The 72,089-nt window shown below is 31.9% G+C and overlaps 1 protein-coding gene across 1 annotated transcript; it reads right to left on the minus strand.

Moving 5' to 3' along the window:
- Positions 1-1,210: 1,210 nt before the first annotated feature.
- Positions 1,211-35,127, minus strand: dpn (deadpan). The gene is made up of 3 exons (XM_075381692.1): positions 35,038-35,127; positions 21,904-22,936; positions 1,211-1,275 (listed from the first exon to the last, which is right to left on the minus strand). The coding sequence occupies exons 1-3, from the start codon at positions 35,116-35,118 to the stop codon at positions 1,211-1,213; spliced, it is 1,179 nt and encodes a 392-aa protein (XP_075237807.1). The 5' UTR covers positions 35,119-35,127.
- Positions 35,128-72,089: the final 36,962 nt, after the last annotated feature.

Genomic DNA, 72,089 nt, shown 5'->3' on the forward strand with positions numbered 1-72,089 from the left:
CTTAGGTGAGTTTGCTACACGAGTACTGATCCTCACTACTTCAAAGAATGATGTAGTCTGTTGAGATCTACTTAACTGTACTGAACAAGAAATTGTGGAGGAGAAATTGTGGCGTCACCCACCGCGGGGAGTGATAAGAGTGCTGAGGGCTGAATATGAGAAGGGACAGCAAAATCCTAGCTTCTGCCTCTTACATTCTCACCTTTAACAGAACAACCCTGCTGGAGAAAGTACGTGCAGGAATATACCATCTGGATTTGCTGCAGGCTTTTGTGCCACAACACATGAGATGTTTCAGTTGTCAATGATTTGGCCATACCTGGTTCGATGCGAGAAACTGCAATATGTGTAATGTGACTCTGTTGTACGGAAATTTAATGTGTTGTTTCAGATAATTTATTTGGTCTTCAGAGTGTTTTTTCCCGGAGTGGATTACCCTCTTATACCTACAATCATACTTCCCTTTTAAAACTTTCAGAATTGGTCTGTTAGAAATAGACAGTTCTTTTAAAAAAAAAATTTGACACACCCTAACTCTAGTATCCATTTTAGTAAAAAAATAAGATTTTGAGACTGAATGAACCTTAGTATTTTCATTTTGTGTCTATTAACTGTGTTACAGGAAATATTCTTGAGTATGAACTCTTTTCGCCTGTTGTAGTTTCCCAAATTCCAGTATTGCTTGCATATTTCAAGTCTGTCACTTTCTGAAAACTTAGATTGGTATGAGAACTTGCATTTTGAACAATCTACAGCTTTAGATAGTTTTGCTGGCCTGTCTTTGTTTATGGTTTTATAAGGTTTACAGGAATACCTCATCTTTTTCACAAAGTTCTTCTTCCATTTTGCTGGAATTTGTTGGTAACTCACTGAGGATTTGGCTGGGTGAGGATTTTTTGGGGTTTTTGGGTTGGGGGTCAAAAGATAGTGGAGGCCCGGATTGGTGAAGATCCAGGGGGATTTTGGTTTGGGACGATCAGAAAGTTGGAAAAAATAGAAAAAGTGATACCCTTATAATTGTCTCTGTGAGGACAGAATATTTTTCGCCTCGAAGACGAAAAATGTTCAAAGTTTTTGTTTACTTTAATTGCATGATGTAATACTCTTGCACAGTTTTGTAGTTTAACTTAGAATAATTGTAACTAAATTATTTGGTTAAACAGGTCCAACTCCTTTGTTGTAGCATAGGAAAAACAGAAAAATCTAAATATCAGTCCATTGTCCAAATCTCACTAAATTTTGTGTCCATGTCCATCAATCTTCCACCAACAAAATCTAAAAAAATCAACAAAAAACCAATCAAAAGTACCAAAAAACAGCAGAGCAAAAACTACATGTGTCTTACCACTAATGCAGTCCCAACTCAACTATGTCAAGTTATACTTAAATTTTATTAAAATATTATGTACTAATATGCTATTCTATTTTAATGTAGTCATCAAAATTGCAAAATATATAATGAAGGTTTTAGCTGATTGTTATGTACAAATATTACTTTCATAAATTTGCTGTTGCAACAGCAATGGTGTTATAAGTGGGAAATCAAAAATAATGGTCTTAAAAGTGCTTGATAAAGAAAAATTATTAAAGTAAATTAAATAACCAAAATTTCACAACAGATAAACAGAAAAATGAATAGTAATTTAATAAAATTCACATTTCTATCTTTAATTACAAAATGTTTTTAGTTTTATGTTTTTTTTAATAAGTATACTCCTATATCCTCTCTCTCTCTCTCACACACACACATGCACATGCACACACACACACACACAATCCTAATAGCTGAATAAGATGATAAGTTTGAAAATTTTAGCTTAAATGTTAACTTTTTCTATATATCTTGTCAAAGTATACTTTTATAATGTCCAACTTTGTCAACAAAAATATAGTTCATACATGATTTTTTTTAATCTAAGTATTAAAAATTATGAATTAAATCATTAAAGGGATGGCTGAAATACGACGCACAGTTGCTCCTTATTGCAAATGAAAATGACAATCAATTCAAACATGTAAGGCAGATTAACATATTAAATATGGTAACCAGTTAAGAATGTCCTATGTGTCCAATTATGGTAAGGTATCCTATTCTAACTTACCCCTCAATTTCCCTTTCTGTATGGTTACAGATCCTAACCAGTCGGTAAAAAAAAAAAAAGGTAAAATTTTCTATTTTGGCATGATACTGACCTATAGGTTTGGTGTTGGAATCGAAACAACATAGACATTTGTACAGCTCATAACACTGCTAAGAAACTCATATATTTCGATAAATGACTGGCAGATAGCATTAGAAGAAGCAAAGACTAGATGGTGGGAACTTGTAGTGCACGAAGATTACATGAATTAGAAAATACCACTGCAATATATTAATAGATGCCAAAAGTACACATAATTTTTAATACGGGAGACAGTAAAGAAGAATTAAAATACTGGATTTAAAAATTCAAGATTTCAACTCATTAACTACAAATGCACTTAAGCAAAATACAACCATAACAAAATGAAAACATGTATTTAAAGGAATTGTGGAAATAATTATGATAGGTTGAGAGTAATGGAAATGGATGTTTTGAGAAATATTTGTAACATAATTAGTAAATACATATTTAAATGTGATGTGATTACAGAGAAGATGAAATTCAAAAATTTTCATACTATAAGATGTGCCAGTATAATAAATTTATATAGAATATAAGGTGTATGTAGGAGAAAAGGTGCTGAACTGGAGACCTACCCGAAGGAAGTTAGATTGTTACCGAAGTCTTACAAAATGATTACATTTGGAGCAATGTATAAATGAAAGAGAAACTGATTTAGTAGGAATGAGAAGACAAATGTTTGGGGGCCACAAAATATACTGCATTTGTAAAATATAACTTAAAAAAAGTTTCTGTAAATAATAAACAAATAATTAAGTGAGCCCATTATTGATATGCAACAATAATAATATACAACTGTTGCCAAACAACAAAATTTTGGATTTTACACTCATAATTCATAATTCTGTATTTGCTAAATTATAAATCTGTAATTCATGTCACATTAATAATTCTACTCACATAAAATTTTAGTGCAAAATTATAAAAAATCTTGTTTTTTTGTGAAATTATTCGTTTAGTTTAATCTCACACGCACGTACTATTCTCAAAATCTGTAAGTAAAACACCTTATAAAAGTAACTAATTAAAAAAAAAAAATTACCATTATATATATTAAGTTTGTCTATTTCCAGAGGTATATACGTTTTACTCATGTAGAAGATCGCATTAGCTAATTACTGTATATACTGAATTTGTATAATATTATATTTTTGAGGAGATGGCCTATCTCCTCAAAAATAGAGTATTTAACCCTAAATTGATAATTCCGAAATTGATCTTGAATCATACATCTATGATTTATTAGAATTATATATATATATTTTTTTTTTGTCTTCAGTCATTTGACTGGTTTGATGCAGCTCTCCAAGATTCCCTATCTAGTGCTAGTCGTTTCATTTCAGTATACCCTCTACATCCTACATCCTTAACAATTTGTTTTACATACTCCAAACGTGGCCTGCCTACACAATTTTTCCCTTCTACCTGTCCTTCCAATATTAAAGCGACTATTCCAGGATGCCTTAGTATGTGGCCTATAAGTCTGTCTCTTCTTTTAACTATATTTTTCCAAATGCTTCTTTCTTCATCTATTTGCCGCAATACCTCTTCATTTGTCACTTTATCCACCCATCTGATTTTTAACATTCTCCTATAGCACCGCATTTCAAAAGCTTCTAATCTTTTCTTCTCAGATACACCGATTATCCAAGTTTCACTTCCATATAAAGCGACACTCCAAACATACACTTTCAAAAATCTTTTCCTGACATTTAAATTAATTTTTGATGTAAACAAATTTTACTTCTTACTGAAGGCTCGTTTAGCTTGTGCTATTCGGCATTTTATATCGCTCCTGCTTCGTCCATCTTTAGTAATTTTACTTCCCAAATAACAAAATTCTTCTACCTCCATAATCTTCTCTCCTCCTATTTTCACATTCAGCGGTCCATCTTTGTTATTTCTACTACATTTCATTACTTTTGTTTTGTTCTTGTTTATTTTCATGCGATAGTTCTTGCGTAGGACTTCATCTATGCCGTTCATTGTTTCTTCTAAATCCTTTTTACTCTCGGCTAGAATTACTATATCATCAGCAAATCGTAGCATCTTTATCTTTTCACCTTGTACTGTTACTCCGAATCTAAATTGTTCTTTAACATCATTAACTGCTAGTTCCATGTAAAGATTAAAAAGTAACGGAGATAGGGAACATCCTTGTCGGACTCCCTTTCTTATTAGGGCTTCTTTCTTATGTTTTTCAATTGTTATTGTTGCTGTTTGGTTCCTGTACATGTTAGCAATTGTTCTTCTATCTCTGTATTTGAACCCTAATTTTTTTAAAATGCTGAACATTTTATTCCAGTCTACGTTATCGAAAACCTTTTCTAGGTCTATAAACGCCAAGTATGTTGGTTTGTTTTTCTTTAATCTTCCTTCTACTATTAATCTGAGGCCTAAATTTGCTTCCCTTGTCCCTATACTTTTCCTGAAACCAAATTGGTCTTCTCCTAACACTTCTTCCACTCTCCTCTCAATTCTTCTGTATAAAATTCTAGTTAAGATTTTTTATGCATGACTAGTTAAACTAATTGTTCTGTATTCGTCACATTTATCTGCCCCTGCTTTCTTTGGTATCATAACTATAACACTTTTTTTGAAGTCTGATGGAAATTCCCCATTTTCATAAATATTACACACCAGTTTGTATAATCCATCAATCGCTTCCTCACCTGCACTGTGCAGTAATTCTACAGGTATTCCGTCTATTCCAGGAGCCTTTCTGCCATTTAAATCTTTTAATGCTCTCTTAAATTCAGATCTCAGTATTGTTTCTCCCATTTCATCCTCCTCAACTTCCTCTTCTTCCTCTATAACACCATTTTCTAATTCATTTCCTCCGTATAACTCTTCAATATATTCCACCCATCTATAGACTTTACCTTTCGTATTATATATTGGTGTACCATCTTTGTTTAACACATTATTAGATTTTAATTTATGTACCCCAAAATTTTCCTTAACTTTCCTGTATGCTCCGTCTATTTTACCAATGTTCATTTCTCTTTCCATTTCTGAACACTTTTCTTTAATCCACTCTTCTTTCGCCAGTTTGCACTTCCTGTTTATAGCATTTCTTAATTTCCGATAGTTCCTTTTACTTTCTTCATCACTAGCATTCTTATATTTTCTACATTCATCCATCAGCTGCAATATATCGTCTGAAACCCAAGGTTTTCTACCGGTTCTCTTTATTCCGCCTAAGTTTGCTTCAGCTGATTTAAGAATTTCCTTTTTAACATTCTCCCATTCTTCTTCTACATTTTCTACCTTATCTTTTTTACTCAGACCTATTGTGATGTCCTCCTCAAAAATCTTCTTTACCTCCTCTTCCTCAAGCTTCTCTAAATTCCACCGATTCATCTGACACCTTTTCTTCAGGTTTTTAAACCCCAATCTACATTTCATTATCACCAAATTATGGTCGCTATCAATGTCTGCTCCAGGGTAAGTTTTGCAGTCAACGAGTTGATTTCTAAATCTTTGCTTAACCATGATATAATCTATCTGATACCTTCCAGTATCGCCTGGCTTTTTCCAAGTGTATATTCTTCTATTATGATTTTTAAATTGGGTGTTGGCAATTACTAAATTATACTTTGTGCAAAATTCTATAAGTCGGTCCCCTCTTTCATTCCTTTTGCCCAGCCCGTATTCACCCACTATATTTCCTTCCTTGCCTTTTCCAATGCTTGCATTCCAATCTCCAACTATTATTAAATTTTCATCTCCTTTTACGTGTTTAATTGCTTCATCAATCTCTTCGTATACACACTCTACCTCATCATCATCATGGGCGCTTGTAGGCATATAGACGTTAACAATCGTTGTCGGTTTAGGTTTTGATTTTATCCTTATTACAATGATTCTATCGCTATGCGTTTTGAAATACTCCACTCTCCTCCCTATCTTCTTGTTCATCACGAAACCTACTCCTGCCTGCCCATTATTTGACGCTGAGTTAATTACTCTAAAATCACCTGACCAAAAGTCGCCTTCCTCTTCCCACCGAACCTCACTAATTCCTACTATATCCACATTTGTCCTACCCATTTCCCTTTTTAAATTTTCTAGCCTACCAACCTTTTTCAAGCTTCTAACATTCCACGCTCCGACTCGTAGAATGTTATTTTTTAATTTTCTGGTGACCCCTTCCTTAGTAGTCCCCACCCGGAGATCTGAACGGGGGACTATTTTACCTCCGGAATATTTTACCAAGGAAGGCGCCTCCATTATTGCTATGTGAAAATGCAGAGAGCCACATTTTCTTGGAAAAAAAGCAGCTGTAGTTTTCCATTGCTTTCAGCTGCGCAGTACTCAAGAGGACTGAGTGATGTTGATATGGCCGTTTAAGTCGTCCTGACTCACGCCCCTAACAACTACTGAAAGAGCTGCTGCCCTCTTTCAGGAATCATTCCTTAGTCTGGCTCTCAACAGATACCTCTCCGATATGGTTGCACCTTCGGTCCAGCTACTCTGTATCCCTGAGCACTCAAGCCCCCTCACCAACGGCAAGGTCTCATGATTCATAGAGGAGGATATATATATATATATATATATATAAAATCTTAATTACTTAATACTGTATAAGGAATGTAACACACAATCGCTCATGAATAGGAAATGAAAATAGTCAAATGAATCGAAAATGTCATGAAAGTAAATTTTATACAAAAAATTAAATTTATTTTTTTCATGTTGAAAAAATAATTCAAATGAACCGATTCCATTAAAGAAGAAAAATGACATATTTTCATATTTTTTATGAATTATTTCAGTGTTTTGATTAGTTTATCTTTTATAAAAACACATTTCACCTAACGGTTAACCAGTTTTCTCATTCTATCGATGAAAAATTCTGACAGTATTTCCTAGAACCACAACCTCGATGCATCCTTTGGTTCATCACCCGTGGTGAAATGAGTATCCTTAATAACTAGCATTATCACGTTGCAGAATTAATGGTTCTGTGGATTGTTGGGCAAGATGCATATCTTCGAAGGAGTTTTAATGTTTTAATGTGTGGCACAGAATTTACAGTTGACTCGTCCTCCTGGTAATCAGTCATATACATTTGTTTGGAATCCCAGAACACTATTAAGAGAATTTTCTTTTGCAGAGGATTGCTTTGAATTCTTTTTATTGTGGCAAACTATAATGTTGGTATTCTGTATTTGCGTTCTTCTCTCAGCCCATAATGATGCATCCAAGTTTCAATTTCTGTCACATTATTAAAAAAAAATTATCTCCCTTCTTAAAATAACATTTCCTAACAGGAATATTTTAGCTGTTCACAAGATTCCTTTTGTTGCTGTTAACAAGATTTTTTTGTATACCACCACCATGAAAACATTTACAGCAGCCCAGTTGTTCAATAATAAGTTCTGTTCGTTATTTTTTCTATCTGGTGGCGATGCCTCATAATGTGATGCAATGATCATCTTGAATTAATTAATCCATATTCTTTTGGGAATGAATCACAGAAACCGGTTGAGGACTACAAAGTTTATCCTTAATATTTGCTTCACCAGTTTCTGATGCATATAATTTTATTTTCTGCCTACTCACAGTACTTCAATTTAACGATTTCATCACCGTTAATGACTTTTAGTTGAAGTTGAATTTCAATATCGTTCACTTTTTCTGCAGATAAAAATTTTATCTTTCCATGTTGTTTTAGATGTGTTGAATTGCAGGAGTACTTGACCTTAACAATAATGACTAACAGAAAATAAGAGGGTGTGGATTGACAAGTTTTGGAAAGTTAGTAATAGAGGAATGTACTACAAGATAACAAAACCTGTCCCTTTGTGCGACATCTTGTTCTCCTGTTACATTCTAGTGCCCATTACATCTCAGCTGTCCATCATAAATTAAAAAAAAAATTAGTTTCTGTTCTCATGTAGAAATTTTAATGAAATATTTTTTTAATTTCATAATTTTTTAATGTTAATTAGATAATAAAAATTCATATATATATATATATATATATATATATATATATATATATAGATATATTTGCTGCAGCAGTATATACTATGAAATTGTATTCTTACAAGATAATATAAAATTATTATAGCGTTATTAGGCTTATTTAAAAATTTTCCAATCAAATGTGCTCATTAGTAACTAGAATGGTAGTACTCATATAATTTCAGAAATTAAAAATATCAGTATTAACAAATATCCAGTACTGATCAGAATGGACTGCCTATGAGGTGCCTTTAAATCCATAGATCATTCTTATTTTTGATCTTATAGTTTATCTTACTGTAATCCTCCGATGGAATCAGTTATTTTGTTATTTTGTTAGATGGATGATGTTATTACTTTAAGATCTGTTTCCAAACAGTTCTTTGATATAAGGAGAAAAAATCAAGTCAGTTGTAAAAAAATTAGTTAAAACAAAATCTTGAATATTTATTTGTACTTGAATATTTCCATCTTCCGAAGGATGAGTACCTGCTTTTCATTATTTTTGGTCTCTCTTTTGGTGTTGACGTAAATCTTGATCCTAGCACTTGGAGCAGTCTGTGTTTGGGCCAGTGTGAGGAATCTTTATTTCTTAGATATGTTCATAATTAGAAACCTACGGCTGAAGAGCTTTTCAGGCATCATGATAACATATATTTTTTTTATTTTGTGAAACAGGATAAAATAAATTATATAATTTAAAAAAAATAAAAAATTAGTCTATTTTACAGAAGAGTAATTTTTTTTTGAAATTAATTGATGTAATTTTTTTTTTTTTCAGCAATCGAACAATAATGGTCTGCTTTGGACACAATGGATGCTATGGGCCTGGTGGCATTTTGGTTTTGGTGATTTTGATTACTATTATAGTTATTCTGACGATACTGATGATATTTATGATACTGATTATATTTAAGTTATAATGAAGCGCCTACCTTCATTCCTACCTGTTTCATGGACGGTAGGAATGTTCCTACCGTCCATGAAACATATGACTAGACGGTTGTCTAGTCATATGTTTCATAAAACATATGACTAGACAACCGTCTAGTCATAGGGAATCTATGTTTATCGGTTTGTCTATCGATAAACATAGATTCACAAACATAGGTGAATTAAGACGATGCCAAACAAGCGAGGTCAAGACAGATAAGATAAAATACACTTGAAATTCTGCAAAAAACAGAATAAGACGATGCCAAACAAGCGAGGTCAAGACAGATAAGATAAAATACACTTGAAATTCTGCAAAAAACAGAATAAGACAAAGCCAAACAAGCGAGGTCAAGACAGATAAGATAAAATACACTTGAAATTTGACAAAAAACAGAATAAGACGATGCCAAACAAGCGAGGTCAAGATAGATAAGATAAAATACACTTGAAATTCTGCAAAAAACAGAATAAGACGATGCCAAACAAGCGAGGTCAAGATAGATAAGATAAAATACACTTGAAATTCTGCAAAAAACAGAATAAGACGATGCCAAACAAGCGAGGTCAAGACAGATAAGATAAAATACACTTGAAATTCTGCAAAAAACAGAATAAGACAAAGCCAAACAAGCGAGGTCAAGACAGATAAGATAAAATACACTTGAAATTCTGCAAAAAACAGAATAAGACGATGCCAAACAAGCGAGGTCAAGACAGATAAGATAAAATACACTTGAAATTTGACAAAAAACAGAATAAGACGATGCCAAACAAGCGAGGTCAAGATAGATAAGATAAAATACACTTGAAATTCTGCAAAAAACAGAATAAGACGATGCCAAACAAGCGAGGTCAAGACAGATAAGATAAAATACACTTGAAATTTGACAAAAAACAGAATAAGACGATGCCAAACAAGCAAGGTCAAGATAGATAAGATAAAATACACTTGAAATTCTGCAAAAAACAGAATAAGACAAAGCCAAACAAGCGAGGTCAAGACAGATAAGATAAAATACACTTGAAATTCTGCAAAAAACAGAATAAGACGATGCCAAACAAGCGAGGTCAAGACAGATAAGATAAAATACACTTGAAATTTGACAAAAAACAGAATAAGACGATGCCAAACAAGCGAGGTCAAGACAGATAAGATAAAATACACTTGAAATTCTGCAAAAAACAGAATAAGACAAAGCCAAACAAGCGAGGTCAAGACAGATAAGATAAAATACACTTGAAATTTGACAAAAAACAGAATAAGACGATGCCAAACAAGCGAGGTCAAGATAGATAAGATAAAATACACTTGAAATTCTGCAAAAAACAGAATAAGACGATGCCAAACAAGCGAGGTCAAGACAGATAAGATAAAATACACTTGAAATTCTGCAAAAAACAGAATAAGACAAAGCCAAATCAAACGAGGTCAGTACAGGCTAACATAAAATAGACCCTTAAAATTTGACAAAAACAGAATAAGACGATGCCAAACAAGCGAGGTCAAGACAGATAAGATAAAATACACTTGAAATTCTGCAAAAAACAGAATAAGACGATGCCAAACAAGCGAGGTCAAGACAGATAAGATAAAATACACTTGAAATTTGACAAAAAACAGAATAAGACGATGCCAAACAAGCGAGGTCAAGACAGATAAGATAAAATACACTTGAAATTTGACAAAAAACAGAATAAGACGATGCCAAACAAGCGAGGTCAAGATAGATAAGATAAAATACACTTGAAATTCTGCAAAAAACAGAATAAGACGATGCCAAACAAGCGAGGTCAAGACAGATAAGATAAAATACACTTGAAATTCTGCAAAAAACAGAATAAGACAAAGCCAAATCAAACGAGGTCAGTACAGGCTAACATAAAATAGACCCTTAAAATTTGACAAAAACAGAATAGACGATGCCAAACAAGCGAGGTCAAGACAGATAAGATAAAATACACTTGAAATTCTGCAAAAAACAGAATAAGACGATGCCAAACAAGCGAGGTCAAGACAGATAAGATAAAATACACTTGAAATTTGACAAAAAACAGAATAAGACGATGCCAAACAAGCGAGGTCAAGATAGATAAGATAAAATACACTTGAAATTCTGCAAAAAACAGAATAAGACGATGCCAAAGAAGCGAGGTCAAGACAGATAAGATAAAATACACTTGAAATTCTGCAAAAAACAGAATAAGACAAAGCCAAATCAAACGAGGTCAGTACAGGCTAACATAAAATAGACCCTTAAAATTTGACAAAAACAGAATAGTCGATGCCAAACAAGCGAGGTCAAGACAGATAAGATAAAATACACTTGAAATTCTGCAAAAAACAGAATAAGACGAAGCCAAATCAAACGAGGTCAGTACTGGCTAACATAAAATAGACCCTTAAAATTTGACAAAAAACAGAATAAGACGATGCCAAGCAAGCGAGATCGACAGATAAGATAAAATACACTTGAAATTCTGCAAAAAACAGAATAAGACGATGCCAAACAAGCGAGGTCAAGACAGATAAGATAAAATACACTTGAAATTCTGCAAAAAACAGAATAAGACAAAGCCAAATCAAACGAGGTCAAGACAGATAAGATAAAATACACTTGAAATTTGACAAAAAACAGAATAAGACGATGCCAAACAAGCGAGGTCAAGATAGATAAGATAAAATACACTTGAAATTCTGCAAAAAACAGAATAAGACGATGCCAAACAAGCGAGGTCAAGACAGATAAGATAAAATACACTTGAAATTCTGCAAAAAACAGAATAAGACAAAGCCAAATCAAACGAGGTCAGTACAGGCTAACATAAAATAGACCCTTAAAATTTGACAAAAACAGAATAGACGATGCCAAACAAGCGAGGTCAAGACAGATAAGATAAAATACACTTGAAATTCTGCAAAAAACAGAATAAGACGAAGCCAAATCAAACGAGGTCAGTACTGGCTAACATAAAATAGACCCTTAAAATTTGACAAAAAACAGAATAAGACGATGCCAAACAAGCGAGGTCGACAGATAAGATAAAATACACTTGAAATTCTGCAAAAAACAGAATAAGACGAAGCCAAATCAAACGAGGTCAGTACAGGCTTACATAAAATAGACCCTTAAAATTTGACAAAAACAGAATAGACGATGCCAAACAAGCGAGGTCAAGACAGATAAGATAAAATACACTTGAAATTCTGCAAAAAACAGAATAAGACGAAGCCAAATCGGACGAGATCAGTACAGGCCCATATACAGGATCATATATGGATCAAATTCGGCAACATATAAATTTACTAAAATATTAATATAATTAGCAATTGTAAATTATATATTTATTATGCTAATAATTAGCAAATCAAATTAACTTTGGTTCTGAAAAAAAATAATAAATTTTTAAGATTGTGTTATTTTCGAATGATTTTTATTTTAATAAAACATATAAACATAGCCTATATCATAATAATAACTATTATTATTAATAAATAAATTTTAAAAAAGAAAAAAGATAAGCAATAAAATAAGAATTCTACGTAATATAAAATACTTTTAAATCTGTTGTATATATATACAACAGATTTAAAAGTATATGAAGAAAAGACATAACAGATAAATAAATCAAAATATAAATATTTGGCGCAAAATAAAATTAAAAAACAAAACAAAAAGCAACTTTATAATATTAATAATAATTTGTTTATAATAGCAGAATTGTTTTATTTGTTGTTTTTTACTATTTATATTATAAAAAAATAAATTCTGGTTTTTGATGTCAGTGTAAAATCTTTATTATAATCAAAATTTTACCAATAAAAAATTTTTTAAATATATTTTCAAAAGTGACATGCAATTTTTCATTCATTTTCATTGATGATTAATAAATTTGAACATATGAATAATCATTAAACAAAAAATACATACATAGGACAATAACAATAATACAAATGTTTAAGTATTAAATTATTTGTGTCTTATTTGTTATGTGAAGTTTTTGTGGTAATTTAAATTTTCTTCATTTGAACTCAATACATCATGAATATACAGAAGTAGCAAACATTTAAAAAAAAAAATTAAATAATATTTAGAAAAATTTTATATAAAAAAATTATTTGAAAACGATTAAAAAAAAGATTAATTACTTATAAGAAAGATAAGTTGGTTGGTTGAAAAAAGGACATGTGTATATATATATATATATATATATATATATATATATATTTTTAAATACAGTAACAAAATTTCAGCATTATAAAATAAAATTACTTTATATAATCAGAGATAATTAAAAAATTCACATAATTAATAATTAAAATAGAAATGGCTGAATATTATTAAAAACATACAAAAAATTGTCACTAGAAAATTTTATTACATTGTGGTGTCAGTTTCATGTAAAGAAGTTTAATGTTTAATCATTTTAACAGTTTACTAAATTTAATAATTTACATAAATTGTATATACACATAACAAATTATTTTAAAGGAGTTCAATTTAAACAAATAAAAAATAACCTTTTTTTTGAAAGTTTTTATAACATTCTAATTAAAAATTAAATCTAACATTTTAATACGATTTCTAAATATACATCATAATGCTTTCAAATCCTTTTGTAGAAATTTTCAGCACAAACACATCTGGTGTTTTTAGTATGTTGTTGACGTGTGAGAATATGAAAATGGAAATTTTGCAGCATATGAAAATTGATATGCTGATCAGAATTCAAACCCAGTACCTCCAGATGAAAGGCTCAGATGCTACACCATACCGCTAGAAATCAGCTTATAAATAATTTTTATTAATATGTATAATAAAAAACGGAAACTCTGCATATTTGACACTTCAGATTAATAATATTGATTGAATTTTGGTGTTCTCCATGGTAGAGTGGTAGCCTCTCGGCCTTTCATCCAGAGGTCCCAGGTTCGAATCCCAGTCAGACATGCCATATTACATACACTACAAATTTCCATTTTCATATTCCCTCACACAAGTTTGTGTGTGTGTATATATATATATATATATATATATAAACTTTTTTTTATTGATAGTAATTAACCAAATAAGATTTCAAAGCCTGTGTATGGGAATGTGTGACAGAAACTGTACAACAAATTATAAATGTCACCTTATCGGGGTTCAGACCTGCGACTTTCTGGATAAAAGACCAAAACTCTACCAATTTGCCATGGAGATATACATTTTCGTTTGAAGCCTTCTCCTACTTGTTCAATAACAAATGCTTTGATTTTTTTTATTTTATTTTAAATTTTGAGAAATCCATTTTATTATAGGAATTATGATTAGTGTGTGATATCTTGTTCTTAAGACTACATTGTATAAAGCTTTTTTTTTAATTTCCAATTCTTTGTTTTATATATATATATATATATTAATGTAACATAGTTTTGTAAAAGAATCAAGTATCTGTTATATTTATTAATATATGGTAGGCATTTTAAAATCTAATAATAATCACATGACAAGCGTACATTAATTAGTCTGTAAACAATTTTTTGACCAAATTTTAAATATATATGTTTGAACAGAAAAATAAAAAAAAAAACATCAATCTATACTAATTGGAAAAGAAACACCAGAATTAGTCACTGACATCAACAACTAAATTTTTACTTAAAATATCACAAAATTGGAACATAAAATTACACTCAAAAACCTTTTACTTAAAATGTAAACCTATACGGCCATTTAAATCATAAGAAATTCAGAAAAAGAATATATTCAACAAAAAAAATAGAGAAAACAAAAATTGAAAAGATGAAATAAATTGACATATAAAAAGTACTTATAAAATATATTATAAAACAAGTAATTTTAACAAGCGTAAAAAAAAAACAAAATCATTAACCTATACCATAGGTTAATGATTTTACAAACATTGTTACATTTATTTTTAAGCTAAACTTGGCTTTCTATTCAGGGATTGATTTAAATTATCCAATACTGGAACATTTGATTTTATATTATCGCATTTAGGATTTTTATATTACAGCTGTAGACCGCAAGAATATGTTTCATACCTACAGATGGCAAGATATATTAAATGTTATAGAAAATGAACATTCATTTCGATGTTTACATTGGTAAAAACCAAAACTTATTTTTATCATGTCAATTGTTTAACTTATTATTGTGAATTAGATTTTTAGCGGCTTATTTTGATTTATTATCTGAATTATTTCTCCAAAAAACAATCCTGGAATACCATTCTGGCTAGTTCGAGCACCAGTAAACCCCTGTTTCAGATTCATTTTTGGTAAGCGGGTAACTGCTTTTTTCTTCCAAATCAGAGGGTATTTAAAGGTAATTTGCAGAGAAATTATAAATATAATTAACCCAAACTTAACCTATGCTTGCTAGTCAAGTTTAGAGAGCGAAGTGAGCTATAAAAAAATATAGAAGAATAATCCAAGATTGATTGTTAACATCGAAAATTGGTCCATTTTTGGTAAAAATGTTATTTGTTTATTGGTTTATTTGGTTATTGTTACATAAATGTAAAAATTCACGTTTTTATTGTTATTTTTGAGAGAAAAAAAGTGCTTACCAAAAAAGGTCTCCTGTTTCTATTGGATTACCAAGAACAACAGTTATTTTTATTTTTTACTTTTAAATTTTATTTTATTCTAAAAACCATCAAAAATACTTATTTTATCATATTTCGTAAGTAGTGTTTATTTGTCAGTTCATATTTAATATTACTTCTTCATTGTTTTTACCTATATTTATTTTTTCCTCAACATCTACTAATAATGAATAATTAAGAAATGAAATTATCATCTAGTTTTACTTAAAGTAAAATATCTATAAACTATTTTTGAGTGCAATCTTCCTTTCTAATTTACTTCAATAACCATTAATACATCTCTTTATTTGTATTAAATATATTATGACAATATAAATCATTATATTAAAATAGATTAATAATTTTCATAAATTTATGTTAATATAATATTTTATCTACTGTAACAAACTAAATTATATAAAAAAAAAAAACACATAATACTTAAAGGTTTATCATCTCTATCAAATGATATTTTTTAATAAATAACATATTTTTAAATTTTAACAGATTTAAAGTAAGAAAATTTACATCAAATACATTTTATAAATATATATATATAATTAAAAACTAAGTTATTCAATCAAGCCAAAACAAATATAGGATTATCATAAAAATCAGTTTAAGATTTACTAAAATTTGTAAAAAATTCTTTAATTACATTATTATGTAAAACAAATCTAAGGATCTTTTTAATTATGTGTTAATATAAATTTGAACATTTACTAACCTATGTATGGGGATGGTTCAAACAACCTAACCTCAAGAAAATGGGGATGGTTCAAACAAAAACAGGATGCAACAAAATATTTCCAAGAAAACCAAATTTTGATAAAATAACCAATAAAATATATGCATGAGCTCATGAAATGACATCGAACCTTGAAATAGCAAGAGATGATTTGTATGTAAAATGAATACAAGGTACATAAATATCCTACCCTACTAAAGAGCACTTGTATGTGTCTGTATGTATGTCCCCCTTAGCTATGTCTCGTGTTGGTCAGATGTATACTTGCTATATATATATATGTGAAATATATATATTAACAATGTATTATTTTATTTTCGAGATAGTTTTTCTTAATAAAATCAATTATTTATGTTAAGACTTAGGTTTCATTTCCTTCTTTTTTATTTGTAAAAATAAGTTTTTCACTTTTTTCTTACTTTTTATAAATTTTCACTCTTTGTTTTACTCTTTATAAATTCTCTTACTCTTTTAAATTTTTGTTACTATTATTAAATAAATTTGTCTAATGCTCTGTTGTTAGTCAGTCTTGTAATAATTCATTCATTCATTCAATATCGTAAAACATAACTATTTTCAATACAAATAAATTGACACTGAAAATACTATCAATTATCCATTATTATATGATTTTTTTTGGCCTTGTAGTTACAGTTAAACATACATATAGGCAAAACACGTGGGTCAAATCAAATGGCAAATCATAAAGGACAAAATTAGAAGAATTTTAAATCCTACATATCCTCCTTAGCGATTTATTGATATTGAAGCCAACTTCTCTTTTGTTATTGCCTCAAGGAAGGTTAATTTCGTATTACGATAATTTGTTTCTTAAATTGAATATAATATATAAATAATAAATTAATTTTTTATATTTAAGTATCCAGTTCTCTTATAGAGTGAATTTGCACATGGATATTACGAATTTTGATGAAAATGTTAGGAGTATGCTGCTTTAAAAGATGTGTAAACCATTCTAAACAAAATTTAATTGGAAAGATTTGCTGATATTTTTTCGCTTTTCCTTGATCAATTTTCATCATTAAAAAAAAACATTTTTACACAAGAGGTAATTAATTTTGGACACCTAATAATAGCATTCTAAGATGCTACCCAGAGGGCCTACCTGCGGAAGCGTGCCTGGCATGCTCTGCAGCTAGTATAATAAATAATTCAAAGTTTCTGTTTTTTAAAATTTTGTTTTTCATTTATTATTGAAATTAATGGCCAAACAGCATATAACATTTTGCAAATAAGAGATGGCAATAAACCATTACAGAGTTAAAAACCAAAAAGACAGAAGATATTTTTTTTTAGAGGTGGGGGAATAAATTTTAAGAAAGATTTTTCTAAAAATATTCTTATATAGGCTAAGTTTAAAAAATCCACTTCAGTAAAGTTTTTTTCTAAATCTAACATACACTTAACCTTCAATTAAGGTTAAATTACAAAAAAAAGAAAATTTTTTAAAAACTTTTCTGCATTTTAGATCTGGAGTCAATAATTAAAAAAAAAAAATTGTAACCATTTTTTAATAGCTTTATATAAGTATTTAAACAGAAGGGAGATAAAACAAAAGGACAAAAAAGCATATATTTCAATTTTAAGGGGTGGATGTTAATTTTTTGAAAAATTTTTTTAAAATTATATATGCATTGTAAGTAACAAATCTGGATTTTTTCACAATATCCTCACACCACATTAAAAATTTTTTTAAATTAATATCATCAGTGCCCCCCATATACAAAAATATTTTAGTCAGATTTGAAGAAAATAAATTTTGTCAATTATTAGATATAAGACTAAACGCAGTGGACACACACATATTAACGTACATACATACATACATACACACATAAATATGATTTTTTGGTCTAGATTAACTAGTTGGACTCTAAAATTTAAAGATTTGCAAATAAACCCGAATAAACTTGTTTTTTATTTTGACATGATCACCATACTTTCTCCTTTAATATAGCTATTCTAACTATATTTACCAGGAAAATAAAACTATAAATAATGGTGAGCCAAGAAAAAACCATAGAATTAAGATTTCATTTTCATAAAGGAAGAACTACATAGATCATTTAATGCTGTCATAAAGGGCAGTTTGTAGTGAAAGTGAGACTATTTCCTGACTATGGAAAACAAAAGATAAGTAGTTTTTCAGTAATCCATCCTGGCACAAGTGGTATTAGAAAATTGGTATGCGAGTTAAATAAAAAAAAATATCGCATACAACAAGCAGTTAATCACCCATTTTACTCATCCTGATTAAGGTCTCTGATGTAAAAGTAAAAGTTGTATAATTATTTTTGTTATAAATAACAGTTTATAATTTACTTTAGCTTTTTAAGAAAGTTCAAATATGTATTAACACATAACCAAACAGATACAAATCTAGGAAAGACAAGACAAGAAATTAATAAACACAAGATAGATTGATTTAAATATAGACAATTCATCAACTAAAAAAAAAAAAATTAGGAACATATATGAATTGTCTGATATTTAAAAAACATTAGATAACTACAATTAATTTTAAAAAGCATTTTTATAAAATGAATCCAAAAAATCTTATACATATATATATATATATATATATATATATATATATATATATATATGTTATAAATATCTGTTTTAATCAAGCAAAAAAAAAAAAAAACTATGATAATAACTATAACAAATATTTTTAAGTATAATTCAAACATTTTTTCTAAGTGTATTTTATCAATAAAGAACAGTAATGTCACTATTTTAGAGTTGCTTAGAAAATAGATTAAAAAGAGTACTGTGCCATTATAGGTATAGTTAGCATACCTAATCTATAATTTTGAATAATTTTTTTATAAGGAAGCACAATCTTCAAACATAAACCTTTGAATAATACAACTGTATATTTCTGGCATAAAATGCCAGAAATTTCTAGCTTAAAATGCATTCCTTCCCTCTAGATGATGAAAATGAAAATAATTTATTACTACCTACACAAGTCAAGAAAAACTTTTCTAGAATGAATTTTTAAACCAGTATAAAATTAAATATAGAATTAACTGAAAATATTACGGTTTAAACCTACATTCTCATGTTAATAATGGCTTATTTAGTAAACTTTACAAGTTTGTAGGTTAAAAATGAAAAAATTAAAGAACTGTTATTTTTTTTTGTTTCTCGCATTACCTCTAGGATTCATAAAAGTTTTAACTACAATACTAAATTTAAAGAAAGTTATAAAAGTTTTTGTAAGGTTCTGTTAAATAGGTTTAAATAATATGTTTTTAAATCTGTAAAAAAAATTTTTTTAGCACACTAAGTGAGTTTAAGGTTTGTCGTGTCTTTGTCAACTGAACTGTCGGTTGGCTTAGGTAGGACAGGCAGGCAAGATTTGTTGTTCTATCTAACCAGATGACATCAATCCTAATACTAATAACATGAAATATTTGTGTATAAAATGCAAACACAATACACTAGTACACTAGACATAGCAGTTGATGAGGATATCTAAATCTTTTGGCCCAAAACATCACTTACATCTTATATATTCAATTATCCATTTTGTACATGAAAACAAAAACTATAAGTGAAAAGAGAATAATGCAAACACAATTTTGTATTAAGATATTAAAAAAAATATTACAAAACAGTTTAAATTATGATATCTCAGCCTATTTCCAAAAAAAGAACAAATTTAGAGAACAAAAATTTTATACTACAAATTATATTTGACCTGTAATAATACCAAATTTAGAAAAGAAAAAAATAATAAAAAATTGTTTAATAAACTGAAATAGTCAAACCTATTTTTGAAGGGCAGGGAATTAATTACCCCAAATTCAGTTTACAAATTGTTTCCACTATGAAACTGGTTCTCCATAAAAAACAATTTTAAAAGTTATTTAAAATAGTTTTAAATGTTGGGATATTGAAACAGTCAACGTTAGAAAAATTTAAATATTAATAAATGAGTTTATATGATTTTTTTTTAATATTCAGTTTTATTATTAAGTGGTATTTCTCATGATATTAACAAAAAAAATAGTTTTGATAAAAATTCTCATAACATCTTAACTCCTTTGAGATTTATAGATTATAGATAATCCCTCATACCTCCTCAAAATTCTTAAAATGAATTTTATTTTTCAAAAATATATACAACTTTCAACTTTTGGAACAACTTTCAAAATTTTGGAATAATGAAATTTGTTGTGAGATTTTAAAGGCAAAAGACAAAAATTCCTGATAAGTAAAAATAAATATGAAAAAATAGCACATATTTATATATAATACATTAATTGATATTTTATAACCTAGGTTTAACTGTGTATTAATTCAGATCTCAAATATTTTGAGAAATACAAAGATTTAGATAGGGAATTCAATATTTCTTTAAATTCATAGCAATATTTTTTCTTATTATATAACAGCTAGAAAAATAAAAATTTACATTATATTTTCAATTTTTCAATGTAACTAATTTAACATTTTTAATAAACATAGTTTATTTTCTTAATTAATAGGTTAAACTTATGATTTTATTTAAACAAGCTTATTTGTCTCATTAGAAAAATTACAAAATCTAAAATAGTGACATAAACAACTAAACAGTTTACCTAACCTTTCTTTAGACAATCAAGAAATCTTATGATAATTATATTATAATTAATCAATAAAATACACAGATATAATGAAATTTTTTTTAAAAATGAAAAAGCCCAACAAAAATATAATTTTTTTTATAAAATACTATTTGTTAAAAACATATAAAATTTTTATATTGAAAATTAGAATTAACGTTCAAATTATAAACAAGAAATTACCATGGTCTCCACATATCGCCACCATTATTATTATTGTTGTTATTATTATTATTACTATTATTATTAATTTGGGTCATCATTTCCATTGTACCAATTGTTGTCGTTACAATTGTAGATTTAGAAACAGAATCAAAAGAACTTGATGCTACTGCTGTTGCTGTTCCTGTTCCGACTGATAAATCTTCAATTTTATCAATAATTTCATTATTATAATTATTATTATTATGTATACTATCATTAGATAATTTTAATATTTTTGGTGAAAATGATATTGGTGTAATATTACAATTATTAATAAAATTTTCATCTGAAGTATTACTTTCAAATTCATTACGTGTACGTTTTAATGACACTTTATTATTTTTATTATTAATAATACAATTGTTATCTTTTTTTAATGAAAAATCTAATGCAGGATGTTGATATCGTAAATCGTTATTATTCATTGTTAACCTATTATTAATATTATCATTCGTTACAACTGTTAATGGTATATGTACTGGTAATGATTGTGGTAAATTTTTTTGTTTTTGTAATGGTAATATTGTCATTTCATTATTTTCATTATTATTACAGTTTATTTCATTATCATCTTCGTTTTTTATTTCTTTTTCATTTTTAATATTATAATACGTCGGTACAGTTTTTAATAATAAATTTGTATTATTACTATTATTTTCTTTCAATAATGGTAATGGTTTAACAGCTAATACAGGTGGCGTAGTTAATTTAGTCGTTAAAAAATTTGAATTTTTATTTTTTATATTATTTTCTATCTGTAATAATGATGTCGATGATATTTCAGATGATACAGATGTATTCGGACTCATATCAGTTATCGTTTTTGGTGGTGTTGTATCATCGTAATTTATTGATGACGATGATGTTATTGATGACGTTGGACTCACCATCGGTGATTTTGTTAATGAATAATTTCTTTGATTATCTTTAATCATTGTTGGTCGACATACTGCCGTAAATGCACTTATATGTTGCATACGATCGATTGTATTTATTGGTGTTGTTTCAGATGTAGTTGTTGTCGATGGAATCGGATGATTACGGTAATGATTATGAATGTTTTCGCCTGAATCATTTGATGGAACAGGTAGTTGCGATTGTTGTAACATTGTTGAAGTTGTTGAAGTGACAACATTAGGCGGTGGTGGAGGAAAAAACGGTAATACATTACCAGGTAATTGTTGTGAATTTGGTAATAGTAATGCTAATTCACCAGTCGGTAATCTACTTGGAATTAATTGTAAACTCGTCATCATACTTTGTAAACGACTTGATGCATGATTATTATTTACATCTTCTGATAGCGATGAGATTGAAGAATTTTGTTGCGATAAATTATTTGATGTATTATTTAAAAACAATGAATTATTACTATTATTATTGTTATTACTATTTGTCCCTTGATAAGTTGATGTGAGTTGTGGTGATATTTGTTGTAAACCACTTACACACGACGCTAAATGTGAAACTAATCGCTGTTTTACACAATTTTCAATACCTTCCATATGATTAATATATCTGCTTACTTCCGTTGCGCATTCATTGAAACCATTTTTAAATTTATGTAAAACTGTTGGATCTGTACCCACTGCTGTCGATAACTGCTGTCTTTGTATAGTCTGTAAATGCTTTACTGTCATTTCTAATATATCTGCTTTCTCTAATTTTGAATGTCGTGCTGGCTGAAAAATAAAACAAAAAACATATATTACTTTTTAATATAATTTAAAAAAATCATAAAATATATATTTTGATTGACTGATTGATTAGCATGATATCCGAAATAACTAATACTGCTTGTCTTGATTTGGAACCTGTACACAGCTACATCTGTTGTTCATATTAGGAGTGTACCTGCAACAAATTAAACCCGTGGATCACCAGGTCAGGAAGTATTGTTAATTACATTTTAACGAGAGAATGGTGGTTAGGAACAGTATCAAAGAGCCTTGCATTAAAATATAACTGCTTTGAGCTGGTCAAGAACTACAAACCTCCCTCATGGAAAGGGTAACATTTATCCATCTACTCCACTCTAATATATACAGCTAATGTCATTTATGTTATTTTATTATGCATCCTATATTAGCACTATTTTTGCGGAAAGAAAATTTTCACATGCACAACTTCAGATAAAATACTAAATCTCAATGTAATTGATGTAGTAGTTTCGGAGATTTTCAAGCCACAAAATCTTATGCGTTGGCTTTATATGTATTTAATTGAATTGTATTTTTGTGCTCTTCATAGCTCAAAAAGTAAAGAAAATTCATTTCCCTCTACCACTAATACCATGCCATCTAAAATAATGTCGTACTCTTCTTCAAAAAATCGGTAAAATCACAAAAACAAACATAAGATACTTGTATTTATTTAAAAGAAACAGAAAACTAACAATGTATTTATATATACATATAGAAAACTTAAAATGTGGGCAATCCAAGTTGAAATAAAAAGGTTAGCCATCAATGTAGTAGACATCAATTCTCTTTTCCTAGTTTGATTAACAATCTGGAATTTAAATGTTGTAGACTACATACATTGAAAGCAAACATTTTTGTTCAACTTTGACTGCCCATAGTTAAGTTTTATGTACATACATGTATGTTTCATATATATATAAAAAAAAGTTTAGTTTTTTTTTTTGGTAGTAACTTAATGTTATTGGAATAGCGGTGGGAGTATCTATTGAAAATGATAGCATTTTTAGTAGTGGGGATGTGGGGATTTTTGTTTTTTATTAGGTTGGGTGGTGGGGGTTTATTATTTTTTGCTGGTGTTGTTTTTTGTCATTTGTGGGTTGTCTTGATAAAGTCCTACATCTTGGATGAAACGTCAAGGTTTTCTGCTTTTATTTGTTTTATTTTTGATCTAATGAATTGTATTAGGAAATGTTCTATTAATTTGGATAATTTTCTAACTTATTTAGTTAAAAGGTATATTATATAAAAAAAAAAATATTTTAAAGTATGAATAAACTTCAATAATTCTCTTTTTTTTAAAATGGCCAAAAGTTCATTAAATTATTTGTTTTTTTAAGAATTTACTAAAAAAATAAGTTTTACAATTAGGTCAAGAAGTGTAAAATATCTTTATTTTATGTATTTTCAAAATTAGTATACTTATTCATATGGATGCAATTTTGATGATTTTTTTCTTTACAGGAAATTCCTCTAATAGTCTTGTGTCTTTCTTTTTCAAAAAGCTTAAATAGAAGATTTTCATTACGGGGAAAAATTGGTAAATTACCGTCAATCAGAAGCATTCCTTTAAGGGTTGATTTTCTCCTTCTTCTTCAGAAGTATATTAATATAAAGACATACAGTCTGTTATTTATTTATATATTTATTCTGATCAAAGTTTTAACATAATTTCCTTTGATTAATCTAGACGAAGGATTGTTCATTTTTTTATTCATGAAGTAGAATTTCTTTTATTTTTTTGACATGCTTTAATTATAAACAGAACCGCAAAGAAAGATCGGGGGATACTCATCCCTGCCACCATTTTGGTCCAGATAATTGAGACCAACATTCTCGATCCCACATACTCACCTTTTCATTCTACAGCATAGTCCCCATGATGTTTTCAGAGGATAACATACTCAATTCTCTCAGTCATGTTTCCTTGTGCTGCACGAACCTGTTGCACACAAACACAGTGAGCTTAGCAGTGTCCTCCTTCCCACAACAGTCATATTTTATAGAGGATCTCAATGCCTGCAGACACAGGTATGCTTTGAAGTTTTTGTGACCATTGAAGAACTGGGTTAACTTATACATATATGCCCCGTGCTTCCTGTAAAGCCATCTCTAAATATCCAGGATATATTTATGGGTTTATCTACCCTTCACTGGCTGATCTCATTTCTCCTGCCAACTCTGAAGGAGTAATCTCTGTCTTGCTTACCTCCCTGGAACATTGCCTCTCTCTTTCAAGCGAAAAGATCCAGGGGCTACTTTCCCGGAAGCATTGTTCAAGATGGTCCCGTATTTGCAATATACCTGTAAGGGGGCAGCGCTATGGATTTCAATGGAAACAGCGATTCAGAATCGCCCAGGCTCTCACTTTTTCGATTGTGACAGGCCAGGATGGTGCTTCATACAACACTTTTAAGAACATCAACTGTGACATAACCCCCTGCATGTACATGGAGTGCTCCCAATATCGGATATTATTCGGCCGACAACAGTAAAAGGAAATAAATTCCTTTAAAGGAAAAAAATCAATAAAATTAATTAATTTTAATTACCTTAAAGGAATCAAATCAAGGATTTGATTCCTTTAAGCTGGCTTATCTATCCATACTGATATATATATAAATACTTAGCAGAATAAAGGATTTATTTACTTATTCTTAATGGTAGCAACAAGTTGATGCCCAGTAATAATCACTGAGAATGGTTGAAAATTAATTTTTAAGCATATCAAAATAACATGCCTGACCAGAACTCAAACCCAGAACCTCTAGATGGTAAACAAAGATTCTAATACTTTACTACATAAACCAGCAATATATATATATAGATTATACTTATATTCAGACTATTTTCATTCAAAAATTCAAGAAAATTAATAAAAATATATTAATTATTAAGTAAAAAAATAATAATCCATATTCCAACATTTCAGAGAGCCTTAACCTATACTAATTAGCTACATATTTATAAATGATATACTTTTTAATTTTTATCACGGTATAAGTTTGTCTCATCTTAAGACTCCTTGTGAATGGCATTTAGCTAGAAAGGTTTTTTAGATCTATTTAAATTTTTTTTTTAATTTTCTTTTATTATTATAACAACTTAAATTTACATATTTTTAATTAATTTAGATGCTGCCAATTTCAAAAAGTAGAAATTTTAAAAAGAAATGAAATAGTATTATTTAAAAAATTTTTTGTGCAGTTTTTATGAATTTTATTTTATTAAAGAAAAACGTTTTATCACCACTAAAAATTATATTTTTCTTTTTTCATTTCTGCTATTAAAAAAAACGATTAGAAAAACAAAAATTTAATTATAAAATATTTGTTTTTTGTTATTTGTTAAGTCATCCAAATTTTTTATTAATCTAACCATTGTATAAGAACCATTCTACAAGACAATTGTAATAATAAACTTTACCATAAACAATGTCTACTTTATTATTTCACAGACTGTACCACTAATGCCGTGGGAATCATTGTGTTGTGAACTAGTCTACAATGACCTTGCTGACTGGCATGCTTGTTTGGTTTCAGGGTGCTATTGGTAGGTTGTAGAACCGATGGTTGTACTATATAACACGACACCGCGTCAAGTGAGTCCCTTCCCGATCTATAACGCAACCCGGCAATGATGCACTTTATGGGAATGAATGCACTGTGAGAATATTTCTTTCTTTTTTTTTTTTTCTCTTTAATTCATTCCCCCCCCCCTTTCTTTTTCCCTCACTCACTCACACTCTTTTTCTCTGTTAAACATCACTCTTTCTTTCCCTATTTATTTACTTTATTTTTTCTTTACTACAATCAAACAATAACAATAATCTCTATTTTCTCTCATATATATATATATAACATTTCCGACCACTTATCCTTTAAAATCCTTTGACCTTCAAATCAAAACACCCATACAAAAGAAATAATACAACTTCCCAAGAGAAAATTTTCTCTTTTATTTATTAAAAACGATTCATCCAAAAAAAATATGCTACTGTATTATTTTTTTATTTTTTATTATTTTTTTTATCAAACATTTTACGCTTTATTTATGAAGCTTATTTTAATAACTTTTATTGTTTATAAATTATATTAAATCGTAATATTTTTACGCGTTATTGATATTTTTTTTGTTTTAACCAATATTTTTCTTACTGACATCCTTTGCTCTTTCCAATCAGTAGTACATCTCTCTCTCTCTCTCTCTGTTATTTTTCCTGAATTATTCTATTTTATTTTAAGAAAACCCTTTTTCCTGACATTTCTATTTATTTTTTAACTTATTCCCGATTTTAAATTCGGGAATTTTATCAAATTTACAATTTAATTTTATCAAATTAAATTGTCATTAAAATTTGGCTTATGAAAACTCTTATGCATTATTTATTATATAAAATTTTGTGAGGGCAGAATTTATATATACAGAATGCTTCACGAAGTATGTAACAAATTTTCAGAACATGTTCATCTTGTTAATTATAAAGTAGAAATTTCATACAAAAAGGTTTGGTAACGCTTCTTTACCGAGCAAGATTTCGACTTGATTTCTTCGGTAAAATTAAGCCAGACGGTAATTCTTAAGATTCAAATTAAGGGAAAAATTAAAAAATAAAACTGATTTGAAAAAAAAATAGGACCTACTATTTCATTTTTAGCAGTTTTCGAGAAATCCTTTTAGGGACAAAATAATTCATCTAGATAAAAAAAACATACATCGCACTGCTCATGGCCTTACAATATATTTCAGAGCGACCGAACATTTTTCTTTACATTTAGTTCAATTATTTTTGAAGAAATGAACGTATGTATCTTCCGTAAGGTTTTCATTGAAAACAAACGATTCCAGAATTTTGTCATAAATAACGACACACTAAACATTAAACTGTAATCTGTGTTGGAAACTAGTTTCCACAGTACAATTTAGATTGTCTTCCCTTCATAAATGACTTTTTTTTAGAATTGAAGACTCCCGTTTCTCATAAAAAGTGTCTTCTTCAGTAAATAAAATTAGATTTATCTTATCAGCGTTATGTAGAAGCCGATGACAGAAGTTTAATCGCCGGGGGTAATCTGTTGGCCACAAATTTTGAACCTTCTGCAGACGAAAAGGATAAAGATTTTCTTTCCGTAAGATGCACCACAGTTTGTTTTATGATAAACCAGTGCGATACGAAATTCGCCTTGTATTAATGCTGAATCACACGGTGATTTACTTGGCGTACAACGGAAAATAAAAGAATGTTTATTAGATACAGACAGAATAATACAACCCGTCGGGTTAATCGACTGATGAACTCGTCATCTCAAATCAGCTGAATTAGAGGTTTAAATTCGAGAGGTTTAAATTCTAGTAAAGCCAATTTACTTTTTTAAGGATTTGAATACAAGATCGTGGATACCGGTGTTCTTTAGTGGTTGGGTTTCTATTAACCACGCATCTCAGGAATGGTCGAACTGAGAATGTACAAGACTACACTTCATTTTCATTCATACGTATCATCCTCTAAAAGTAATACCTTACGGTGGTTCCGGAGACTAAACAGAAAAATAGAGAAAAAAAGTCTGAATAATAAGATTTTCTGTGTATTTTTCATCTCTTTTGCTTCAATAAAATACCCAATTTTTTAAAAGTTTAATTTTTTTCATTGGCCGTTACATTAATTTTCTTAGAATTTCAAGTTTTGTTACTAAATCTTTCGCATTTATTAGTCATTTAACAAAGCTATTGGACCGACCCCGAAGGAGGAAAAACGGTTAGATAAGGGTTTTAGTCGGTAGGGTGCGGGTACACATAGGCTCTTAATAACATCTAGCCGAAACCGTGCGAGTCCGACACACCCCCATTTATGACGGCGGGGGGTGCGTAAATGGCATTTCTCAGACTCATCTATAACAAAAAAAAAATCAAAGATTGGACGTGGTGGTGACCACTGGTCCACCAGGTCCAATTCATTTTAAGAAATAAACATTCCAGCAATTTCTAGCTAATAAAGAAAATTTAGCGTTAGAGCATCGTGCTGAAAAATCATTTGCAATCTAATTTCTAAAATTAAATCCTCCAAAAGAACCAGCAAATTATTTTTCAAAAAATGAACTCATGCATTTCCCGTAAGGTTTTCATTGAAAACAAACGGTCCCAGAATTTTGTCATAAATAATGCCATACCAAACATTAATGTAAGAGATCTATTTTGGATTGTTTTCGTTCCATAAATGACTATTTTTAGATTTGAAGATTCCGTTTCTCATAAAAGTGGCTTCATCAGTAATAAAATTGAATTCACCTCATCAGTGTTGTTTAGAAGCGAATGACACAAGTTTAATCGCTGGGGGTAATCTATTGGCCGCAAATATGAAGGAAAAGGTTTTTTGAATTTCCTTTTTCTTTTTTTTAGCCTTTATTGTTGGGGGATTGGGGGTATTTGATCTAGAGAAAACTTATTAGAAAAACTTACATTTCGTTTAATTTTAACTTTTAATCTTTTTAATTTTTAATAAGAGTAATATTTTGGAAAAATCTTTCAACATTTATTCACCACCTCTAAAATGTATATATATATATATATTTTACATGGGGATGTAGGATGTAGAGGGTATACTGAAATGAAACGACTAGCACTAGATAGGGAATCTTGGAGAGCTGCATCAAACCAGTCAAATGACTGAAGACAAAAAATATATATATATATATATATATATATATATATATATATATATATATAAGTGTAAGTCAATTATTATCCGCAATTTAGTTATATTTTTGTTTATGTTGGTTGTACTGCCATGTTGCGTAGATGACGCATGCGTGGTTTAATTGTTGTTATGTCTGTTCAGGTTTAATGCTGCCAGGTTAGTTCAATTAACCCACTGGGTTGGTCTAGTGGTTAACGCTCTTCCCAAATCAGCTGATTTGGAAGTCGAGAGTTACAGCGTTCAAGTCCTAGTAAAGCCAGTTATTTTTACACGATTTTGAATAGTAGATCGTGGATATCGGTGTTCTTTGGTGGTTGGGTTTCAATTAACCACACATCTTAGGAATGATCGAACTGAGAATGTACAAGACTACACTTCATTTACACTCATACATATCATCCTCAGTCATCCTCTGAAGAATTATCTAAACGGTAGTTACCGGAGGCTAAACAGGAAAAAGAAAGTAAAAAGGTTAGTTCCATTATCGCTGCCCTGACGTTAACCGTGGCTGCTCCGCTTTCCGTTTGCACCAAAAAAGAGCAACGTTCAGCGATCCGTTTTTTGTGGTTAGAAGGTGTATCAGGAGCCAAAATCCATCGAAGACTTTCGGTACAGTACGGGAAGAGTATGTTGCCGCAACGGAGTGTCTACGAACGGATTGTAAAATTCATCAAAAACGGTCGCACAAGTATTACGCACGACGAAGGAGCCGAACGACCGTTTACCGCCACAAATGAGGAAAAGATTGAGCGTGCACGTGACTCGGTTTTCTTAGACAGACGAGTAACTACTGATGAAGTGGCACATCGTCTGCAAATTAGTCACGGTTCTGCCTACGAAATCAACCACAACAGAGTTAAGTTTCATAAAGTCTGTGCAAGACGGGTCCCAAAACAACTCACACAGATGCATAAACTAACGGGCTTGGACATCTGCCAAAAACATTTGGATCGCTACGATAACGAACGTGATATCTTCTTAGACAGAATCATCACCGGTGACGAAACACGGATCCATCGTTACGAGCCGAAGAGTAAACGGCAGAGTATGGAATGGAAACATCCATATTCGGCCTGCAAAAAAACGTTCAAGACCCAACCGTCCGCAGGAAATCTGACGCTTACGGTTATTTGAGACTCACAAGGCCCGGTACTGGAACATTATGAGGAAAAGGGCACGACAATAAACAGCGCGCGTTACAGTGAAGTGCTTAACGCCAAGTTGAAGCCTGCAATTCGAAGCAAACGCCGAGGACTGCTGTCAAAAGGTGTTGTGTTGTTGCACTGCTGCTCATACTGCTGAAACGCTCCAGAAACTCGACTTTGAATTACTGGCACATCCTCCGTATAGTCCTGATCTTGCCCCTTTTGACTACCACTTGTTTGGTCCACTCAAAGAGGCATTAAGGGGCCGTTGATTTACCTCGGACGAAACAGTGAAAGAAGCGGTGCATTCATGGCTCGCAGCTCAACTGAAAACCTTCTTTTATGAGGGCATCAGGAAGCTTGTGCAACGATGGACCAAGTGCGTTGAAATGCAAGGGGGCTATGTTGAAAAATGATGTACATGTAAGTTTCCTATTTGTATTGCAGTAAAATTTATAACTACATTGTGGATAATAATTGACTTACTGTTGTGTGTATATATATATATATATATATATATATATATATATATATATAGTCCCAAAGTATTTAATTTTTATTATTAAAATTTATTTACTATCTCTCTTCATCATTTAAAGAAGGTTTAAAATTAAAGTAACTTTTGCACCTATTATATACTTGTTTTATTACTATTATATTATACACCTACACTATTATATTCTGGACCCAAATTGAGAAGCAATCTTTTTTTATTAATTTCATAAACGTTTTATTTGCACGACTAAAAACAAAATTTATAATTATTAAAATAAAATATTTTTCTTGTGAAAAGAAATATTCACGAGTATCCAGGAACGACATGGAATATTTTTCTAACTTTTTTTTTTAATTTCAAAAAGGGGATAAAATTCCTTTTTATTGAAATTTTCACTTAGTAATTAATACGATCAGGATAAATATTTATTTTAAAGACTACTAAAAAAAAGATTTGATAGAAAATACCATACTTTCACCGAGAATCGAACCAGAGACTAGCAAATTAATCATTATTCTATCTAAAATTTTTATATTTTCAAACCCAAATTTTTATCGAATGGGGTCCCGTATTTAATGATTCCTTATTTTATTATTTTTTTTAATGTATTATTCATCACAATCTTATATATACATTTTTTGTTTAACTATATATATTGAATTTATTTTAAGCCAATCCGCCAAGTACAGAATTAAAGAAACACTTATTTTTTTATTTCCTTTATATTAGAGCATTTTCGGCCATAAGCCCATCCTCAGTAATGTTTTCTGATTTATTATTATTTTTTTTTGTCTTCAATCATTTGACTGGTTTAATGCAGCTCTCCAAGATTCCCTATCTAGTGCCAGTCGTTTCATTTCGGTATACCTCATACATCATCCTACATCCCTAACAATTTGTTTTACATATTCCAAACGTTGCCTGCCTGCACAATTATTCCCTTCTACCTGTCCCTCCAATATTAAAGCGACTATTCCAGGATGCCTTAATATGTGGCCTATAAGTCTGTTTCTTCTTTTAACTATATTTTTTTTCCAAATGGGTCTTTCTTCATCTATTTGCCGCAACACCTCTTCATTTGTCACTTTATCCACCCGTCTCATTTTTAACATTCTCTTATAGCACCGCATTTCAAAAGCTTCTAATCTTTTCTTCTCAGATACTCCCACCGTCCAAGTTTCACTTCCATATAAAGCTACACCCCAAACATATACTTTCAAAAATGTTTTCTTAACGTTTAAATTAATCTTTGATGCAAACAAATTATATTTCTGAATGAAGGCTCGTTTCGTGTTTGCTATTCGGCATTTTATATCGCTCCTGCTTCGTCCATCTTTAGTAATTCTACTTTCCAAATAACAAAATTTTTCTACCTCCATAATCTTTCTCTTCCTATTTTTATATTCAGTGGTTCATCTACATATACATTTCAAATCAGAAAGCATTACTGAGGATGGGTTTATGCCCGAAAGTGCTCTAATGTAAAGGAAATAAAATTAAAAAAAAAAAATATTTCTTTAATTCTGTACTTGACGGATTGGCTGAAAACAAAAAGTGTTCAATATATATATAAATCAAATTTAACGTACAGAAGAATTATGGACTATAAAAAGACTAATTTAAATAAATTGATATATATATATATATATATATATATATATATATATATATATTATAAAACTTAAGTAAAATAATTATTTAAACGAAAAGTTACACCATTCAAATAAATGATTTAAAATTATTCATTTGACAGTAAAATTCGATAAATAATATATATATATATATATACGAGGTGCGACAATAAAGTAATGAGGCTGATTTTTCTTTCCAAGATGTGGCAACCCCGCAGCTTGCGTAGGCACACCATCTTTGACCTTGGTCTATAAGCTACTTCTAGTCCAAGCGGCACATTGATGCAACTGCTCGGTCGTAAGTTGTGCTGTAATAAATGAACACGTGTTTGTGTCTCTCGTCACAGAAATGAAACCGCAATATATTGCGCGACGGTATGCCATTTCTTTTTGCGTTAAATCGGGTGAAAACGCTACGATAAGCTTCAGAAGGCTTTTGGAGAGGAGGTTATGTCAAGAGCTCAAGTTTTTCGGTGGCATAAAATTTTTAGCGAAGGCAGAACGAATGTTGAAGATGAAGACCGCAGTGGACGACCATCAACCTCACGGACAGATGTCAACTTGACCGGGGTGCGTGAAATCGTACGATCTGATCGAAGATTATCCGTGAAAATGATCGCAGAAGAACTCAACATCGATCGAGAAACGGTTCGTCTAATAATAACTGAAGATCTTGGTACGAGAAAAATTTGTGCAAAAATGGTTCCCAAAAATATCGCACAACAACAGCGAGAAACACGGAAAAATGTGGCACCCGATCTGTTAGAGCAAACGGAAATCGATCCAGATTTGTTGAGCCGTGCTATCACTGGTGATGAAGGTGGTAATCAAAGGGATAACCCAGACCAAGAAAAGCTCGCATGTCAAAGTCAAAAGTGAAATGCATGCTTATGTGCTTCTTCGATTCCAAGAGAATTGTTCATAAAGAGCGGGTGCCTCCTGGACAAACAGTTAACCGATATTTCTACGAAGAAATTTTAGAAAGACTTCGTAAACGAGTTCTTCGTGTCCGTGCCGACATCGCTGATAATTGGATTCTGCAACACGATAATGCGCCATCCTGTACTGCTCTGTCAGTACGGCAATTTTTAACCTCAAAACAAATTTCAGTACTACCACAACCACCTTATTCATCAGATATCGCTCCGTGCGACTTTTTTCTATTTCCAAGAGTCAAAATGGCGGTCAAGGGACACCATTTTCAAACAACACAAGATGTCCAAAAAGCTGTGGCGAGGGTCTTGGAGGATATTACAGAAGATGAGTTCCAGAAATGTTACCATCAATGGCAGAAGCGCTGGAATAAGTGTGTGCAATCAGAGGGGAACTACTTTGAAGGAGACAACACTAAACATGACTAAAACGGTAAGCAACATTTTTTTTTCACATCGGTCTCATTACTTTATTGTCGCACCTCGTATATATATATATATATATATATATATATATATATATATATATCGTATTTCATTTAATATAATCAAATATATTATAAGAATAATAATGTAATTACATAATTTCAGAATGGGTATCGAATGACTTTCGAATTGTATTCAAAAATGTAGAAAAAACGTTTCGTTCACCAAAGTTTAAAAAAACTTTACGTGCAGAGTAGGAGTAGATTTCTATCTAACGCGTTAAACAATCCCCTCCACTCCCCGCGAAATGAACTACTACGCATCTATCAGTTTTTATCCACTTTATAAATTTTAACAAACGATATATTTTCCGATAAGTAACATACGAAGTATTTTCAAACGATAAAAAAGTTCTTTTCAGTATTTTACAGTTACACATTCCCGGAATATTTTTATAATATATATATATATATTTTAATTTCAATACTGGAATTTTAATTTTACATCATGTTAAGACATAAAAGTTATAGAAAAGGTAATAAATATGCTTAAAATGTAATATTTTTTTTAAAATTAAAACAAATTAAGGAACAGTATTTTTTAAAACACTCTTTATATGAATTTTTATTTTTACGACAGTTTTTCGTTGAAACTTTCAAAAAGGATTTTTTTTTTAATTTAAATAAATTATAAAACACACGCACACCCACATATACACAACATTAGATAAAGAGAAAAAAAACTGTATAATATACATACATCTTTTTTCATAGCATCTAATATTAAAGTTTTCAATTCATTTAGACAGTGATTAATTCTGGCTCGTCTTCGTTTTTCCATAATTGGTTTGTTGCTCTGAAAAAAAAATAAAAAATAAATAAAATTTAAAAAAAAATTTAATAATAAATTATGATAAAAACTACCATTTCGCTGAGTAGCATCTTTTACCTTTTATCCGGAAGGTTCTGAGTTCTTATCCCGGATAGACTTAGCAAATTTACCATTAAAAACCTAAAATTTAGCGTAATAATTTTTATTAAAACTGTCTTCTTTTATATTCAAGTCATAGAAATAAAAACTTTTATATAACATTTTATGAAACGTCCAATTTCAGTTATCAGGAGAATATTACATTAAAAAAAAAAAAAAAAAAAATGGAAATTTAGATTTACTATTTTTGTGAATAATTATTATTTACTAGCAGACCAGGCAATGCTTCGCTATTGCTAGATTTGAATCTATATATATATATATAGATTAAATGAACACAATTGAAAGTTTGATAAACATTAAAAACATTACGAACTTCACAAAATTTAACCTTTCACTTTATCCCTTTTCCCTTTCTCACTTTTTCTCTATTTCCCTTTTTCCCTAAATATAATATCATTTTCCCTTTTCCCGCGCGTAAATCGGTCCAGTAGTTTTTTCAGTCTATAAAGGACACACATATGAACATTGCCTTTTATACATATATACGAGGTGTGATAAAAAAATACGGTGAATGAATTTTTATTGCGGCAACTGCCGACGCTACATCCATATGCTGTAATTTGTCCAATACCGTGATCAACTGAGACAGGCAGGGACAAGTTGTAACACGTTCGAGCTTGCCAGTCAGCTGCCAGAGCCGCTAGAGTGAGGTTGTGTTTATCGTGTCTGTCGCGCAACATGGATTTTGAACAACGCATTAACATTAAGTTTTGATTTAAGTCGCAAAAGAGTGCTAAAGAAGCTCACGAAATGTTAGAATCGGTGTACGGCGATAATGCGGTAACTTTGAAGACTGCGTACAAGTGGTATGACCGATTTAAAAACGGAAATGAGTCTGTTGAAGACGAGCAGTGGACGGGACGTCCAGTAACCTCAAAAACGGTTGAAAATGTGCAAAAAGTGGAAACAATAGTCATTCGCCAGCAGGCAAATGACTATTCGACAGCTATCGGAAGACCTTAACATCTCGTACGGATTCGTTCAAAGCATTTTAACTAGCAAATGAGACGAGCGGAGTGCAAAATTTGTTCCCAGACTTTTGAGTGAACAGAAGGAAAATCGTGTGTCAATTTGCACGGAGTTGAAGGGTCGTCTTCATGCAGATCCGGACTTCATGACCAAAATTGTAACTGGAGATGAAATTTGGTTCTATGGCTACGACCCTGAGGCCAAAATGCAGAGTTCCCAATGGAAAACCGGTTCATCTCCACGCCCTAAAAAAGCACGTCAGTCAAAATCCAACATCAAGGTCATGCTCGTTGTTTTTTCGATAGCGAGGGCGTAGTGCGATCACAGTTAGTTCCAAGGGGAACAACTGTAAACTCTTAATTTTATAAGGGTGTAATGCAACGTTTGCGAAACGACGTACGAAGAAAGCGACCAGAAAAATGGACCGATGGCTTCCTTCTTCACCACGACAACGCGCCCTGTCACACCTCGCTTCTCATTCGCGAGTTTTTTGCCGAAAAAAGTGTTCCTGTCTCTCCACATCCGCCAAACTCACCGGATTTAGCACCGTGCGACTTTTGGCTCTTCCCAAAAATTAAAACTGTGCTTAAAGGAAAACGTTTTGACACCACTGCTGACATTAAGAGGGCCACAACCGAGCAGCTGAAAGCCCTTCCAGAAATACCTCCAGTCATGGAGTCAACGTTGGGATAAGTGCATTGCTACCCAAGGACAGTACTTTGAAGGAGATTAAATCGAATTCTATGTAATCTTATAACTTTTTTTAATAAAAAATTATTCACCGTATTTTTTGATCACACCTCGTAGAAGAAGAAAGTGTGTTTGTATATTTCTTTGTTTGTTTCGTAAATATCTCGACACCGACGCCACCTAGTGGGTATAGTTTTTGTAAAAAATTTTCTTTTCACGTTAACTAATATACATTCTGAATATGAGTCAAATCGGACCATAAATACAATCTTTTGAAATATCTCTACCTCAGCGCCACCTAGCGGGTCCATTTTATATAAAAATATTTCTTTTCACGTTAACTAATATATATTATGAATATGAGCCAAATCGGACCATAAATACGTCATGTTTATTTTTCAACCCGTTATATTTCCATAAATATCAGTTTTATCAAAATGTATGATATTTGTTAAAATATTAAACCATTTATTTTGAACAAAATGATATTTTATTTGTTAAAATCTGTTAACAAACAGCCGAGTTATAGCAGATAATCGATGTAATTTTGTGTCTGTTTTCATGTCCTCCACTTCAATGAAATATTAATTGTTTTTATTTATTATTAGTTGTAGTATTGTAAATTAATATCAAATTAAGTAATAATTTTCTCACAATAATGGACCTAATAATTATAACACAAAATTACCAAAATCAATTTTCTCCCATTACTTGACTATTTGTTAACCGATTTAAAAAAATAAAATGTTATTTTGTTCAAAGTAAAAGGTTTAATATTTTAGAAAATACCATAAATTTTGATAAAACTAATATTTATGGAGATATAACGGATTGAAAAATAAACATGGCCGCCATTTTGTCCTTGATTTTTTTCTAATTTTAAAACTTTATTACCGAGACGGTTATCATATAATAATGTGATTCGTCTATCCGAACTCGAGATATAAATTATTAGATAAAAATAACAAAATGGCGGACAATGGGAGAACGAAGGAGAAATTGCCATTTTTCCTAAGGATATATTTTGTTTAGTTTTACAAATAGAATTCCAAAAAGTATAGCCAGCCCACAATTTTAGAAACACTTGTATAATAGAATAGGATTTATAATAATTAAAGTGAATTAGAAATCAATATAACAGATTTCCATTTTAAAGAGGGATTTTTACTCTTTAAAGAGAAATAAAGAAAGTTATTTAAAATAATTGTACGAAAATTTAGTAGTAATAAAATAAAATTTGATTAAATAACTAAATGAAAAATGAAGATTTTTTTTAATCTAAGTTAACTACATAATTTTTATTCAGTTTTTTTGTATAAAACGATTTCCCGATTATTGACATAACCTTATATAAACATACTACACATTTTATTTGTTGGTACGAAATACGCGCGAAAAAATTATACGCTAAAATATACAAGAAAGTAAAAGAACAAAAGAAAAAATAATATACATTTGATTATTTCTATTACACTAATTAAGAATTCAATAAAAAAAAAAAATTCCATTAAATATTACCTAATTATTTCCGGTACATATTTTTTTCCACCAGGAAACAGTAACTATTGCACATGCCTTTTACAAAAAGTACCGACATATCTTAAAATATATACGGCATGTAACAAAAAGAATGAACCGATTACAAAACAATACTACACCTATGCAATCACGCAAGGTCAATAAATGAAATTTACTACAATTGAAAATACCGGCCTACAGTTTCAAATACTGACCGCTAGATTGGATTACTCTCTTTTTCTATTTAGCCTCCGGAACCACCGTAAGTTATTACTTCAGAGGATGTTATGTATGAATGTAAATGAAATGTAAGTCTTGTACAGTCTCAGGTCGACCATTCCTGAGGTATATGGTTAATTGAAACCCAACCACCAAATAACACCGGTATCCACAAACTAATATTCAAATCCGTATAAAAATGTCAGCCTTTACTAGGATTTGAACCTTAAAACTCTCGACTTCAAAATCAACTGATTTTCTATAACGTGTTCACCACTACACCAACCTGGTTGGACTAGACTGGAATACTAATACTCAAACATATGCTAACCTCAATCATAAAATACATAGTACTAGGCGTATTCATAAAGTAAGGGCTGTCAGCTTATATTTAAATATTAGCAGCTCTGAACATAGTTTCACGCATACAAGGCCATCTCTCTTTTTCCTGTTTAGCCTCCGGTAATTACTGTTCAGATAATACTTTACAGGATGAATGAGGATGATATGTATGAGTGTAAATGAAGTTAGTCTTGTACAGTTTCAGTTCGACCATTTCTGAGATGTGTGGTTAATTGAAACCCAACCACAAAAGAACACCGGTATCCACGATCTAGTATTCATAACATAGTTTCACGCATACAAGGCCATCTCTCTTTTTCCTGTTTAGCCTCCGGTAATTACTGTTCAGATAATACTTCACAGGATAAATGAGGATGATATGTATGAGTGTAAATGAAGTTAGTCTTGTACAATTTCAGTTCGACCATTTCTGAGATGTGTGGTTAATTGAAACCCAACCACAAAAGAACACCGGTATCCACGAACTAGTATTCATATCCGTGTAAAAATAACTGGTTTTAGTAGGACTTGAACGCTAGAACTCTCGACTTCCAAATCAGCTGATTTAGGAAGACGCGTTCACCACTAGACCAACTCGGTGGGTTAGCTGACGTCTACTGCGAAACGCTCACTAAACTGAGACGTGCGATCCAAAATCGACGACGCGGGAAATTGTCATCCGACGTAATCCTCCTTTACAATAACGCGCGTCCTCACACCGCTACCTTAATCAAGGAGAAGATTCAAGATTTTGGTTTTGAGCAACCTCCATATAGTCCCGACCTTGTACCTAGCGACTAATTTTTCTTCTTGCACTTGAAAAAGTGACTTGGTGGATAACGGTTTGATAACGACGCGGAACTCAAGACTGCCGTTGTCAACCTATTCGATTGCTAGGCGGCGAACTTCTGTGTAGAGGTGTTAAAGAAACTGGTGAAGCGTCACGAAAAGTACTCAGAACTGAATGGTGATTTTGTGGAAAAGTGAAGTAGATATGTAGTAAACAAAAAACTGTAAGTAGAAACCTTTTCTCCCGAGTTAATATTTTTGAATAACGAAACGGTATTTATGAATACGCCTCGTATCTATATAACAGAAAGCGTTTTATGTAACGCAATTTAGCATGCAAGTCCGTAACAACGGTTAAGAGCGCGTTTCAATTGATCCATCATCGGCTAAGAACATTTGTAGCTGGCATAAATAATTTGAAAAATAGGTGTGTTTATTTAAGAGGAAGAGTTAGGCGACCGTGTTGCATTTCAGAGGAAAATATACAACGAATTGAAGAAGATTTTTTAGCGAAGACCGTAAAAGTCAACTCGTTGCGCTAGCAGAGAATTTGCAATACGTAATATGATCGTTTGGCATATGTTAAAACGATTAGGGTTCAGAAGGTTTGTGCACCTCGAGAGCCGCACGTCTTAACGGAACATCACAAAGAAATCCGAATAGGATCTGCTTTGGAATTTTTGATGCGCTACACAGAAAAAGGTGATGAGTTCCTTAATTCGATTGTTACCGGCGATGAAACATGGATTTCGTATTACACGCCAAAGAGAAAGCGGCAGTCAAGTGAATAGCGTCATCCTCAATTATCAATCAGACCGACAAAGGTCAAACCACAGCCATTTGGATGCAAACTGATGGGCACAGTCTTTTGGGATAGTTTTGGTATATTTTTGATCGATTTCATGCCGTGTGGAACGACTATAAATGCATAAGCCTGCTGCGAAACTATACGTAAGTTACTGCGCGACATTCAAAATCGGCGACGTAGGCGGCTGACCAACGGCGTCGTCCTACTGTATGATATGCACGTCCACATGTTGCGGGTCCGACACGTGATTTACTGAGAACATTTGGATGAGAAAATTTACGATCACCCACTGTATATTCTGGACTTAGCTCCTTCTGATTACCATTTGTTTGGGAAATTGAAAGAATCTTTGAGGGGTAAGCCATTCGTTGATGACAATGAACTTAAAAATACTGTTAATCAGCGGCTAAATGGACTGGCGGTAGATGAATACGACGAGGGTATAATGAAGTTTGTGTATCGCTACGATAAATGTCTTAATTCATGTGGCGATTATATAGAGAAGTAGTATAAGATAATATAAAGTTTTCAGGATAAATGATTTTACAATAAAACTGTCTTTACTTTACAGATAACTTCTAGTACATGCCGATTGGATAAGCTGAAAATAAGGATCACAGCTATAATTAATTCTGTAATAGAAAACTGTCTGCAACGCATTGCGGAATAATTTCAACTAACTTCTTCATTTATCCGTGCAGTAGAGGGGGGGGGGGGGTATACGAGGTGCGACAATAAAGTAATGAAATTGATTTTTCTTTGCGAGATGTGGCAACCCTGCAGCTTGCGTAGGCACACCATCTTTGACCTTGGTCTATAAGCTACTTCTAGTCCAAGCGGCACATTGATACAACTGCTCAGTCGTGAGTTGTGCTTTAATAAGTGAACACGTGTTTGTGTCTCTCGTCACAGAAATGAAACCGCAAAATATTGCGCAACGGTATCCATTTATTTTTGCGTTAAATCGGGTGAAAACGCGACGACAACTTACGGTAAACTTCAGAAGGCTTTTGGAGAGGAGGTTATGTCAAGAGCTCAAGTTTTTCGGTTGCATAAAATTTTTAGCGAAGGCAGAACGAATGTTGAAGATGAAGACCGTAGTGGACGACCATCAACCTCACGGACAGATGTCAACTTGACCAGGGTGCGTGAAATCGTACGATCTGATCGAAGATTATCCGTGAAAATGATCGCAGAAGAACTCAACATCGATCGAGAAACGGTTCGTCTAATATTAACTGAAGATCTTGGTACGAGAAAAATTTGTGCAAAAATGGTCCCCAAAAATCTCACACAACAACAGCGAGAAACACGGAAAAATATGACAGCCGATCTGTTAGAGCAAACGGAAATCGATCCAGATTTGTTGAGCCGCGTTATCACTGGCGATGAAGGTCGGTTGTTTCAATACGATCCAGAGACAAAACGCCAAAGTTCGCAACGGTGCTCAAAGGGATCACCCAGACTAAAAAAAGCTCGCATGTCAAAGTCAAAAGTGAAACGCACGCTTGTGTGCTTCTTCGATTCCAAGGGAATTGTTCATAAAGAGTGGGTGCCTCCTGGACAAACGGTTAACCGATATTTCTACAGAGAAATTTTAGAAAGACTTCGTAAACGAGTTTTCCGTGTCCGTGCCAACATCGCTAATTTGGATTCTGCATCACGATAATGCGCCATCCCATACTGCTCTGTCGGTACAGCATATTTTAACCTCAAAACAAATTTCCGTACTACCACAGCCACCTTATTCACCAGATATCGCCCCGTGCGACTTTTTTCTATTTCCAAGAGTCAAAATGGCGGTCAAGGGACACCATTTTCAAACAACACAAGATGTCCAAAAAGCTGTGGTGAGGGTCTTGGAGGATATTATAGAAGAAGAGTTCCAGAAATGTTACCGTCAATGGTAGAAGCACTGGAATAAGTGTGTGCAATCAGAGGGGAACTACTTTGAAGGAGACAACACTAAACATGAGTAAAACGGTAAGCAACATGTTTTTTCACATCAGTCTCATTACTTTATTGTTGCACCTTGTGTATATACATATATACAATTGAAAGATTTAAAAACTGAAATTACGGAACTTCACAAAATTTAACTTTTCCTTTTCCCTTTCCTTCTCCCCTTTTCCCTTTCCTTCCCCCGTTTATCTTTCCCTTTCCCCCTTCCTCTTCCCAACCTTTTCCCTTTTCTTTTTTATCCTTTCCATTTCTTTTCCCCCGTTTACCCCTTTTTCTTTTTTACATTTTCCCCTTCTTCGAAAAAGGTAAAAGGGAAGAATTTTTCCCTTTTTCCCCCGCGCGTAAATCGGTCCAGTAGTTTTTTAGTCTATAGCGGATTCACATATCGGAAACATTGAAATGGAATCGTAAAATATTTAGTATAGCGTCCAACAGACTACGCTGTTTTAAAAAAAAAAGCATGATTTAACCTGTCAACAGGTATGACGTCTTAAGTATATAGAAACACGCGCGTATTCCGAATGCAACGTTGTCTCAAAATTTCAAAGCAATCGGTGACAAACTTTCGGAGATTTAAGATTTAGAACAAACGAACATTTGCATTTTTATTTTTCATATACATAACTGTTTTAAGTTTTAATAAAATTATTTATTTTTATGACAGCAGTAAATAAATTGCGCAGTTCTACGTAAGAAGATCAATTTTTTTTCTTTTTTTTTCTTTTTGAAAAAATATTAACTCATTGTAATTTAAAATTGTCCAAAAATAAACTTTGATACTGCAAGTAAAGAAACATCAACGTTCCCAATTTGTAGCATTATAACGAGCCATCCTTCTAACGTGCCCGCTCAAATGTTTTCGACCTTAAATTGAGCGTAACTCAAGAAAAACTCAACCAATCTTCATGAAATTTTCACATGCACAACTTCAGACATACTACTACAGCGTATCTAAATTTCAATTAAATTGATTTAGTAGTTTTGAAGATTTTTCAGCCACAAAATTTTATACATAAGCTTATATAAATAAATATAAGAGGAAACAATAGTTTTTAAGAGAATGGTACTTTCGTACTCCTCATACCTTAAAACGTAAAGAAAATTAATGTTCACCTTCCCCATTCGACCGAAAAAATACTCTTCTTCGAAATGTCGGTAAAAAAAATGTATTTTTATTCATTTAAATACATTAAATACAGGATTTTATGAAAGATTTCAGAGTAATTGTTGCATTATATTGGTGAACCAGTTTTTATTTAAATTTAATTTTAAAAAATATCTGGATTTTATTATAGATGACCAAACATAAATCAAAGTCACTATTATAAATGAAAACAGCCACTTTCAAACATAACAAGCATCCCATGTCAGGTTTACTTAGGAAAAATATATGATAAATTGATTTCAGTTGATTTCTTTTACGAGCCTCATGAACAAATGAAACAAAAAAAAAATTTTTTAGAGGCAGCCGTGTATAGTTGGCAACACTGCTTTATGTAAAGGCAACCTAACGACTAGGTAATCATAGAACAATGGAATGGTCAACAGTATGATTTTATCATAAAAATGTTTTAAAAACTAACAATAATTTGGAAGGCGCATAGAGGGAGTACAAAAGTTCCCGTTTTTTTGTGGCACATAATATATAAGTGCCATACGGATGATTTCCTATGCATATTGATATTATTCAGTCTTAAAAGTGATAAATCATTAGTTTTAAACAAAGTAATTCTAACTAATGTCCCTAGTGCATCAAATGTTTTAATGGGTTACAATCATAAAAAAAAATTGAACAGATATTATAAAGAAACATATTTTTTTAATTTTATTTTTTTTAATATTTTTAAATTAACTAAAAATTCTTTAGAAGATGTTTAAAATCAAACAAAATTTTTTTCCGATAAGAAATAAATCTGATTTTTTTTTCTATTTATAAAATTTTTAATAAAGTAATTTGTAAAAAAATTATCAACATTTAATTTTTAGTGAATTGATTAACTTCATAAGGAAAAATAATAAAATGTTTATTTTATTTTAATAAATTTATCACTGTTAAAGATTAATTTTGAATAAAAAAATAATTATCCTTTATTTAGTGAACTAATAATGAAAGACGCGGTAAACAATGAATTATAACACATTACTTCCAAAAACGACCGCATAGTGTCGCCCGTGTAATTGAAATCATTAGTAAATCGATTTTTTCAATATACATTCAACGATTTGAAGATTTTTAAATATTAAACATTTGTAACTTTAATTTAACAGATACTGAATAGGAACAACGCCATATGTAAGACTACATATATATAGAATAATTCATTTATACTAATAAATTTGGTTACAATAACAGCAAGACAAAAAGGACCAACTGACGTTGTCCGATTCATAATATTCGCCCTGACACGGTACCAGCACATCACAACTTTCTCACGGAAAAGTGGATCTACTGATATTGAAGAGAAATAGTATGAATAAGAGGAGGGGAGAGGAAGCTTGTCAAGAGAAAGAGAGAATGAGAAATGTTATAATACGGAAGAAGGATGGTAAAAGGGAGAACGCTTTTAAAGTTTACTAATATGGAATAAAGGAAGGTTGGGAAAAAAATTACCACAGGACGGATGTTAAATTGTGGTAGTGAGGATGCGTGCATTCCGATAATATATACAGGTATAGTAGGGGAGTTTCGTGCTTGCGTGTGTTAGTGTGTTACTGTGTGATGAGTTGGTGGAGGGGAGAAGGGTTGCGCGCCTACTGTACTACTAACAGTACACACGTAATATACAGTAAAAGAATGTCACTTGTAACAGGTGTTTTTTTGTTTTTTTTTTCAATTACCATGCAATGCCTTCTATGTTAGATTATTATTATTATTATTACAACTAAAACAGACCTAATCATGTGGGTACAATTATATCACCATAATAGATTAATATATATAATATGGTAATTATTTAAAATGACCCTGCTTGTATAAAAACACTTTTCATGTTATGGAATCGAATATTAACTATTTATTATTAAATAAACGTAAACTCTTCCTGATGTTTCTCAACTATCAGTCTTTTGTTTTTGATGTTAAATACACACACACATATATATATATATATATATAAAACCCTTTTCGTAAGCAATAAATAATTTTTTTAGTAACTATTCAAAGACAAATAATTAAAGCTATCTTTTTATTTATTAATTTTATAATCATATGAAAAATTATCTAAAAGGATTCAAACCCAGAACCTTCTGGATGAAAAATAAATATTCTATCATTTTAGCAAGTTAAAAACTTTAATTAAAATATTATGTATTAAAAAATATATGTTCAGCATTTAAAAAAAATTAGGGTTCAAATACAGAGATAGAAGAACAATTGCTAACATTTACAGGAACCAAACAGCAACAGTAATAACTGAACATAAGAAAGAAGCTGTAATAAGAAAGGGAGTCTGACAAGGATGTTCCCTATCCCCGTTACTTTTTAATCTTTACATGGTACTAGCAGTTAATGATGTTAAAGAACAATTTAGATTCGGAGTAACAGTACAAGGTGAAAAGATAAAGATGCTACGATTTGCCGATGATATAGTAATTCTAGCCGAGAGTAAAAAGGCTTTAGAAGAAACAATCAAACGGCATAGATGAAGTCCTACGCAAGAATTATCGCGTGAAAATAAACAAGAACAAAACGAAAGTAATGAAATGTAGTAGAAATAACAAAGATGAACCACTGAATGTGAAAATAGCAGAAGAAAGGATTATGGAGGTAGAAGAATTTTGTTATTTGGGAAGTAGAATTACTAAAGATGGACGAAGCAGGAGCGATATAAAATGCCGAATAGCACAGGCTAAACGAGCCTTCAGTAAGAAATATAATTTGTTTACATCAAAAATTAATTTAAATGTCAGGAAAAGATTTTTGAAAGTATACGTTTGGAGTGTCGCTTTATATGGAAGTGAAACTTGGACGATCGAAGTATCTGAGAAGAAAAAATTAGAAGCTTTTGTAATGCGGTGCTATAGGAGAATGTTAAAAATCAGATGGCTGGATAAAGTCACAAATGAAGAGGTATTGCGGCAAATAGATGAAGAAAGAAGCATTTGGAAAAATATAGCTAAAAGAAGAGACAGACTTATAGGCCACATACTACAGGTAAAAGGAAAAAATTGTGTAGGCAGGCCACGTTTGGAATATGTTAAACAAATTGTTAGGGATGTAGGATGTAGGGGGTATACCAAAATGAAACGACTGGCACTAGATAGGGAATCTTGGAGAGCTGCATCAAACCAGTCAAATGACTGAAGACAAAAATAAAATATTAAAAAAAAAACCTTACGAATATTTTTGATAAATTTATAAAAAAAAAATAATAAAACCAATTTAAATGACCAATACTTTCATAATATTTTATTCGTTACCTATTCAAAAATTAAGTTTATGAGTGGATCGTGGCAGAGTGGTAGCGTCACGACCTTTCATCCTCAAGGTCCCGGGTTCGAGTTCCAGTTAAGCATAACATTTTTCATACGTAACAAAAATCCATTTCCATATTCCTACGTAAAAGCTTCTGTGGTTCAATTAAATCATTAAGAAAAAAAAATCTGAACAGTTAATGATACGGACTTTGAATCTTTAATTAGAAAAATCTGTTTTATAATTCCAGGAATTACAAATAAAATTAACTATTTAATTTTTACGGAGGATTTGATACTGTTAAAATAAAATCGATCCGGTAGAAATTAAATACAATCTTTACAAATTCTTGCGCAGTTCTTCAAAAGTCTGACTTTTTGTTATCTTGTTTCCTTTTGTATGCTCAAACATACCCAATCATCATGACCCTCAAAAGTAGATAAAGGTACCTGAATACGCCAAACAAAATTGCTAACAACAAATAACGTAGATAAAGAAACATCAACATTCCAATTTGCAGCATCATAACGAACCAAGCTTCTTATTTTCCCCTCTCAAATTTTTCGATGTTAAATTGAGCGTAACTGAAGAACGATTCGACCAGTTTTCATCAAATTTTCACACGCACAATTTCACATACACTACTACAGTATATCTAAATTTCCATGAAATTCATTAAGTAATTCTGGTTATTTTCGAGTACAAAATTTTATATATAGGCCTATATATTCACAATGTTTCTAAAATGATGGGCTGGCTATACTTTTTCGGATTCTACTTTTAAAACTAAACAAATCCTTAGGAAAACGGGCAATTTATTTTCCGTTCCCCACTATCCGCCATTTTGTTATTTTTATATCTCAAGTTCGAATAGACAAATCACATTAATATTTGGTAAGAGTCTGGGTAATAAAGTTTTAAAATTAGCAAAAAATCAGCACATAAATAACTCCATAAATTATAAAATGGTGGTCTTATTCATTTTTCAATCCGTTATATCTCCATAAATATAAATTATATCTAAATGTATGTTATTAGCTGAAATGTTAAGCCTTTTATTTTGAACAAAATGATATTTTATTTTTTTAAATCGCTTATCAAACAGCCGAGTTATGGTGGAAAATTGATGTTGTAATTTTGTGTCTGTTTTCATGTCCTCCACTTTACGTTCAATTCGATTAAATATTAATTGGTTTTATTTATTGTTAATTCTAGTATTGTAAATTAATAACTAATTAAGTAATAATTTGACTATTTTTTAACCGATTTAAACAAATAAAATGTTATTTTGTTCAAAGTAAAAGGTTTAATATTTTAGAAAATACCATAAAGTTTGATAAAACTAATATTTATGGAGCTATAACAGATTGCAAAATAAACATGGCCGCCATTTTGTAATTTTCGAAGGTATTTAAGTCCTGATTTTTTGCTAATTTTAAAACTTTATTACCCAGACTCTTACCAAATATTAATGTGTTTCGTCTATCCAAACTTAAGATATAAATTATTAGATAAAAATAACAAAATGGTGGACAGGAGGAGAATGAAGGAGAAATTACAACTTTTCCTAAGGATATTTTTTATTTAGTTTTACAATTCGAAAAAAGCCAGCTCACCATCTTAGAAACACTCTGTGTAAAAACGTAAAACAAAATTCATTTTCATTCCCATCGCACCATATGATCGAAAGTAATACCTCAAATTGAAGTTACGTTGTCTATTGTCGACATTAAATTGAGCGTAACCCAGGAACGACTCGACCAATCTTCTTCATATTTTTACATGCACAGCTTGAGATACCGTACTACTGCATATCTAAATTTGAATGAAATTTCTTAAGTTTTCGAGATTTTCGAGCCAAATTGGAGTTTTATGAAAACCCCATTTTATATGATTGGTATTTTTGTATTCCTCATACCTCGAAAAGTAAAAACAAATCCATTTTCACCCTCCAATCATTCAGCATGAGACCGAAATTAATACCGTACTTTTCTTAGAAAAGTCGGCAAAAAAACTGAATTACAGATCACTATAGAAACAAATAAAATTCATTACAATGTATATATATATACGAGGTACGACAATAAAGTAATGAGACTGATGTGAAAAAAAATGTTGCTTACCGTTTTAGTCATGTTTAGTGTTGTCTCCTTCAAAGTAGTTCCTCTCTGATTGCACACACTTATTCCAGTATTTCTGCCATTGATGGTAACATTTCTGGAACTCATCTTCTGTAATATACTCAAAGACCCTAGTCACAGCTTTTTGGACATCTTGTGTTGTTTGAAAATGGTGTCTCTTGACCGCCATTTTGACTCTTGGAAATAGAAAAAAGTCGCACGGAGCGATATCTGGTGAATAAGGTGGCTGTGGTAGTACTGAAATTTGTTTTGAGGTTAAAAATTGCTGTACTGACAGAGCAGTATGGGATGGCGCATTATCGTGATGCTGAATCCAATTATCAGCGATGTTGGCACGGACACGAAGAACTCGTTTACGAAGTCTTTCTAAAATTTCTTTGTAGAAATATCGGTTAACCGTTTGTCCAGGAGGCACCCGCTTTTTACGAACAATTCCCTTGGAATCGAAGAAGCACACAAGCGTGCGTTTCACTTTTGACTTTGACATGCGAGCTTTTTTTAGTCTGGGTGATCCCTTTGAGCATCGTTGCGAAATTTGGCCTTTTGTCTCTGGATCGTAAAGATCTCTGAAAAAACCAACCTTCATCATCGGTGATAACACGGCTCAACAAATCTGGATCGATTTCCGTTTGCTCTAACAGATCAGCTGCCACATTTTTCCGTGTTTCTCGCTGTTGTTGTGTGAGATTTTTGGGGACCATTTTTACAAAAATCTTTCTCGTACCAAGATCTTCAGTTAATATTAGAAGAACCGTTTCGCGATCGATGTTGAGTTCTTCTGCGATCATTTTCACGGATAATCTTCGATCAGCTCGTACGATTTCACGCACCCTGGTCAAGTTGACATCTTTCCGTGAGGTTGATGGTCGTTCACTGCGGTCTTCATCTTCAACATTCGTTCTGCCTCCACTAAAAATTTTATGCCACCGAAAAACTTGAGCTCTTGACATAACCTCCTCTCCAAAAGCCTTCTGAAGTTTACCGTAAGTTTTCGTCGCGTTTTCACCCGATTTAACGCAAAAAGAAATGTCATACCGTCGCGCAATATATTGCGGTTTCGTTTCTGTGACGAGAGACACAAACACGTGTTCATTTATTACAGCACAACTCACGACTAAGCAGTTGCATCAATGTGCCGCTATGACTAGAAGTAGCTTATAGACCAAGGTCAAAGATGGTGTGCCAACGCAAGCTGCAGGGTTGCCACATCTTGCAAAGAAAAATCAGTCTCATTACTTTATTGTCGCAGCTCGTATATATATATATATATATATATATATATATATACGATTAAATTATATATATATATAATTACAAATTTCTTTAACCTTCAGATAAAATCCAGAGACGAAAAATCTTAATATTTACGGAAAAACGGATCCAATAAAATGACTTAGAAAAAGTGGCGATCAATGAAAGAATCGGAAAAATGGAAAAAGCGGACGAAATCAATACAAAGGATCTACAAAAAAAAAAAGGGTAGCGTCTCGGCCTTTTATTCGTGGATTCCCGGTTTGAATCCCAGTCATCCATACTTGTATGTGCAAGCTTCTGAAGCTTCTGTGGAATTATATACATTTCTGAAGAGGAAATCCAGTACAAAAAAAAAATGTTTAATAAGAAAAAAGTCAAAAATGTATATTTCCAAGTAAAAATAAAAAAAAAAACAACGAACAAGATCCTAGTGGTTGAAATAAAAAGAAAAAAACTGTAAAGTGAAATAAAGAAGGAAAATTAGAGAAAGAGAAAATAATAAAATAAAACCCAACGGGGTCCAAAGTAGCCAAATCGAAATAATCAACTTAAAAAAAGCTGACAAATATGGGTTGTTTCTAATGCACGGTTTAAGCACACAACTTAATTTAAAATATTTATCATTTCATTTAAATATAACATTTTTTTGCTTATTTAATTCAATGATTCTAACTAAAGCGCATGCGCATACCGTATTTAATTCGCGCGGGTGTGACGGTACGAACTAAACTAATGTAATTTCACAACTTACATAGAACAAATTTCGTTAGTTCGGTCGACCGAACCAAGAAGCTTAGGTCGGTCGTGTTGCCAAGAGGCTTATCACATTAGATACCGAGTCAACCGGGCGATTGAATTCGAGACCCAACCAGACCGAGTTACTTTTTTTTACGCTTTATATATTATTCATTTATTTAATTCTAGCGATCACCTCTGATGTCACAACATAGCACTAGTTTAGAGCATTATTTCGGATGGGGTGCGATTATGTAAATTTTTTTTTGCAATTATTTTTTAATCGTTAACAAATGTGTCTTAAGGATATTCGAAATCTCCAGGATGACGAGTTGCTCTGAAACGTCACCCAAGTTGACCTTTTAAGTTGAAAATTTAACGGCATCAATGCCCCGTATATACAGGTGATTCAAAGAAACGGGAAATTTTGAAAGTTGTGTTGGTAGCCGTGGGCGATTGGTACCACTTGATAAGTGGCGCCAGCCTCTCTAACCTAACCTGCCATTTAGTTTTCATGGATCCTTGGAGTGGTGCGCAACGTGCGTTTGCTATCAAAGCGTTTTACAAAAACAATGACAGTGTGGAGGGAGCGCGTAGAGAATTTCGCCGTTATTTTAATCCGGGACGGCACGACCGTGTTCCATCAGCACATGCAATTAAAACACGGATATCTAATTTTGAGGAAACCGGTTCGGCAATGAAAAAGAAACCTCCAGGCCGTGAGCGAACCGTCCGTACACTACAGAATGTTCAAGCTTTACAAGATGCTGTCGGACGAAGTCCACATCGGTCAATCCGTCGTCTCTCAGCATCTTTACAATCGCATAGTTCAAGCGTTCGAAGAATGTTAGTGAAGGACTTGCAATACCGTCCGTACGAGTTGCAGATCGTCCAGGAACTGAAACCGAACGATGCAGTTGTGCGAGCACAATTCTGTAATGTAATGCTTCAGAAGGTAAACGATAACGAAGAGTTTGTTCACTAACTGTGGATGTCAGACGAAACGCATTTCCACCTCAGTGGATTTGTTAACGAGAAAAATTTCAGATACCGGGCACAAGAAAATCCTACGCAGCTACACCAGCGTCCGTTGCACAGCCAGAAAGCGACCATGTGGTGTGCTATGCCATCTTACGGTGTTATAGGCCCTTATTTTTTTGAGGATGACAACGGTCTTGCGATTACAGTGACGTCGGCTCGTTACGTAGCCGTGCTTGAAACCTTTGTTGTGGAACAACAAAAGAGATTTCCACCGATTCTTAACACAGCCTGATTTCAACAAGTCGGAGCAAACGTCACATACTGCACGAATATCGACGGCAGCTGTACGCCTATTGTTTGGACAACGTGTCGTTTCACGAAACGGTGACATTAAATGGCCTCCCAGATCGCCTGATCTCTCAGCTTGCGATTACTTTTTGCGGGGTCACCTTAAAAGCAAAGCGTTCCACAGTAGACCTGCTACAACGGAAGAACTGAAGGCAAAGATCCGAGAAGCAATCGCGGAAATTCCAGTCGAGAGGTTACGTCAAACCACGAACAATTTAACGAAGAGACTTCGTGAGTGTCTCTTCCGTAGAAGAGGTCACCTGGAAGATGTCATCTTTAAAAAATAAACTAAAATGTATGTATCCTAAAATAGCAACATTTGTACAATTACATGAAATAAAATTCATTTTCTAAAAAAAATTTTTCATTAACGTTATTTAATTTATAAAATTTCCCGTTTCTTTGAATCACTCTGTATATATATGAAAGTTTATCAGTTTGCAACAGCATTACACGAGAACCAACTAACCGATTGCTTTCAAATTATCAGGATACATTTGTGTTATCCCAGAGAAGGTTTTAAGCTACAGATCGAGGCCCCCCCCCTAATCACCTCGGAAATGAAATTAAAAGAAATTCATTAAAGAAAAAAAGTCCTTTTACTTCATTATTATATATCTATCACCATGGCAACAGAAATATAATGAAGTAAAATGATTTTTTTTTCTTTAATAAAATATCTGTAGAATATTCTAATAACCATGAAAATAACGAATGCGCCGGGGTCCAGGAAGCTAGGATCTTTTAATTAAATTTAAAAAAATTTCAGTATGACTTCAATCTAACCCACCGGGTTGGTCTAATGGTGAACGCGTCTTCCCAAATCAGCTGATTTGGAAGTCGAGAGTTCCAGCGTTCAAGTCCTAGTAAAGCCAGCTATTTTTACACGGACTTGAATACTAGATCGTGGATACTGGTGTTCTTTGATGGTTGGGTTTTTCAATTAACCACACATCTCAGGAATGGTCGAACTGAGAATGTACAAGACTACATACTTCATTCACACTCATACATATAATCCTCATTCATCCTCTGAAGTATTATCTAAAACGGTAGTTACCGGAGGCTAAACAGGAAAAAGAAAGTATGACTTCAATTTAATTTTTAAATAGAAGTCAAGATTTTCGAACGCTATAACCCAAAAAATGAAATTTCTTCGGATTTATGTTTATACGAAATATTTCTTTATTTTTAGTGGTAGAACATGTCCTGAATTTTTTTCCGATTGTTAGTAATATTATATCATATGTATCGATCGATATTCTTCATATAACAAAATAATTGTTCGTTTAACACAGTAACAATAATAATATTATAAAAATATTTTATTTAAATTGTCATACTTTTTTTTTAATATTCTCAGGAAATGCAATTTTTTTCTGAAGGGAAGCTGTGAGGGTCATATATGTATATATACCGGAAGTGATATAGATCCAGGAGTAAAAAGTTAATATGTTAATTCAAATAAACACACCTGGCTTGATAATTGAACCCTCCTAGTATAACATGAAGTGTTGTTATGTGAACGCATAGGATAATGGTATTTTATATAAAAACGAGGTGGGGGAAAGTTTCCCACGGTTTTATGCGTACAAAGAACAATCATATATCCTAAATCTAATCCAGATAATAACAACTAAGTTTGTGAACCGTAAATACAACATATCTTTATTGTTAAATAATTTTTAATCAAATAATTCTTTAAATTTTACTGTATTTAAATAATCTAGTTTTGTACGAGTAATTAATTCATTATAATTGTTCTTATACAATTTCAAGTTAATATCCTTTGTACAATTCCGTTAATTGAACCAAAAAAAAAACAATATATTTTACTGTATTTAAATAATCTAGTTTTGTACGAGTAATTAATTCATTATAATTGTTCTTATACAATTTCAAGTTAATATCCTTTGTACAATTCCGTTAATTGAACCAAAAAAACCCCATAAATTTTACTTTATTTAAATAATTCAACTTTGTAATATTTTTACTTTCCTGAAATCATAGCTCGAGAACTATCTGCAAGAAAGTATGATAATTAGTCAAAAATTATTTTGTTTTTTGCATTTCTCAATGTTTTATGTACCAGAGACCCCCCCCCCCCCACCAAAAGTAGGGGTAATGCTTGTATGTAATATATACATGTGTTGGTCGTGTTTGAAAAGCTTAATAACAGATTTTGATGAAATTTGTACTATATATGGGGCAGTTTGTTGGTAAATTTTTGTGTCAATATGTCGAGAGAATAGGGTAGATATTTTTTTGAAATCAATTTTCTAAAAATTTCCTAAACATAAACCCACTTTATATTAAGTATATGCGTGCATGCTCATCTTACAATTTAAAGACAAAATCTGATGTGGATACCCACATGTCTTCCTTGTACGCCTATTAAATTACATACACACAGTTTTTTAAAATGAAAAGTGTAAAATTTTATTTCATTAATAACTTCTGATATTTTTTCATATTTTTTTCTCTATTATTATTGAATTGTTATTTATTGTAATTTTTTTTTACAATGGGAGGTTATTAATAAATTATTATATTATTAATAAATAATATTAATAATTATTTTTAAATCAATATATTTAAATTAAAAAAAGGAGATGAAGTTTGATTAGCCTTCCCCTTGTAAGATCCAAATATTTCATTAATTAAACTTCTATTTGTCTACAACTCTGGAACAAATGAAAATAAGTATCTTTTATGATATATCGTTGAAAAGCTGTTAATGAGGGTTTATAACTGCAGTTAAAAAAAAAGTTCAAAATCCAAGTTATTTTGGATTTTGGGCTTTTATGGACATTTTTGGTTGAGTCGATTGCAATCAAAAGGGGAGGTGCACAACTAGATGTTACAACAGTCCTAAATGTAAAATTTCAAAATCGTACGGATAATCTTTTTTAAGTTATGAGAGAAACATCACGCCGAAATTAGTCAAAACGGTTTCAGGGATGGTCAAAATGGATATTTCAAGTTGAAATCTGAAAACCGAAATTTTTCTCGATTATAATACTTCCTTTACTTTGTACAAGGAAGTAAAAAATGCCTCAAAATTTTCTCTTCCCTAAAATAAAAAAAAAATCTTTTTATTTATTGCATATTTTTTATCCGAATTTTTTTTTATGTCTTCCTAAGCAATAGTGTAACTGACCCAAAAAAAAAAATACTTTGGGGCAATATTGGGAGGTAGGGGAACCAAACAACCGATAAAAATATGTTTTTTTTTTTTATCTTGTAAAACTTATTTTTGGTTTACTTTGATGTGTAATTTTTCACTATAAAACAATAAAATAATAAACGACAGGTAATTATTTATTGGTGTAATTTTTCACTATAAAACAATAAAATAATAAACGACAGGTATTTATTGGCACTTTTAATTAAACTAGTTTGATTTTTTTTTTTTTTTTATTAAACAAATGAAAAATGAAAGAACAAAACTATAAAATTAAAAAAAATAAATAAACAATAAATAATGACGCCAAAACCTTTTTTTGTTAATTTTTTTTCAACTGTCTATATATATTCTTCATAAAATACTGATGACAATTAAATAAAAATTTATTTTACTTATTTATTAAATAAAAAAAATATACTTAAAAAACAATTTTAATATACACTAAAGGATTTTTTTGAAAATTTGTATTTTTTCTACAAAAACAACGATTATAGTCTACTTTTTTCTTTTTTTGTACCTTCAGAACCACCGTTAGGTATTGCTTCAGAGAATCATTTGTAACGTGTGTGAAAATGCCATACCTAACCGGGATTCGAACCTGGGACCTCCGGATGAAAGGCTGAAAAGCTACCACTCAATAGACTACTTTTCTTTTTCCTGTTTAACCTCCGAGAATTACCGTTTAGATAATACTTCAGAATGAGGATGATATGTATGAGTGTAAATGAAGTGTAGACTTGTATGTACAGTCACAGTTCGACCATTTCTGAGATGCGTAGTTAATTTAAACCCAACCACCACCAAAGAACACCGGTATCCACGATCTAGTATTTAAATCCGTATAAAAGTAGATACGGTCAATAGTCAAAAGTCAATTTACTACTTAACTCGAAATAAAATCGCTCCCAATAATAACCCATTTTTAAAAATAAAAATCATCCTATGCCAATCTTACTTATAAAGAATGAGGAATGTAGTAGTTTCTAATTTCTTTTTTTATTGAGTTAAATATACTTTTATTATACGAGGTGCGACAATAAAGTAATGAGACTGATGTGAAAAAAAACGTTGTTTACCGTTTTAGTCATATTTAGTGTTGTCTCCTTCAAAGTAGTTCCCCTCTGATTGCACACACTTATCCAGCGCTTCTGCCATTGACGGTAACATTTCTGGAACTCATCTTCTGTAATATCCTCCGTCAAGACCCTCGTCACAGCTTTTTGGACATCTTGTGTTGTTTTAAAACGGACTCTTGGAAATAGAAAAAAGTCGCACGGAGCGATATCTGGTGAATAAGGTGGCTGTGGTAGTACTGAAATTTGTTTTGAGGTTAAAAATTGCTGTACTGACAAAGCGGTATGGGATGGCGCATTATCGTGCTGCAGAATTCAATCATCAGCAATGTCGGTACGCATACGAAGAACTCGTTTACGAAGTCTTTCTAAAATTTCTTTGTAGAAATATCGGTTAACTGTTTGTCCAGGAGGCACCCGCTCTTTATAAATAATTCCCTTTGAATGGAAGAAGCACACAAGCGTGCGTTTCACTTTTGACTTTGACATGCGAGCTTTTATTGATCTGGGTTATCCCTTTGAGCACCGTTGCGAAATTTGGCGTTTTGTCTTTGGATCGTATTGAAAAAACCAACCTTCATCACCAGTGATAACACGGCTCAACAAATCTGGATCGATTTCCGTTTGCTCAAACAGATCGGCTCCCACATTTTTCCGTGTTTCTCGCTGTTGTGTGAGATTTTTGGGGACCATTTTTGCACTAATCTTTCTCGTACCAAGATTTTCAGTTAATATTAGACGAACCGTTTCTCGATCGATGTTGAGTTCTTCTGCGATCATTTTCACGGATAATCTTCGATCAGATCGTACGATTTCACGCACCCCGGTCAAGTTGACATCTGTCCGTGAGGTTGATGGTCGTCCACTGCGGTCTTCATCTTCAACATTCGTTCTGCCTTCGCTAAAAATTTTATGCCACCGAAAAACTTGAGCTCTTGACATAACCTCCTCTCCAAAAGCCTTCTGAAGCTTATCGTAGCGTTTTCACCCGATTTAACGCAAAAAGAAATGGCATACCGTCGCGCAATATATTGCGGTTTCATTTCTGTGACGAGAGACACAAACACGTGTTCATTTATTACAGCACAACTTACGACCGAGCAGTTGCATCAATGTGCCGCTTGGACTAGAAGTAGCTTATAGACCAAGGTCAAAGATGGTGTGCCTACGCAAGCTGCGGGGTTGCCACATCTTGGAAAGAAAAATCAGCCTCATTACTTTATTGTCGCACCTCGTATATTGAAAATGGTGTCTCTTGACCGCCATTTTGACTCTTGGAAATAGAAAAAAGTCGCACGGAGCGATATCTGGTGAATAAGGTGGCTGTGGTAGTACTGAAATTTGTTTTGAGGTTAAAAATTGCTGTACTGACAGAGCAGTATGGGATGGCGCATTATCGTGATGCTGAATCCAATTATCAGCGATGTTGGCACGGACACGAAGAACTCGTTTACGAAGTCTTTCTAAAATTTCTTTGTAGAAATATCGGTTAACCGTTTGTCCAGGAGGCACCCGCTTTTTACGAACAATTCCCTTGGAATCGAAGAAGCACACAAGCGTGCGTTTCACTTTTGACTTTGACATGCGAGCTTTTTTTAGTCTGGGTGATCCCTTTGAGCATCGTTGCGAAATTTGGCCTTTTGTCTCTGGATCGTAAAGATCTCTGAAAAAACCAACCTTCATCATCGGTGATAACACGGCTCAACAAATCTGGATCGATTTCCGTTTGCTCTAACAGATCAGCTGCCACATTTTTCCGTGTTTCTCGCTGTTGTTGTGTGAGATTTTTGGGGACCATTTTTACAAAAATCTTTCTCGTACCAAGATCTTCAGTTAATATTAGAAGAACCGTTTCGCGATCGATGTTGAGTTCTTCTGCGGTCATTTTCACGGATAATCTTCGATCAGATCGTACGATTTCACGCACCCTGGTCAAGTTGAAATCTGTCCGTGAGGTTGAAGGTCGTACACTGCGGTCTTCATCTTCAACATTCGTTCTGCCTTCACTAAAAATTTTATGCCACCGAAAAACTCTTGACATAACCTCCTCTCCAAAAGCCTTCTGAAGCTTACCGTAAGTTGTCGTCGCGTTTTCATCCGATTTAACGCAAAAATAAATGGATACCGTTGCGCAATATTTTGCGGTCACATTTCTGTGACCAAAGACACAAACACGTGTTCACTTATTAAAGCACAACTCACGACTGAGCAGTTGCCTCAACGTTCCCCTTGGACTAGAAGTAGCTTATAGACTAAGGTCAAAGATGGTGTGCCTACGCAAGCTGCAGGGTTGCCACATCTTGCAAAGAAAAATCAGTCTCATTACTTTATTGTCGCACTTCGTATATTAGTTTGTCGAACCCATTATAAATCGATATTCAACCATAAAAATTTCATTTTTCAATTTGTTCATCAAAGTGAATTAGTTTTATAAGTCACATCATTACTTTAAAAGAGGGTTATAAAATTAATTTCATTTGTAATATTCGTTAAAAGTTTAAAAAGATCGTTTGATGCCCAGAATGGGAATAGATTTTACTGGACCGACGATTGGCTACGATGTCCTGTCGCTTAGCAACACTACACCCCCCCTCGCCACTTTATTTTATTAACAGAAACTTTATTTATTTATCATATAATTTCAAATACCTCTGGTAGAACTGCTGCGCATCTATTCGGTGACGATTTACGAGTTATATTTATTTCATTTATCCTTTTTAAATAACAAAATATAATGCTACATTTTAATTATATCATTGTATTATGCGTAATTACGATACTTACACACGGAATTAACGGAAGAATCATTTTTTTATCATTTTACAAATATAAATATGTTTTTGTATACATACTTTTCGAAGAAAAGTACAATATTGCTTTCGGTCGCACGGTTTGATATGGTTGGGGAGGGGGGGTGAAATTAATTTTTCTTTCCTTTGAGGTGTGAGAAGTACGAAAATACCGTTCACTTAAAATTTCGTTATCTATAAATAGACCTAAGTTAAACATTTTGTGGCTCAAAAATTTCCAAAACTATTTAATCAATTTCCTTGAAATTTATATATGCTATAATAGCGTAGCTGAAGTTGTACATGTAAAAATTTGATGAAGAACGGCTGATTCATTCTTGACTTACGCTCAATTTAAGTTAAGATCGACAACGTAACTTCAATTTGAGGTTATGTTGACCTTGTATTGGTTTATTTTTTCATACGCGCTTAACGCAATGAGTCACAGTGGGGAGTGAATTTAAACTTGATGCTTGTATGTAACTAAGGTCTACTCGTCATTTTTAAATATTTCATCAAATTACTGTTAAAAATAATTTAAATTTCTTATAAATAGAAAATATTAAAATTATACCTCTAATCTTTTTCATTCAATTTTATTTTTTATATCTCTTTCGTAAAAAATTATACAAAGTAAGATAACAAAAAGTCAGTTTTCTTGCAAAGAACTGCGCAATTTTTTTTTTCATTTTATTTTTTAATGCTAAAAATTATGGTGATAAAATCCATTATAAGTTTTTAAATTTATAAAAATTAGATTTGAAGGATTCGTTTGTTTTTTAGGGTTAAATTAATGGAACTACATTAGAATGGTTCACAATGAAATATAATAAAATAAATAACTTAAATATATATTAACTTGATGAGACTTAAACTTATTACATTAGATTAACGAAATTTGTAATTAAATCTTCAAAAAAAAAAACGAAACCTGGCAATAACCAAGCTGGTTAAAATTTCCGTATTTATGTAGAGCTTAAAATTTAACCTAATCCGATCTACTAATTCGGATGAAACATTTTTTTTTTCTAAATTCACTCAAATTCAAATTCTTGTACTTGTAATTATGAGGAGTATCGTCTAACACAAAACATATACAATAATATTTGAAAACATAATTTGTCCAGAAGGTTTATATGTTTAAAAATATTTGAGAATTATCAATATATATCATTTAATAGAAATTCATAAAAAAGAGATTCTTAAAAGAAATATTTAATCCTATAAAGGTCAAACATATACACATGAACCCCAACCCCGCAAAATTTATAACAAAAATTTAAAGATATAATACAAAAATAGAGATTCGCTTTCGTAGGCAGCATTTTAAAGATGAATGATTAAAGAATTTCCACGAAAATTCACTTAAAGCGTTTATTGTAATAAAATTAAGATAAAGTAAGAAACAAAAATACGGGTTTAGAAAACTAGACAATAATTAAGAAAAAATTTTTAAATATCTTGAAAAATAAAGTTTTGTATAAAGAATAATCTTCAAAACAAAACAGATGAATTTAGGAAAAGGAACAATGAGAGAATTAAAAAGTATTGGCAGGTAAAAAAGAAGAAGTGACGCTAAAAAAATGTTAACGTGATCAACAGTTGGCCGAAAAGAAAAAAACGTATAACGATTAATTATTTTTATTTAAATTATTTTGTCTTAGAATACGTAACCTGAAGTTGCTCCTGCCAATGCTGTGTCTAGTGTACTTATCATTCTACTGTACTAGTCTGTTGTGTTCGCTGCATTTTATATAGAAATATGTCATGTTATTACTAGTTTGGACGATGTCATCTGGTTAGATAGTACAAAAAAACTCACTCGCACGTCCTGCCAAAGGCAGCCGACAGTTCGGGTGAAAAAGTAAGGGTCAAACCTTCAGTTCACTTAGTGTACAACGGTTGGCTCCAAATTCTGGTTACACGTTAGAACGTATATAGTAATTTAAGCGTACAAGTTTTAAGAAAGTGTTATTAATTAAACCCTAACGATCAAAATAACTAGAAATATGAATATTTTTTCAACTAAAATTTAAATTTTGGTCGTGTATCATAACAAACAGATTATTTAAAAGTAATTAACACCAGGTAAAGCTTTTATTTAGCTGCTATATAATATGTTTAAAAATAAAATAAATGTCATTTGGTAATAAAAGTTTCGCTGATAGGCAATCTAAAACTTATGGATTAATTATACAGGATGTCCCATATAAAACGCAACCCATCAATCACTCATCCATGAAATTTCAAAAGTCAAGCTTACTCATCTACTCGTTACTGAAATGGACTCGTCCAACATCTGAACATCGCGGTGACGCAGTAGAACACTACCGATAGTAACAACAATGCAATCATAACGTTCAGTGCATTGCTAGAGACAAGATGGTGTTTTCGCTAGATGAACGTGTTTTCATTGTGGAGTCGTACTTCAGTACGAAATCAGCGGTTGCAGTGCAAGATTTGTTTCGCCATAAGTACCCAGATAAACCGGCTGCTAACAAAACATCAGTATTAAGGTTAGTCGCAAAATTTAGAGAGACCGGTTCTGTTAATAACAAGAAACACAAAAGATCTGCGTCAGTGTTGAATACAGATACAGTCGCTGAAATCAAAGACCGATTACTCGCCTCGCCAAATAAATCGATCAGACGTTTGTCTGCTAAAATTAATTTGTCTAAATCGACCGTTCATCGGGCGACCAAACGATTACAATTACGACCTTATCGCGTTCAAACGGTTCATCGACTTCTTGAGCCCGACAAAGAAAAACGACTACAATATTGTCAACGGTTCCGTCGATTTCTGCGCGAGGGAATTAACGTTACGAATTCGTTATTTTTCACAGATGAAGCACGGTTTCATTCGGATGGCTACGTAAACAGTAGAATTTGGGGTGCTAAAAATCCCCACGTTTATCACGAAAAACAATTACACCCGCAGAAGTCGGGCGTATGGTTCGCGATATCGCGGAAGAAAATAATCGGTCCTATTTTTTACGAGTACACCATTAATGCAGAAAGATATCAGGATATTTTATTTCAGTTCAACGCACTCTTGGAAGAGGAAGACACACACTGCCGGCTACAACATGACGGTGCGACATCGCATTATGCAGGTTCAACTTCTGATTTCGTCGAGGAATTTTTCGGTAATCGTGTTATCGGTCGAGGCTTGTGGCCACCAAGATTTCCAGATCTGATTGCGGCGGATTTTTTTCTACGGGGTTACCTCAAAGAAAAAGCCTACAGCAACATACCACAAACACTTGAACGATTGAAAGTCGATATTAAACAAGCTGTATTAAATATCCAGCCACAAACTTTGAAAAAAGTTGCAAGAAACGCTGTAAAAAGAATTGAAGCTTGTATTCAAGAAGATGGCGGCCACTTCCAACATTTATTCTAAATGTAAGGTAATGGATGGTAATAATAAAAACTACATTTACATTTACACATGCCTTTCTATTATTTCAATACCTACCAATATAAGGTTGGGTTGCGTTTTATATGGTACACCCTGTATATCCTATTTTGTAATATACTATTAATTACGAGTATTAATAAATTATATATATTTCTGTTGTGGCAAAGAAACTGGAGATAACTTGTGGCAATTGGCTTAATACACCTCCTATTATTGTCTAGGCTTTGTAGGCTTTGTATAGTAGTTGATTGTAGATCAAACTAGTTTTCTATACAATTAAAATTTATCTATCTAGTATAGAATTGTGCACACACACACACACACACACACACATATATATATATATATATACACAAACATATATATATTTTTTTTTCAGAATGATTAAAGTAACAAAATTTCAGGACATGTTCTATTAGTAAAAATAAAGGAGAAAGTTCATATTTCACAGTACCTGTTAACATTCTAATTTCTATTAGCAATTTAGATGATGTCATCCGGTTAGATAGTACAACAAACCCCGCTCGCCCGTCTCGCCAAAGCCAGCTGACAGTTCTTGACAAAGTCAGGGTCAAACCTCCCGGTTTACTTAGTGTACTACTGGTTACCTCAAATTTTTGTTACACGTTACAACATATATAGTAATTTCAGCCTATCAGTTTTAAGAAAGTGTTATTAATTAAATCCTAACGATCAAAATAACTAGAAATATGAATATTCTTTTAACTGAAATTTTAACCAGATAAAATTAAGTCAGACTGTAATTCTTAGGACTCAAATTATGGGGTAAATTTAATGGAACTGTATTTTTTAATCGTTTTAGATAAATTTAAGGTATGAGATAAAAAAATTGGAGTCGAAATACCCCAAAATTTTAAGTTTGGCGTAAAATAACTTTTTTTTCTAAATGACTAATAAAGAAGTAAAAGTTTTAAACAAAAATTGTAGAGAATTTGATTTTGACTGAAATTACGAATAAAGTCTACAGAAATACAAATATAAACATAAAAGTTTTGAAGTTAAATAAAATCAAAATGTGGTAGGTATTAAACGAAACAAAATTTTCAGTAGTTCAAAACAAAATAATTTTAAAATTATTTATTTAACACCTTTAAATCTAATTAAAAATTAATTTTATCTAGATTTTCCTAATAGCTAATTCCAAAAATTAAATTATTCCTCTTTTCGACCCGAATTTGTTGTCTGTTACCCCAGATTTCTCGCAAACAACTAAAAGTAACTATATAAATAATTTTTTTTTTTTTTTTTAATTTTTCCGGTCAGATTACACACAAAATTTATCCCATAATTTGGGAACAAAGAATTACAAACTAGTTTGATTTTACCTAATAGACAAAAATCAAAATGAAATTTTTCGCCAGCCGAAGCTCTCTAACGAAGCATTTCCAAGAACATATGTATATACAAACTTTCTTCTTTATTTTTACCAGAAGTACATGTCTTCTCTTTTCCTGTTTAGCCTCCGGAATCACCTTAAGATATTACTTTAGAGGATGATAAATGTAATGACGTATAGTCTTGTACAATCTCAGGACGACCATTCCTGAGATGTGTGGTTAATTGAAACCCAACCATCAAAGAACACCGGTATCTACGATTTAGTATTCAAATCCGTATAAAAGTAACAACTGGCTTTACTAGGATATGAACCTTAGAACTTTCGATTACAAGAACATGTCCTGCAAGATTGTTACATATATATATAGGAAATCAAAAACAACTAAAAGAAAAAAATTAAATTTTTATCTCGAAATGGGAATTTTTTTTACATTACAAGACGTATAATTTCAAAAAATAACTTAATTAAAAAGGTGTGTGTACATTTTAATTAATAAAATGATACGTATTAAAGAAAAAAGGTACAAAATAAATTTTATATTTAACATAAGTCTACATAATATAAAAATTATATTAAAATAAGTTTTATTTAATCTTTACATGGAACTAGCAGTTAATGATGTTAAAGAACAATTTAGATTCGGAGTAACAGTACAAGGTGAAAAGATAAAGATGGTACGATTTGCTGATGATATAGTAATTCTAGCCGAGAGTAAAAAGGATTTAGAAGAAACAATGAACGGCATAGATGAAGTCCTACGCAAAAACTATCGCGTGAAAATAAACAAGAACAAAACAAAAGTAATGAAATGTAGTAGAAATAACAAAGATGGACCACTGAATGTGAAAATAGGAGGAGAAAAGATTATGGAGGTAGAAGAATTTTGTTATTTGGGAAGTAAAATTACTAAAGATGGACGAAGCAGAAGCGATATAAAATGCCGAATAGCACAAGCGAAATGAGCCTTCAGTCAGAAATAAAATTTGTTTACATCAAAAATTAATTTAAATTTCAGGATTGAAAGTATATGTTTGGAGTGTCGCTTTATATGGAAGTGAAACTTGGACGATCAGAGTATCTGAGAAGAAAAGATTAGAAGCTTTTGAAATACGGTGCGCTACAGGAGAATGTTAAGAATCAGACGGGTGGATAAAGTGACAAATGAAGAGGTATTGCGGTAAATAGATGAAGAAAGAACCATTTGGAAAAATATAGTTAAAAGAAGAGACAGACTTATAGGCCACATACTAAGACATCCTGGAATAGTCGCTTTAATATTGGAAGGACAGGTAAAAGGGAAAAATTGTGTAGACAGGCCACGTTTGGAATATGTAAAACAAATTGTTAGGGATGTAGGATGTAGAGGGTATACTGAAATGAAACGACTAGCACTAGATAGGGAATCTTGGAGAGGTGCATCAAACCAGTCAAATGACTCAAGACAAAAATAAAATTAAAATAAATATTTACCCTTCTTTGTTCCGCTTTAGACATTGCGTGGAATTGCTGATCTCCATAAGATGAATGATGTAAATGATGATTTTCAAATTCATTTTCATTTATCGGCATTTTAATTATTTTTTTTTCTTTTTAATAATATTTAACGTACTATATATATATACTGAACAACAAAAATAATGATTTAACTTTGAAAAAAATTTTTCGATGGTTTTTTGATAATTTTTTTTACGTAGAATAAAAAATATATAACAATTTTAAAAAAAATAAATAAATAAAACACAAACACTACTTAATAAATAAATATAAATTTAAAACAAAAAACTACAGCGCAAAAAAATAAAATAAAAGAAGCTTTTTTATAAATAAAACGAAACCGTAAAAATATATATATATTTTTTTTTTATAAAAAAAAAACTAAGAAAATAGAATTAATTTTATTATAAAATACATTTTTTTGTAATTATATTTTTATATTATAAAATTTCCTATACACTATAAAAAATAATAATAAATATTTAAAAATAATAAACATGTCTATTTATACATAAAAACGAATTTCACAAATTTACCCATTTCTTAATAAAAATTTATTACGTAATATCAAACGTAAAAGAAAATTAAACAAAAAAAATATATATATAAATCTCCAAAAAAATAAACAAAAATCGCACTAAAATTTTTCCGTTGCGTACTTATCAGAAACTGAGTTAAGAATGAAAGACATCGAGTAAAATTACTATACTCAGATAAGGTGTTGTAATTTTTTTTGTTGTATACTATTTGTAGAGGGGGTATGAAGGATAGAAAAGGTTATATATATATATATATATATATATAAAGGTTAGAGAATGAACGAGTCTGGTAGAAAGGCATGAGGGTTTTTAAATGTTTTAGATCCCACGGTTTCCCCCACCACACTTTGTTTATAGTCTCATTCCTGTACACACACACATATACATATACACACACACACATACACATAGAGTACAGTATCGCCGTATCATGTTATATATAGTCAAGAAAAAGGAGTTTAAAAAGAATATAAAACAAACACCCTCCTTTGAAATAAAAATTAAATTAAATAAATAAAAGAGTGCAAAAATTTATATTCACAAACGTGATACGAAAATCAAATTCACCAATACAATAAATATCATTTATAGTGACCTCCAAGGAACCGATGATTTTAAGTCATGTTTTAGTGGTACTTCTTTAATATGACATCTACGCGGATATTGTAAAACAGTAAAATAATAATCATCTATATAAATAAAAATGAAAAATGTTCGTTCGTTTAAAATCTTGAATCTCCTAAATTTCTTCACCGATTCCTTTGAAATTTTGACACAACGTTGCAATCGAATACGCGCGTGTTTGGAACGGAACGGAACGCAAGAATGGCGGGAGTTTCAATATTTCTCCCTACAGATCGCAAAGACTGGACAATGTTCCTTTCTATTATCGGGCGGCTTTCATGTGTTATTTAATGACGTTTATAAATATTAACTTTTATTTATGGATGGATTTTGTAATTTAATCCACAGGGTAGTGGTGAACGCGTCTTCCCAAATCAGCTGTTTTGAAGTCGAGACTTCAACTCCTAATAAAGTCAGTTATTTTTACACGGATTTGAATACTAGATCGTGGATAACCGGTGTTCTTTGGTGGTTGGGTTTCAATTAACCACACATTTCAAAAATGGTCGAACTGAGACTGTACAAGACTACACTTCATTTACACTCATACGAGGTGCGACAATAAAGTAATGAGACTGATGTGAAAAAAAATGTTGCTTACCGTTTTAGTCATGTTTAGTGTTGTCTCCTTCAAAGTAGTTCCCCTCTGATTGCACACACTTATTCCAGCGCTTCTGCCATTGGCGGTAACATTTCTGGAACTCATTTTCTATAATATCCTCCAAGACCCTCGTCACAACTTTTTGGACATCTTATATTGTTTAAAAATGGTGTCCCTTGACCGCCGATTTGACTCTTGGAAATAGAAAAAAGTCGCACGGAGCGATATCTGCTGAATAAGGTGGTTGTGGTGGTACTGAAATTTGTTTTGAGGTTAAAATTTCCTGTACTGACAGAGCAGTATGGGATGGCCCATTATCGTGATGCAGAATCCAATTATCAGCGATGTCGGCACGGACACGAAGAACTCGTTTACGAAGTCTTTCTAAAATTTCTTTATAGAAATATCGATTAATTGTTTGTCCAGGAGGCACCCGCTCTTTATGAGCAATTCCCTTGGAATCGAAGAAACACACAAGCGTGCGTTTCACTTTTGACTTTGACATGCGAGCTTTTATTGGTCTGGGTGATCCCTTTGAGCATCGTTGCAAACTTTGGCGTTTTGTCTCTGGATCGTATTGAAAAAACTAACCTTTATCACCAGCGATAACACGTCTCATCAAATCTGGATCGATTTCCGTTTGCTCTAACAGATCGGCTGCCACATTTTTCCGTGTTTATCGCTGTTGTTGTGTGAGATTTTTGGGGGCCATTTTTGCAAAAATGTTTCTCATACGAGTACCAAGATCTTCAATTAATATTAGACGAACCGTTTCTCGATCGATGTTGAGTTCTTCTGCGATCATTTACACGGATAATCTTCGATCAGATCGTACGATTTCACGCACCCCGGTCAAGTTGACATCTGTCCGTGAGGTTGATGGTCGTCCACTGCGGTCTTCATCTTCAACATTCGTTCTGCCTTCGCTAAAAATTTTATGCCACCGAAAAACTTGAGCTCTTGACATAGCCTTCTCTCCAAAAGCCTTCTGAAGCTTACCGTAAGTTGTCGTCGACGAGATTTGTTTTGTGTTTTCACCCGATTTAACACAAAAAGAAATGGCATACCGTCGCGCAATATTTTGCGGTTTCATTTCTGTGACGAGAGACACAAACACGTGTTCACTTATTACAGCACAACACACGACCGAGCAGTCGCATCAATGTGCCGCTTGGACTAGAAGTAGCTTATAGACCAAGGTCAAAGATGGTGTGCCTACGCAAGCTGCAGGGTTGCCACATCTCGCAAAGAAAAATCAGTCTCATTATTTTATTGTCGCACCTCGTATATATCATCCTCTGAAGTAATACCTGAACGGTAATTCCCGAAGGATAAATAAGAAAAGAAAGAACTATTTTGTAATTTGTGTTGCTATCCGTATGGACCAGCGTGAAATTTATTTACTGGGTCTGACCGTGGGAAACTAAGCTTTTGAACCTAATACTTCACGCGTGATTTCCCTTCAGTCCATCCGCTAAAGTCCTTTCGATACCAGCACCTTATGGACAAGCAGGAATACGCCTACCAAGGCGCTAGTAATTTGGAGGGAGAAATGCGTTCCCTTCTCCGGAAAGAATCGCATATGCTGACTGAATTAAATTGTGGTCTCTTCGTGGGACGGCATGGGGTTTTATCTAAGTTTTTATAGTTTTAACAAAATTTAATTGTAGACGCGCGTATTTTTATATACCTAAGATGTCACACCTGTGATAGGTAAAAATAAGATTTTTTTTTTAAAACAGCGCGCTATCTGCTGGACGAAAAGCAACACACTCTTTACTAAATATTTTACGATTCCATTTCAATATTTCCGATATGTGTGTCCGCTATAGACTAAAAATACTACTGGACCGATTTTCGCGTGGGGAAAAGGGAGAAAGGGAAAATCGAAAAAGATAAAAAGAGAAGAAGGGGTAAATGGAAAGGAGAAAAAATAAAAGGGAAAGAGGAAAAGAGAAAAGGAAATAATGGAAAGAGAAATGGGGGAAGGATTGGGAAAGGGGAAATGGAATATGGTAAAAAGAGGAAAGAAAAATGGGGAAAATGGTAAAAGGGAAAAGGGAAAGGATAAATTTTGTGAAGTTCAAAAAGAAGGAGAAAAAACACAACAATAGAATTATTGAAAGATCAGGAAAGAAAACGCCCAGAAGAAAGAGAAATGAAGCACAATGTTTCACACAATTATCAGTCGTCCAAAACTGGAATAATGTATAAAATAATTTTTTTTTTGTCTTCATTCATTTGACCGGTTTGATGCAGCTCTCCAAGATTCCCTATCTAGTGCTATTCGTTTCATTTCGGTATACCCCCTACATCCTACATCCCTAACAATTTGTTTTACATATTCCAAACGTGGCCTGCCTACACAATTTTTCCCTTCTACCTGTCCTTCCAATATTAAAGCGACTATTCCAGGATGCCTTAGTATGTGGCTTATAAGTCTGTCTCTTCTTTTAACTACATTTTTCCAAATGCTTCTTTCTTCATCTATTTGTCGCAATACCTCTTCATTTGTCACTTTATCAACCCATCTGATTTTTAACATTCTCCTATAGCACCGCATTTCAAAAGCTTCTAATCTTTTCTTCTCAGATACTCCGATCGTCCAAGTTTCACTTCCATATAAAGCGACACTCCAAACATATACTTTCAAAAATCATTTCCTGATGTTTAAATTAATTTTTGATGTAAACAAATTATATTTCTGACTGAAGGCTCGTTTCGCTTGTGCTATTCGGCATTTTATATCGCTCCTGCTTCGTCCATCTTTAGTAATCCTACTTCCCAAATAACAACTTTCTTCTACCTCCATAATCTTTTCTCCTCCTATTTTCACATTCAGCGGTCCATCTTTGTTATTTCTACTACATTTCATTACTTTTCTTTTGTTCTTGTTTATTTTCATGCGATAGTTATTAAAAATATATAAATGAATAAAATTTTTAATTTTACCGTAATTAAAATAAAAAAAAAATTGTAATAAATTTGCTTTATAAATACAGTAAGTATAGTTTATAGTGACATGAGATATAGTGACCAAAAACTTGTGTCTTAATACGTAAATACAGTTTATAATTGCATAGGTTGTAGTGACTTGTTACTATGACTACTGCAATGCAACATTTTATCGCTTATAATGTCGGACGTAAGTTACTCCTCAATAACGTAGTATATCTACATTGTAGCTACAGAAATGATTTTTCTGAATAATTCGGTAAACCACGTGAATAACTTCAGCTTGGATACAACGGTACCGTCAACATCACAATATTGTGTCGGAAAGAATAAACGGCGAGGCCGCTGTAGTTTCAACCGGTGTGTCAGAAAAATGGCTAGAAACCGTTTGGCCAAAATTGAAAGAGAACTATTCGGATGAAAATATCTATAATGCTGATTAATCCGGTCTTTTTTTTTTAAACTGAGCCAGAAAGAACCCTTCGGTTTAAAAGCGAAACGTATTCGGGGGGTAAATTATCAAAATAAAGACTTTTTCTTTCTTTTTCCTGTTTAGCCTCCGGTAACTACTGTTTAGATAATTCTTCAGAGGATGAATGAGGATGATATGTATGAGTGTAAATGAAGTGTATAGTCTTGTACATTCTCAGTTCGACCATTCCTGAGATGTGTGGTTAATTGAAACCCAACCACCAAAGAACACCGGTATCCACGATCTAGTATTCAAATCCGTGTAAAAATAACTGGCTTTACTAGGACTTGAACGCTGGAACTCTCGACTTCCAAATCAGCTGATTTGGGAGTTCACCACTAGATTTGGGAGTTGGGCGTTCACCACTAGACCAACCCTGTGGGTTATCAAAATAAAGACTAACAGTACTAATTGCTACAAATATGACTGACAAGAAAAAACTTCTGGTTATAGGGAAAAGTACTAAATCCCGACGTTTTAAAAATTTGAAATTCTTCCTGTTATTTACGAAAGTAACAAGAAAGCTTTGATGACAATTAATATCTTTACGTCTTGGTTAGGAAAACGGGACCGTGAATTAAAGATTGAAAATTACAAAATATTGCTGTTCATTGACAACTGTCCGGCTCATCCACACGTTGAAAATCTTTGTGTAGAGAGTGTTCTTACCATCGAAAACAACAGCAGTCTTACAGCCCTTAGATCAAGTCGGTAAAAGTCCACTACAAAAAAAAAAAAAAAAAAAAAAACCTAATTTTACAAATTATACAGGATTTAGATAAAAAAAAGAAACAAATAAATATTGTGGATGCTACAATTATGTTAGAAAGATCATTTGGTTTGCTTGGCATTTCTCCCACTACCACCCTATTCGATCGCTCTAAAGCATAATACCGAATGTCTGTGCCTCAAACGGCTACTGAGCCTCGAAACAGTTTAGCGACCAGTGTCCTAAATAACTCGTAGAGGTTACCTAACAGCGGGAGCGGACTAATCGCGGTGCCATACACCACCGGCTTACGTGCCCCAACCGCTCACCTGTCATACATTTACAATGGGTAGGCGCACCCCGTCAACTACTAAAAATATATATGACATCCATAATAAAATTTATTTCATTCTAGGCTGCTA

This window comes from Lycorma delicatula, chromosome 13 (genome assembly GCF_047948215.1).
Source record: "Lycorma delicatula isolate Av1 chromosome 13, ASM4794821v1, whole genome shotgun sequence".
NCBI classification, from domain to species: Eukaryota; Metazoa; Arthropoda; class Insecta; order Hemiptera; family Fulgoridae; genus Lycorma; species Lycorma delicatula.

What these genes read in the sequence shown, in the direction of transcription:
- dpn (XM_075381692.1), bottom strand. Translation starts at nt 35,118, where the DNA reads ATGGAAAAACGAAGACGAGCCAGAATTAATCACTGTCTAAATGAATTG. An exon ending in TAGATGCTATGAAAAAAGAT is followed by an intron (nt 22,937 to 35,037) that starts GTATGTATATTA and finishes TTTATTTTTCAG; the next exon opens with CCAGCACGACATTCAAAATT. An exon ending in ATTATTGAAAGAAAATAATA is followed by an intron (nt 1,276 to 21,903) that starts GTAATAATACAA and finishes TGATTTTTTTAG; the next exon opens with ATTTTGTTGGTGGAAGATTG.